The following is a 72,089-nucleotide window of genomic DNA, read 5'->3' as shown; positions in this document are numbered from 1 at the left end:
TCAGAATTACAAAAAGCAACTGCTGTCTTGTCTCTTAAATACTAGAATGATTTGAGTCCTGAGGGCGGTTGTAGGCTGCATTACCCGGGGACAGCGGTGTTACTGGAAGGCAACTGCCTTTCCCGAGGGCAGGGTGGCAGTCTGACCACAGCAGCAAGTGTCCAGGCAATATGTCTCTGCCAGCGCTGAAGCAGCCAGATGCTGACACAGGACACGATGAAGAGGCTTTCAGAGCAATGGCTCACGCGGAGTTGCCAACATCATTCTTAATGGAGAAAAACTAAAACCATTCCCTTTAAAAATGGGAACAAGACAGGGATGTCCTCTTTCACCACTTCTATTCAACATTGTCCTCGAAACTCTAGCCAGAGTAATTAGGCAGACTAAAGAAATTAAAGGGATACAAATAGGAAAAGAGGAACTTAAGCTGTCACTATTTGCATATGACATGATTCTATGTTTAGAGGATCCAAAAAAACTTCTCCAGAAAACTTCTAGACCTCATCAATGAATTCAGCAAAATAGCAGACTATAAAATCAACACACATAAATCTAAAGCATTTTTATATGCAAGCGTCGAAACAGCTGAAAGGGAAATGAGGAAAACAACTCCATTTGCAATAGCCTCAAAAAAAAATAAAATACTTGGGCATCAATCTAACCAAGAGGTAAAAGATCTCTACAATGAAAACTTCAAAACATTGAAGAAAGAAATTGAGGAAGACCTTAGAAGTTGGAAAGATCTCCCATGTTCTTGGATAGGCAGAATTAATATTGTCAATGCAATTCCAATTAAAATCCCAATAACGTACATTACAGAAATAGAACAAGCAATCATGAAATTCATCTGGAAGAATAAGAAACCCAGAATAGCTAAAGCAATCCTCAGCAGGAAGAATGAAGCAAGGGGTATCACAATACCAGAACTTCAACTATACTACAAAGCAATAGTAACAAAAATGGCATAGTATTGGCACCAAAATAGACAGGTAGATCAATGATATGGAATAGAGGACACGGACACAAACCCAAATAAATACAATTTTCTCATACTAGACAAAGGGGCCAAAAATATGCAATGGAGAAGTGGTAGCCTCTTCAACAAATGGTGCTGGGAAAACTGGAAGTCCATATGCAACAGAATGAAACTAAACCCCTATCTCTCACCCTGCATAAAAATCAACTCACAATGGATCAAGGACCTCAAAATCAGACTAGAGACCCTCCATCTTATAGAAGAAAAAGTAGGTCCAAATCTTCACCTTGTTGGCTTAGGATCAGACTTCCTTAACAGGACTCCCATAGCACAAGAAATAAAAGCAAGAATCAACAACTGGGATAGATTCAAACTAAATAGCTTTCTCTCAGCAAAGGAAACTACCAGCAATGCGAAGAGAGAGCCTACAGAGTGGGAGAAAATCTTTGCCACTCATACTTCCCAGATATTATAAAGCACTAATTTCCAGAATCTATAAAGAACTCAAAAAACTCTACACCAAGAATACAAATAACCCAATCAACAAATGGGCTAAGGATATGGAACAGACGCTTCACAGAAGAAGATGTACAAGCAATCAACAAATATATGAAAAAATGTTCACCATCTTTAGTAATAAGAGAAATGCAAATCAAAACTACACTAAGATTCCATCTCACCCCAATTAGAATGGTGATTATCAAGAATACAAGCGGACTGGGGAGATAGCTCAATGGGTAGAGTGCTTGCCTTGAAAGCATAGGTCCCTGGGTTCCATCCCCAGTAACCCCCCCCCCCGAAAAATAAAAAAAAGAATACAAGCAACAATAGGTGTTGGCGAGGATGTGGGGAAAAAGGTACACTCATACATTGTTGGTGGGGCTGCAAATTAGTGCAGCCACTCTGCAAAGCAGTGTGGAGATTCCTTAGAAAACCTGGAATGGACCCACCATTTGACCCAGCTATCCCACTCCTCGGCCTATACCCAAAGGACTTAAAATCAGCATACTTCAGAGATGCAGCCACATCAATGTTCATAGCTGCTCAATTCACAATAGTCAGACTGTGGAACCAACCTAGATGTCTTTCAATTGATGAATGGATAAAGAAACTGTGGTATATATATACAATGGAATATTACTCAGCTATAAAGAATAATAAAATTATGGCATTTACAGGCAAATGGATGAAATTGGAGAATATCATGCTAAGTGAGATAAGCCAATCTCAAAAATCCAAAAGGCGAATGATCTATCTGATAAGCAGATGATGACACATAATGGGGGGTGGGAGTGGGACAAGAATGGAGGAAGGAGGGACTGTATAGAGGGAAAAGAGGGGTGGGAGGGGTTGGGGGAAGGAAAAATAACAGAATGAATCAAACATCAGTACCCTATGTAAATGTATAATTACACAAATGGTATGCTGTTACTCCATGTACAAACAGAAACAACATGTATCCCATTTGTTTACAATAAAAATAAATTAAAAGTCTATGAATCAAGCAACATTGCCCTATGTAAATTTATGATTTTTAATAAAAAAAAGTCTAAAGCACAGCAAAAAATAAATAAATAAAACCTGCTTTATATGCTTGCCTTGCATACTTCTCGTGTTATACTTCAACATCTGAGAAAGCAGAACTCGTCACCAATAAACAGCAGAATCAATAAACCAAGAAAGATTTTTAGATAATACACGTTTATTCTAAAGTTTATAAGGAAAGGCAAGTGAAATAGCTAAAATAATTTTGGGGGCAAAAAGAAAAGTTTAAGGTATCACCCCACCTGATTTTAAGACTAAGTAGCTAATCAAAAATGTAGTAAAGGCGCAGGCCGGTAATCTCAGCAGCTTGAGAGGCTGAAGGAGGAGGAGGATTGAGAGTTCAAAGCCAGCCTCAGCAATTTAGCAAGGCCCTCAACAACCCAGTCTCTAAATAAAATACTACCAAAAAAAAAGGAGGGAGGACTGCGGATGTGCCCAGTGATTAAGTGTCCCCGAGTTCAATCCCCAATACAAAAAAAAGGAGTATGGGCAGACTGATAAATACATTGACCAAGGGAACCAAATAAAGGACTCAGAAATATACCCACATGAAGGAACAACTGAACATCCATAGGGAAAATAAACAACAAAGAACAAACACACACACACACCACACACACCCATGTAACAGTGGTCGTCTTTGTTTTGAATATAACCCTTGCTGCTCTGCCCTGCAATTTATTTTTAAGTGGACATGTTTCTTTGTCTTCCTCTCTCCCTGCTCCTCCCTAATCTCTTGTCCTCCCTAATCTCAGGGGAAACATGATTACCTTTCTTCCCCATCCCAGGCAGTTTTTTGTCACTGAGTGCACACCCACCATAGGAACGAAGTAACCCAGACTTTGGGGATGGTACCAGAACTCAGAAACGACTAGCTCCCAAAATAACAAGTGAATTACAACTCTAGACAGAATACGGGGAATGTAGCCTTTGGGTCACCTCTTAAAAAGCCCCTGTTCTGGCTGATGGGCAGAATCACAGCTTTTGGGACAGGAGTCCCTTGTGTTTCTCCTTTGCTAGGAAAACAATAAACCTTTTTTCCCTCCTTTTCTCAAAAGGGTGTCCTTATTATTGGATTGGCATTGGGGACAAGGACCACACTTTTGGCAAGAACCATAATTTGACGAACTGCACACCTTTATTTTAAAAATGGATACTAGATTTATTTATTTATTGATACCAGGAATTGAACCCAAGGGTGCTTAACCATTAAGCCACATCCCCTGTTCTTTTTAATTATTTATTAAATTTTGAGACAATGTCTCACTAAGTTGCTTAGGGCCTTCCTAAATTGCTAAGGCTGCCTTAGAACTTGCAATCCTCCTGTCTCAGTCCCCCAAGAAGCTAGGATTGTGAGCTTGTGCCACCATGTCTGGAATTAAAAATGGATAATAGATTTAAATGTAAAACTATAAAACTTCTTACGAAAAACAGCAAAAGTCATCAGAACAGTGAAGAGTTCTTAGAAACAGTATTCGAAGCATGATTCATAGAAGGAAAAAAAGGTGATAAACTGGACTTCACCAAAATAGAGAACCTTTGTTCTGCAAATGACTGTTAAGAACATAAACAAACTACAGCTGGGTGTGGTGACACATGCCTATAACCAGCAATTTAGGAAGCTGAGCCAGAATTGAGTACAGTCTCAGCAAGTTAATGAGAACATCCAGGCAATTTAGCAAGACTCTGGTGTCAAAATAAAACAGGATTGGGGATATGGCTCAGTGGTAAAGCACCCCTAGGTTCAATCCCCAGTAACAAAAGAACAAAACAAAACAAAAATACAGACTGGGAGAAAATATTTACAACCATCTGACAAAGTATCTGTATCTAGAATATGTAAAAAACTCTAAAATCTCAAGTATATTAAAATTCAAATTACAAAATGAGCCAAAGGCATATATATTTAAGCAAAGATGCCATATGAGTGGCAAATATGAGCACATACACATGCATATGAATGGCAGATAAGCACACAGAAAAGATGTTCAATATCATTAGCCATTAAAATGTATATAGTGCAGTGTGGTGGCACATGCCTGTAAACCCAGCTATTCAGGAGGCTGAGGCAGGAAATTGCAAATTTGAGGCCAGCTTGGGCAATTCAGAGAGACATTGTATCAAAAAAAATTTTAACAGGTGAGAGGATGTAGCTCAGTGGTACCACACCCCTGGGTTCAATCCCCAGTACCATAAAAAAACGAACAATGAGAAAAGAAAATGCAAACGATGACAAAAACTACAAGGAGATAGGACTATATGATTCAGAATAGTTTTTAAAAACTACTGAGCCAGACCCAGTGGTACATGCCTGTAAATCCAGCAGTGTAGGAGGTTGAGGCAGGAGAATCAACAGTTCAAAGCCAGCCTCAGCAAAAGCGAGGCACTAAGCAACTCAGTGAGACCATGTCTTTAAATAAAATACAAAATAGGTCTGGGGATGTGGCTCGGTGGTTGAGTGCTCCTGAGTTCAATCTCCAGTAACCCAAAATGAAACTGATTGTTGGTAGGAACAGAAATTCGAAAAGTTTGGTGATTTTACAAAACCAAGTATAGGGGCTGGGGAGATAGCTCAGTCGGTAGAGTACTTGCCTTGTAAGCACAAGGCCCTGGGTTCGATCCCAAGCACAAAAAAAAAAAAAAAATTAACATATACTTGCTATTTAATATATCCACTAATCACACTCCTGGATATTTATCCAAGATATGAAAATTTCTGCCCATGAAATTTTATACACAAATATTTATAGCAGCTTTATTTGTTATCGCCCCAAACTGCAAATGGTGAAGCAAACAAGTACATTCACAGCAATAAAAAAGGAACAAATTATTGATACATAGAACAACCGGGACGAATTCAAGGTATTCTGCTATAGGGCAAAAGTCATTCTCTAGATTACATACCATTGATGGTATTTATACTTCTTAAAAAGGCAACTATAGTGATGAAAAATTGTCTTTTAGGCATTAGGAATGGTGGTAGGAGGATGGGGCTATGGTCTGACAAAGAATGGGTAGTGTAAGAGTTCCTTTTTGGCAATGGAACTATTCTATGTATCGACTGAAGTAATGGACACATGGATATATACAGGTGATAAAGTGCACAACTACATACATGCACAGAAGTGCATGTAAGATCTGATGAAATCTAAATAAGGTCTGTCTGGAGTAGTACGGTAGCACTTAGATTAAGGGGAACCTGGATAAAAGGGTACACAAGAACTTTATTGTCTTAGTAACTTTTCTGTGAACCTAACATTACTCCAATATAATTTTATTTTAAAAACAAAGATTTTTAAAAATGTGACACTGTTACATATGTATCAGAATGGATAAGAAAATAGAAGGTAGGTGAAAAATGAGAAGCAATTCCCTACTTCTCAGTAATCCATTTTTAGTTTACACCCAGAAGCATACATGTTCAAAAAAGACACCTCTATAATGTTCATAGCAATTTTATTCATAATAGCCAAAATTAGAAACAACCCAAATGTCTATTAGCAGAATGAATAAATTGTAGTATATTTATACAATGCGATACTATACATAATAGTACAAATGAACAAACTACAACATGCAACAATACAGATGAACTGTGTGGACATATTGTTGAATCAAAGAAGCCAGGCACAAGACTATATAATATACTATTCCATTTATTTGAAGTTCAAAAACAGGCAAAACAAATCTATGGAGTAAGGATAAGATATCCTTGTGAGAGCGTTGTAGTAACTGAAGAGGGCATGCAAAGGATTTCGGGAGTGCTGGTGGCATTCCAATTCTTGATTTCTTGCTGTTGTTTTGTTTCTGTGCATTTGTGTATTTTCAATGAGTGAAAAGCAAGCTTACATAATTTGTTCACTTTATGAAAATTGTACTTCAATAAAGTTTACCAAAAAGCACACAAACAAAATGAGTTACTACTGCATACCCAGTAAAAACCCCAATACTAAAAGAAGTGACAGTATCAAGTACTAGCAAGGATGTGGAGCAACTAAAATGTTTATTTACACCTAGTGAGAAAGTTAGTACAATCTCTTGGGAAAAGTGTTTGGCAATGTCTATTAAAGCTGAATATATACACTCTATGATCCAGCAATTCTACCCCTAATTAAATGCCCAACGGAAACGCATACACATGTTCTCATAAGCACATAATGTTCATAGAATTATGCTAAACTGCAAAAAGTCCAGATGTCTTTCAATACTGCTAGAACTTATTAAGCCCAGTTATAGCTAATAATTGCAGGGACGTTAACCTCCTTGGGAGCACTCCTCAATTTGGAATAGGAACCAGGAGATAAAATGTCCACCTACAACTAAAACAAAATGTTTAAAAAAGTAACTCCAGCCTTCCATTCATTCAACTGTCAGGCAATTCTGGGAAGCATTATGTATTCAAGCTCAGAAACAAAAACCTTATATTGGTTTTTCCTACCTGTCACATTGTCCATTTCCTTTCCTGCACCTAAATTTTTCTCTTAAACTTTGCTCTCAGGGATACTCAAGCTTCAAAAAAAGTGCAAAAGTTGTCAAAGGTAAATTTGTCTGAGTGGTAAGTAGTTGGAGCAATGATAGGAGAAGAGCAGGGGAGATGTTTCTGGGGTGATGATGCTCCAGACTGGAGAGGTGTTTAAACAGGCATATTCAATTTGCAAATCTTTAAGTTGAAGGCTTAGTCAGGTGCGATGGCGCACACCCGTAATCCCAGTGAATCAGGAGGCTGAAGCAGGATTACTCAGTTCAGTCAGTCTCAGCAACTTAGTCAGGCCCTAAGCAACTCAGCAAGACCCTGTCTCTAAATAAAATGTATTTTTTTAAAGGGGCTGGGGATGTGGATTAGTGGTTAAGCACCCCTGGGTTCAATCCTGGGTATCCAGGTCGGAGATGTATGGTTAAGACATGTTCATTTTATAGTATGTAGGTACATTTTAATCTTTAAATTTTTTTAAAAATGCAGGTTATAAAGAATAAGGAAATTGTTCACTAGATTTGGCTTAAGGGAAAATGGAGTCAAAGATATTAGGTTAACTGCAATCAGCACTTCCTGTGTGTGTGTGTGTACAGTGCTCCTTCCTTTCACCCTTAGCATCAGATGTGGATTATTGAGGGACTTCTTGACACTGACATTTAGATTTTGGACTATTATTACAGCGCAAGCAAGGGCAGTGAAACCCATCGTTGTGCACCCTTGAGAAAGGCTCATGGCATTACATTATTCAAGTAGTGTTGTGAAGTCAGTTCTTCAGGCTTTACATGTTTTTTTCCAAGATGGTCTCACCCAGGGCTTACCATTAACTCCCATCCTGTCTTCCTCTCCCTTTTCCATCCATTCATTCAACGTATATTCATTTCAGACACTGCTAAATACTGGAGATAGTTCATCAAATTCCTGGTTCTGAAATCACTAGCACCAGTCAAGACAAGGGAGACTACCTGGAGGAAGTGCCATGTACAATAAAATCTGAAGGATGAATGGAATTTGGAGGGAACTAAATTGGCAAAGGGAGGGGGCTGAGAGGCTGAACGGATGGGTGTCAGGTTCATCTTTGGCCTTAGATACAGGAAAAATGAGTGTTCATTTTGCAGACTTTAGACTTGTCAGAGATTTGACTGAGGAGTTAATAATTTGAAGGAAAAATATTTACATTCAGAAGGGTACTTAAAGATGAACCAGCCAGCACAAACTGCAATGCACAGTGCTATGTGCTGATCCATATGCTATGGAAGGGTTAATATGGTCATTCCACAATAGCAAATAGGTTGATTCTGGGACTGGGCAGGTTAATAGTAAGGATGTGAAGGGCACGTTTGGCTGGGAAAATAACCAAGTTAACAGGCTCCAAATAGTAAGCTGAATACTACAGTTTTGGGGGAGGAGGGTCTGGCAGTTGGCTCTAGATGGTTATTCAGCAGACTACCTGGCCCCTGTTAGAGCCCTCTGGCTGAGCTACTTTCTCTATTGGAGTCAAGAGGGAAAAACTATTGAGCAACTATCTTTAAAGTGGGAACAAGTAACATCAAAACTTCATGGTACACTAAACTTACAAGGGAATAAAGGTGCTAAGGAATAAACTGGAAATGAGTGGAGTTTCAGTCATTTAAAAGGTCGATTGTTGACGTTGCTGTTTTCAGGGGGCAGAGGAGGCATTTACCCCAAATCTACAGTTCAAATTATTTTGGCTTGTCTAGTTGAAAAGTGACACATTAGTAAGTTCCTCTGGGTAAGACCTTCTTTGGAACAGTCTTCACTGACCTGCCAAGGCATCAAGAACAGGGCAGATGCTATGTAACACTTTCAGAAAAATATGAAACAGGAAGTCTTCATGCTCAAACCCTGTATCAAAATTAAGGTGCTGAGATCCTAGTCTGTTACCTGCAGTTTGGAAATAGTTATTTCTTAAGAGTTCAAAGACACTATTTCCTGTTTTAATGTCCAAAATCAATGGACCCACCCGACCACAGATTGAACTATGGGGCTTTAAAGTACCTGAACTCTAAAATATAGCGATTACTTGTATACTAATGTGTTCTATATTAAATGCTTGCCTAGCATTTAGACTTATAATCTTCTGTTAATGTCAATCTGCCTCAAGCCTGGGCAAATAATTGACAAGATAGATCCCTATTTTATCCTGCAAGAGCATTACTAAATAAAGGCATGGGCAACATGGGTTAATTCTGCAACACTCTGCAGTTGTAGGTGCCCTCATGAGAGAAATCTTCAAAATTAGGGCTTTGGGCTTAGGAAAACAATGAATTCAGCATATCAAATATTTTGAATCCTGCACATAAATTCATTTAAGTTTTAGTAACCAGTATCGGTACTCATCTAGAATATTTCCAATACGATCTGGTGCTATAAAACCCAGTAATAGCCACAGTGATTTAAATTTCAAAATAAAATTCAAAATCTAACTCATTACACTAGCACAACTCATGACTTAATCACAAGTTGCTACCATATTGGTCACTACATTTTAAAACATTTCCATCCTCACAAAGTTATTTTGGCAGTGTTAGTTTTACATGTGGTAGGCAAACCAGTTTGGATTACTTTAACACACTGTACTACGACCTCAGAAGACAAAAGTTTCTATCTTCCCCTGTTGCTTTCTATACTTTGGCATTTCAGACTGGGTATTCACACCCTGTTGACTTTGCTACTTATAACTTCCCTACTAGCCAATCACACAGGAACCCTTTTAAGATTTCTAATGCTTGTGAAGTCCAACGTTCTTTCCTCATCCACCACCACTTACCTCTGCCATCCTCCCTCTTTACCAAAGGGAAGCTTTTTGCCTCTTGGTGAAGTGGTCCCCTACACTGTGATAGGGAGTTGAAATGATAGCACTTAAAAAATATACTGGTTAGTTGCAACCAGAGATATAATTGGTCTTGAGTGCACACATGGATATTTGGATTTTAAAAGCTCACTAGGTTAACTTTAATGTATGTCTAAGGTTGAGAAATATTCAACAACCTTATAAATCTGTTAACACTAATTATCATAATTATAATTTTCCTAGATTTTGGTAGAAGACTGTAGGAGGAATTTTTGTGGCATACCCTCAGGACTTCATAGTTCCTCAACCTTTTATTTCTTGTGCCATTTGAGAGTAATAAAAGGGGGAAGTTTCCAAGGCTGGAGATCTGAGGGCCTTACTCATGCTAGGCAAGCACTCACTGGTTATACACCCCAGGTCCCACTTGAGAAAAGACATGCAAAAATGAAAGCAACATACCTATCTACACACTCAACTTGTACTTAAACCGGTTCCTATTAAGCACTTTGTCTTTGTATTCATACCATGACACCATTCTCCCTTTACTTTCACTTTGTAGTTCTAATTTAAAGAAGTGGGGAAATGCTCATCCCAGTTTTTTTTTGTTTGTTTTTTTTTTTTTTTTTTAAGTTGTCAATGGACCTTTATCTTACTTATTTCTATGTGGTGCAGAGAATTGAACCCATTGATTGCCTCAAACATGCTATGCAAGTGCTCTACCACTGAAGCAAAACCCCAGTCCTAAAGTTTAAATTTTACTCAAACATTCAAATAGGTTCAGCTTTTCACAATCTGATTGAAAAACTCTTCAAATAACTTTAGTTAAAAATGCACTCAGTATTAAGGTCTTCTTTACTTTATTCTCTTTTTCTTTGTGGTTCTGGGGCAGGAAACCAAGGCCTAGAAAATGCTAGGCGAGTACTCTACCAATGAGTTACACCCCAGTCCATGATTTACTTGACATACAAAATTTCAAACATGAAACTAATACCTCTGGATTTAATTTCCATTTCTATTAACATTGAAAACTTCACTTTTAATCTTAATCCAAGATCCTTCCAAACACTAAATTTCTACAATAGTGTTATCAGAGTAAACACTATATAAATGATTCCTGGTCTCTTTAAGGAACAGCATTGATGAAGCCAAGTAGGGTTTTTTAAATTCAGTTGCTCACAAACTGCATTTAATGGCAACTCATTCCTATGTAGTACTACTTATAATTCTCATTTTTTCATCATGATACTTTTTCTTAGATGTCTTAAAGTAAAAAGGAATTTTCTTGACTGAAGTAACCTTATCAATAGCCATGAATTTAAAAAAAAAAAAAAAGCCATAAATTCAAATTTCAAATTCCACTTAAACGGAGCTGGGGGTATAGCTCAGTTGGTAGAGTGCTTGCCTTGCATGCACAAAACCCTGGGTTAAATCCCCAGCACCACACACAGACAAAAAATTCCACTTAACAAGGGTACAGCTGAAATTTCCTCATATTAAATAAAAAGGTTAACTGTCAGAAATAAAGTATATGTGGCAAGTTGTTTTTTGATGAAATTAGTTACTAATGATGCTTCCCGATTTGCTTCCAAAAATTAGTGCAGAAAAGTAGTGAAATCAGCGTTATCACGGTCACATATTCCCAGATCAAAGCACACCTTTCCACTGATCCAATTAAATATTCATTTCATTATTTTACATCAACAAAGCACATAATTTCAACTAAGTACACAAAATACTTGTTTGTTCTTTACTGTCCGAATTATACACTGGACTTTTAACTTATTGATGCTTTCATAAGGAAAAAAATGCCAGACATCCCTAAGTTATCTCTTGGGGCCTTTTATTATGCTCATTTCACATGATGGTTACATTTGTTCTCCTTACATTTGTTCTCCTTCCATTACATTCATCTCCATCTTCCTTTGATTTCAATTAATCCTCTTACAATTCGTCAGTATCTGTTTCTATTTGCATTTTTTTCTTTTCTATTATATCTGGTTCTCTAAAATTGGATACTAACACAACTGACAACTAATCTTCTGTTGAGGCAACACGTGAACATATATCTAATGGGTACCACCTATTCAAGTGTGCTAAATTAAATTCATAATCCACTCCAACTTCACTGTTCAGTTAGCTTATTCCACTGGTTATCAGCAATGAATTAGAAAGTACCCTAGGACAGTGGGCTCCAAATACCTTCCCTATTAGGAACTATGCACTATCAGAAATGCTTTAGGACATTTCTTTAATCATTCCCATTCTCTCCTGGCTTTCCAACTGTGTCTGGAAACTGCATTTCTGTAACATGCCAAGCTTTTACTGAAAGATTCCATAGAATACTTAGCTTTTTTGGTGTTGTTGTTCCAAATTTTATACACCAAATTAAAACAAAAGTGCATCTTCATGTTTTTACTCTGCTTTAAATCTTATTCCCAATCAATACAGTGTAGTGAGTGTCTCTAACCAAGATAGTGAAGTCAACCAAAATTCCCTCTAAAGAATTATTAACTAACATGGAGAATTTTTTTTTTTTTTTTTTTTAAACCAACATTGCAAAAGCCTACAACAGACTCCACTTATATCTTCTGGGGTTTAGGATTGAGTAACACCATGGGAACTATAAACCTACCTGAACTGGATTCATAAATTAAAGACCCTTAGGCATCAAAAAACAAAACAAAACAAAACAAAAAAAAAAAACACTGCACATTAACTTGTTCAAAATTTCATAAGATACTTTACCATATCCTATATTTGAATCATGTATATTTTGCTGCTATTTGGATGCCAGCCTGAATACTGACGTACTTATTAAAATCACAGTAGCTTGAGACCCAGATTATGATGTGATTGCTATCAAGAATGTATGTGTACAGACTTTTGAACAGTGTGACCATGTTCTAGTTATTAAAGGGTACTTTCAACAGTTTGTCTTGATACACGCTTTTCCAGTGTAAGTGAATACAACCATTTAAGTGAAAAGAACACAATAGATAGCACCAGAATTAAACACACAACTGTTTTGTGAAAGAGGTCCTACAATTAAAAGTGGACCTGTCCAGTATATATTAAACCTATTATTAAGCAGGTTTTATTAGCATCATAGGCTTTGAACATTTTCTTCTTACCATCTAATTGACTTTGTGGTAATGAGGGTACAAATATATTTAACTAAAACATTTAAGAGAGTTACTTTTATTCTGTGCATGTGGCCTCCAAGGGTAGTCCACAGCACTCTCTTCCTTACATTGTCATGTATCATATAAGGATCAATAAAATCCTTACAAACAGGGCACAACTTTTGTTCATGGTAGGTAGAATGCAAAAAAGCCTGTGCTCCATGCTATGAAACAATACCAACTCTGAGGAATTTAAGGTCCATTTGCAGAGAAAAAAAACCCAAAACACAGGTTTTATTTCTCCTATATTGGAAAAACCAAAAGATAGAGCATAAACTGGGCCTTTTAGCACTAGGAAAGCATAAACTCTTGCAGTTGTTGCTACATACATCCTCAAGTTTGGGTGCTACTGATATAATACCCTCCGATTGATTAATTGCCAAAACAGCAATTAACCAAATTGGGGGATAAGGGAAAAGGATCAATTCACTTAGAATAAATCACTTAAAATAAATGTACAACCTTTACTATGTTCTAAGTTATCTGGGAAGGCACAGACTACAGAAAACTAGGAAAGAAAGAGCTTTCCTATTTTTAATAGCACTGAGGCACAGACTCAGAATCCAGGTTAAGGTACCTAGGGCTATAAACAGTTTTAAGACTCTCCATTCCATGTCACAGATACTTAACTCCTTAATGCAACACCCATCTTGATGAAATATAATTTGAGTAGTGTATGCTGATATGCATAATAATTATGACTCCAAGAAAAATATATTTAATATACTCTAAGAGTTTTCTGGAGGCTGCTGCAAAACAAAGAATTTGAAGTAAATAATTATAAAATACAAAAATAAAAAACCAGGTTTTTTTTTCTCCAAATTCCTGGTTTAATAAGGACTTGTTTATTTTGAGAAAAAAGGTCCCAAACATCAGGCTGTTCACAAAAATAACCCACAGTATCAACTTTAGAAAACAAAGACCATTACACTAATTATTCTTCTAGAGGATGCATTTAACATGCCAACTCTCATTCACAAAAATACATTGTTACATTTGTGTTGAACAGCCCCACACTGGACTATTACGTGGGGGATAACACACATACCTCTAACTCAAAGCTGCTCTCAGGTGCTACAACTAAATGAGATTGCCTTTGCAGTTAGGGAAGCAACTACTGAAATCATGTATAAATGGAAAGAACTGTACTCCCTGCATAACAAGAGATTATTATGGAGACAGTTGATAAAAACCATACATCCTTTTTATTGTTAAGTCATAAAGAGGTATCAAAATTAAAAGCAAAAATTACAGGGTAAGACTTAACAAAACTACTAGGAGCGTCAAAGGAAGTGAAAATGGGACTAGGCGCAGGGCAATATGAATTAATGAACATGGGAAGGACAAAGATAGGGAGAACAGTGAGCATGTGCTGAAGATACTAGGGGAGAGGATCTGGTGAAATTTTGATCTTAGACAAGCGCCTAGGTAAAGAAATAATGGGATAAGATTTCTAAACCCCACTATGTGCTTAAGAGTCATCCTCGCCATTGGCGCTGTCTCTGTCATCCTCTCCTTCCTCTGCCTCTTTTTCATCATCCTTGATCAACTCCAGCTGTGAGAAACAGACACAAATAGGATGGAGTTAGAGGCACTCCATGTGTCCCTGGTCCCCCCTCCACCACCTCTTTCTTTCCTTTCCCATGGTTTTCACCTGGTCATCCCCCCGATCTTCATTATCATCATCATCCAGTAGGTCCCCCTCCTCAGCAGAGTCATCTGCACCCCCCTCAGACTCCATCTTCACATTAGTTTCATCTTTCTTCAGGGAGCTGCTGCTCTGCTCCTCTTCAGATTTATCATTCTTCGTCTCTACTGGAGATAAGAAGGACAAGTCTATCTAGAGGAAAGTAATGTCCACAAAATGTAGGCAAGCCCCAATAATAATTGCAGAACCACAACACCTCCCACACAAGTGAGCTTCCCAATCCAAACACCCCAAGTTTCATTTAAAGTTACTTTACAGCCCAGTAGCTGAACATACTTTCAACTATCTTAGGTAACTAAGCAATTTCACACAAAAGAAGAAAGACCTTTTACCTGCTTGTTTACTCTGCTCCTTTTCAATTTTTTCCAGGCTTTCCAGGAGAGAGTCCACTTTTTGTTTTATTTGGGTCAGCTCCTTCTTAATGGCCTGAAGGTCATCTCCTTTCACTTTAATACAAACAGAATCTTAGATTATATTCAAATGGATCAGAATATACCAACTACTACTAGACTACACCAGAAACCAAAAGGAGAACACTGATTTAAATGTTTCTGCTTTAAAAAGACAATCCTAATGCAAAAAACTAAAAACAATACAAATCCTAATATGGAATAAATCTGAATTTAGTATTTTAACTACATAAAGAAATATTTCATTAAGCAGAAAAATGGGTGACTCATTTACCTAAAGGCTTTTTAAAAATTAGCAAGCTGCTGGTGATAGAATATACTCTAGAGTAAGAGTCCTAGGCACAACCTTCATATACTATTTTGATTGTGCAAAAAAAAAGCATAGAAGCTGAATAAATACTTCATTAATTTACCTAATTCAAAACAAGAAGACACCATAAATGCAAAGCTGAAATAATAACACGTACACTTTCCAGACTTAGAAGAAGATCCCCGCTGTCCACTCTTAGAATTGAAGCCACTTTTGCCCCTTCGAGAGGTGTTTCCTGATACACGCTGGCGTTTAGAGGGCACTACAGCCCTAGCAATAGGAGGAGGAGGAGGAACACGTGCTGGGTAACTGTACATCCTATTGGACAAAAAAACAATTCACATTTAAAACCTCAATTACCTGATATATTATTTTTAACACTCCAGCAAGTTTCAAAAAACATTACATATACACATGTATATGTCATGATATGGTTGACTGGCTTTAAGTATTGGAAATAAACTACTTCTATGTTTATTAATAAAATATTTTTTAGTTGTCAGTAAATATTTTTTTAAAAAATTTCTACTTATTTATATGTGGTGCTAAGTTTCTAACCCAAGGACTCACACATGCCAGGCAAACATTCTAACACTGAGCCACAACTCCAGCCCCAGGACTCTTAAAATCAAATGACTCAAACAGAGGTTTTTACTTGTTAGTCAAATTCGTGATGTTTTCAAGTCACAGAAAAATACAAATCATCACAAAAGATCTTAGGTTGAACCACAAAACTGCCAGTGACTTTTTTTTTTTGGTACCAGGGATTGAACTCAAGGGCACTTGACTATTAAGCAAATCCTCAGTACTTTTACTTTTATTTCAAGACAAGGTCTTGCTCAGTGGCTTAGGGCCTCACTTAAGTCGAGGAGGCTAGCTTTGAACTTGTGATCCTCTGCCTCAGCCTACCCAGTCACTGGGATTACAGGCATGCACAACCGCACCTGGCTCTCAGCAACCATTTTTGACCAGTGAAACTCCAAAGCTATTTCTCATGGTTGAAAGAATCACAGAAAAATGCTTTACCTGGATGTCAATAACACTAATATTAAACATGTGACATGAATATGCCACTGTCAAATCAAACTACATTTATGGTAAACTCCATTAATAGCTCCAATCAAAGAGGAAGGTATGATGGCACATGCCAATAACCCCAGTTTATCAGATGGCTGGGGTAGAAGTTGGTAACTTTCAGGCCAGCATGGGAAACTCTTGTGAAATTGTTTCAAACAAAAATCAAAAAATTAATAAATAAACAACAGGGGTGGGGGAATAGATCAGCAGTAGAGCACTTGCTTCACATGTGGCAAGTCTCTGGGTTCAAGCCCCAATACTAACCCCCCAAAAAACTGACACTTTGACATTCCTAAAGAAAAATTTCAACATTCCCACAGCAAACAAAAGAAAAAAACAGCAACAAAAAACACTGCTGGCATGGAACCTGTCAAAATAAAAACGGGAAGTATCTGGATGGTGGAGTGACCCTGAGTTTAATACCCATACCAAAATATCAACAATTAAATAAGAAAACACCAACAACCACCATCAGCCAACTGGTCTGCCTAACTCCAAAGGTTTTAAAGAACAAATGTGATTTATTAAAACCACCCTGTTCTTTTACAAATCACCTATAAGGCCACATCTCCCCGCTACATATCTATGTGATAGTGGCTAATTTTCTGAATACTAACTCCTAGGTGAAGTGAAAATATCAATTTTAGCAAGTACAGTAGCACGTGCTTATAGTTGCAGCTAATGGGGAAGGTATTTACAAATCTAAGGGCAGCATGGACAATTACTGAGATGTCTCAAACAAACAAGAGTTTAGGATGTAATTCAGTGATCTACCACTTGCATCATAATTGCTAGTCCCAGAGAACTAGGAGAATGATGACTGCACACTAAATCTGAAATATGGACACTTAAGTGGTAATATAAAAAAAGGCATGAGTTCGGCACACTCTACAATCTTTAGGCTTAGGAGGTTTAAGGCAGGAGGATTGAGTTCAAAATCAGCCACAGCAAAAGTGAAGCGCTAAGCAACTCAATGAGACCCTGTCTCTAAATAAAATACAAAAATTAGGGCTGGGGATATGGCTCAGTGGTTGAGTGCCCTTGAGTTCAATCCTTGGTCTGCCTCCACCCCAATCTAGGCAAAATAAGATTTAAAAAAAAAAAAAAAAGACATTTTGAAAGAAATCAAAAACTAAATATTTCCCACAGCAAATTTCCAATATGGTTCCCAAATCCCTGGGGCACCAAAATCTCCTTGATTATTAACCCATTTCAATCATTAAACCAAAGTAGTAGAAAACTATAATTAACCTGTTAACAGTAATTGACCCTGTGTACAGTTGCCCTTGCCCATAATTCCAGTGACTTAGGAGTCTAAGGAAGGAGAATTTTAGGTTCAGGGTCAGTGTCAGCAACTCAGTGGGACCCTCAGTAATTTAGCACACTGCTGTCTCAAAACTGAAAAGGCTGGGGTATAACAAGGTTTTAAAGCATGACTGAGTTCAATCCCCAGTAACAAATAATGATAATCATCATCTATACTCTCCTGAATGTTTACTGAATCACCATACCTATTTCGTTTCTTTACAGATAAACAATTTAGGTCATCCTTCATCATGCAACAAGTAAAACTGGTCCACAACCCCTCAACAAAACTGCCAAAATATGCTAACCCATTTTATGAGTATTTGCCTGTAACATGAGAAAATCTTCTCACATATACTTTGAAGTGTTTCTAGTTTATAATACAAAATAAAGGCAATGGGAAAAAGTCTAAGTTCAGTACAGACCGTTCCCCTCTACCAAGTATTGCTAACCAGTAGTTAAATCAGCAGATGCAGACAACACAAAAAACAGGTAATAACAATTTCTCAAGTTTCAAAAGGAGCTCTCTCTCACAAATTTATTTTTCAAATACCATTAATTGTACAATTACTTTTCCCTGAGTACAACTCTGGTTTTACCAAATTTAGTTTAGATATACAACTGAATTCTAATTTCATTTAAACAATAGGAGGTATTAGGGGTTTTTTTCTCACATCCATTATTTTTAATTAACAATGGAAAACTTTCTAGATCAAATTTCTTCCCATATGCTTTTGATTTTCCTGAAAAAGCAAGAGATTTTGAGTCACAATGTCCAGGTTTTAGGAGGTCTAAGAACTGCTTGCACACTGTTGCAAAAAATCTGTGATTGTGGGCTGGGGAGATAGCTCAGTTGGTGGAGTGCTTGTCTCACAAGTGCAAAGCCCTGAGTTCAATCCCCAGTACCCGGGGGGGAAATCTGTGAATGTACTTACAAAAAGATTAAAAATCACAGATGCAGTAATAACAAATCTGGGCATAGTGGCACATGCATACAATCCAAGATACTCCAGAGGCTGGAGAGAATTTCAAATATGAGGCCAACCTGGTTAAGAGACCCTATCTCAAACATTCCATTCAATCTGAGCAATACAAAACCAAATCCAGAAGACTATGTGTTTATTTCTAAGAAAGACACTTTTAATTAGAGGCACCAAAAAAAAGGGTGGGGGAGCATAAATTCAAGAACAGGATGGGAATCTAAAGTATAAGTAGTAAGAGCAAAAGAACAAGTTTCTTCACAATAACTGCACAAATTACTAGGTAAATTAACTACCAATTGATTACAGGAACCTATCTCAAACTCTTTAGATAGGTGTGAGACTCTACAGATACAAACCACTACACTAACTTTGCTTGGCTCCTGCCAATAAACTCCAACTTGAGATAATCTGTTCATTCTATTACTAATTCCTAGTCTACTGTATGTTACACTGCTTATTCAGAAGTTTGTAATTCTTTTGCTAAAACTTATTAGTGGGGGATGGGGATACAGCTCAGTTGGTAGAGCGCTTGCCTCGCAAGCACATGGCCCTGGGTTCACGCCCCAGCACCGCAAAAAACTAAAAATTAAAAAAAATAAATAAAACTTAACTAGTGTATTAAAGGTCTCCTGCTACATGATTCAAGTAAATCTAAAAACCATTAAGTAATTAAGGCATTCAGTAATTATCCTTGCCTGGACATCTCATTCACAAACATTAAACAATGGGGAAAACCTACATGAGTAATTGAAACAGCAAATTTCCAAATCGTTTCTCAAAAGCACAAACTTTCACACAACTATATAGATCATACAACTGCTCAGAAGACTGCAAATTCAACAAATTATAGAATGGAATCACTCAAGAAAAGTAACTCCATAGAACCTACTTTTTGGTCTGTCACTCTCTAAACAACAAAATACATACCATTTACACTGTTATAGGTATTGCTAAGTAATACAGGGAATTTTTAAAAGTATGAAGGTGAAGACTGGGGTATAGTTCACTGAGAGAGCACTGAACTAGCATGCACTGGATTCTGCCCTAGCACCTCATACAGTTTATATGCAAATATCATGCAATTTTATATCAGTGACTTGGGCATACATGGCTCTCCTGTAACCAACCCTCACACTATTACAAGGGGCTATAAATACAAAATTACTTTTCTGAATCCAGATAACATTAATGTACAAGATAATATATCTCTTTAATTCTCAGAGCAGAGCTTTTTACTTTGTTTAAAAAAATGTGCTAAAAATTTCTATGTAACATGTTTAACATAGGTTACATTAAAATGTAAACACAAAACTGTCAAAATGACACAAACCAAACTTTTCATAACATAGTTGGCAGTTTCTTTTTTAAACTGCTGGATTTTTATGATTTATTTCTAAATTAAATGATTCCTAAAGGTTATCCACAAGTATCTGACCATAAAAAACATGTTCTCTTGGTGGAGTCTGGTTAGAACTAAAATGGATAACTGCAAGCCCTCTTTATCTGAAACAAATGGGCTAAGTGGTAAACAAGCACAAGAATAACACAAGGTCAATACAAACTTAATTTTTTTATTGTAATGCCTTGAGATAAAATTTATATACCATTACAACACACCCAAAGTATATTATTCCACAGGTTTTTTTATTCCTGTTTGACATTTTTTTTGTGTGTAACAGATTGAACTCAGGGGCACTCAACCACTGAGCCACATCCCCAGCCCTATTTTGTATTTTGTTTAGAGACAGGGTCTGAGTTGCTTAGCAACTCACTTTTGCTAGGGCTGGTTTTGAACTCAGGAAACTCTTGCCTCAGCCCCCTGCTGCTGGGATTACAGGTATGCACCACCACACCCAGCACATATTTGACTTATAATATATGCAGTTACGGGGAAAAAAAAAAAAAAAAAAAAAAAATCACCACAATCAACTGAACACATTTTCATTATACTAAACAGAAACTCTATACCATTTATCAGTCATTATTCACCTCAGCCAACTAGTAAATCTACTTTGTTTCTATGATTTTACCCATTCTAGACAGTTCATATAAATTCAACCTTACAACGTAGGCTTTTCTCAACTCCTTTTACCAAGCCTTTTTTTTTTTTTTTTTTAAGATTCATCCATGTTATAGCATACATCAGTACTCCATTCTTTATTAGTTTTTAGTTATACATAACACTAGAATGTATTTTGACACATTATACATACATGGAGTACAACGAGTACAAATTTCCATTCTTCTGATTGTACATGGTGAGGGATAACATTGGTCATGCATTCATAAATGAACATAGGAAAGTAATGTCTGATTCATTCTACTAACTTTCCCATTCACATTCCACCTCCCCTACTTTCATTCCCCTTTCTCTAATCAAAAGTACTTCTACTTTTCCCTACTCCCACCTCCTTGTAGCGAGTTAGTATTCACCTATCAGAGAGAACATTGGGCCTAGGGATTCTTGGCTTTGGCTTATTTCACTTAGCAGGATAATCTCAAATTCTGTCCACATACCAGCAAATGCCATCATTTCATTTTCTCTTTATGGCTGAGTAATATTCCATTATGTATACCATAGTTTAGCTACTGTGAACGGATTTGCTATAAACTGATGTGACAGTGTCTACAGTATACGCATTTTAACTCCTTAAGGTATATAACAAGGAGTGGGGTAACTATGTCCAATGGTGGTTATATTCCAAGTTTTCTGAGTAATCTCCATACGGCTTTCCAGAATGGTCAAACAAACTTTAATGAAAATTCTGAACATAGTTAGATCCTCACACCACATAAAAATTACATAAAGGCACAGTGTTTCCATCTACAACCAAGGGAGGGGAGGGGGCCGAATAATCACTCCCCTGTAGGTGTTAAAAACTACTCAAAGATCTAGAAGGGGAATACAACATGCTATCTTCCTACTACAAAGAAAAGGAATCAAAACACATGCATATGTATTCTAGATGTTGCAAATAACCACCTGAGGCAAGAAAACAGTGATTTGGATTCTTGGGAAGGTGTGTAAACAAAAATCTAAATGATTAAAAATTCCCTTGAAAACTTTCTAAGCCAAAAGCACTGGACTATCACGCAGGTTTCTATGGAGTCCTAGCTAGTTCGTCAAACAAGACAGTGGTAAGAAAGGAAATCCCACTGTCTGGCACTCTGGCCCCCTCATACTCCCAGTGGTTTAGGAGGATGAGGCAGGAGGATTGAAAGCCAGCCTCAGCAACAGTGAGGTGCTAAGCTACCGAGTGAGACCCCATCTCTAAATAAAATACAAAAAGTAGGGCTGAGGATGTGGCTCAGTCTAGTGCCCTGGGTATCGACCTCCGGTACTGCTGCCCCTCTGCAAAAGAAAGGAAGACACAAGCACCATGGCTTTGTTTTCATAAAGGTTTACTTCTATGGTGACAGCATTTCCCAGTAGTAAGTAACCACAGTGGTTTCTCACAATGTTCTAAAACCACTCTTCTGCAGGGTGCAGTGAAGACACCTCTGTACCAACCACTCAGGAGGCTAACGCCAGACAGTCACAGATTCAAAGCCAGGCTGAGCAACTTAGCAAGACCCTAAGAAAATTAAAAAAGGGTTGGGCTGGAGACTAGGCTTAGTGGTTGAGGAACCCTGGGTTCAATTCCCAGTCCCTGTCCCACAAAAAGTCCTAACATTAAACTTCCATTTGTGACTAAGGACCCTTTTGCAAAATTATGTATTTCAAACTGTCAGCATGGTTCCATTGTACTTTTGTTCTTTTTATTTACAGAGACTTACAAATTGAGTGGCATTCCCAGTCATTTTGATGGGTGTCACCAAAGTACCTAGACTGACCTTGAACTATGATCTTCCTGCCTCTGTGTCCATAGCTGATGGGTATTGCAGGCATTTGCCATGAGGCCTGGGACAATTTTTATTTTATAAAAAGTGAAAACTGTAAAATATTTATGAAGTTTATACACCACATCATTTGGCATGATGGTACACACCTATAATCCCAGCAGCTTGGGAGGTACAATCAAGACAACAGTGAAGCCAGCCTCAGCAATTCAGCAAGACCCTAAGCAGCTTAGGTAGACCTGGTCTCTAAATAAGATATATATACACCCCATTCTTTCAAACATTGTTATTTAATAAAACCAAACCAGCAGAATACGTTTTAATTTAAAGATTAAATTCCTTATGAGGATTTGTCGACAAAAACATCTGTTTGTGAGTGTGGATGAGAGGGTGACTACAAGGGGCCCTAATTACACAATGTTTGAGGGAGATTTAGAATGATTTCTATCTCGATTATATTGATGCTTATATGATTATGAATTCTATGAACCAAGTTTTATTTCAAAATTATAGGCCTGGTGCCATGGCACAAGCCTGTGATTCCAGTTGTTCCCCAGGCTGAGGCAAGATAATCACATGTTCAAAGTGAGCCTCTGCAACATAGCAAGGTCCTAATGCAAAATAAAAGTAAAAAGGGCTAGGGAAGTAGTTCAGTGGTAAAGCACCTTTGGATTCCCTGGTGTGTGTATTTATATCTTGTCTCCAATTTATGCCTCCCCATTTGTAATTCAAATCTTAATTTCTTCTACTACCACTGAAGCATATTACTGAACTATAAACAGAATGTCTGACACACTTCACCCCTCTACCCTTTGAACATATTTTCACAAACTTTCCACAATGTTTCCTGCTTATTTTGTTAATCCCCTCATCCTTTTTTCCTTCTTTTGGTATTAGGGATTGAACCCAGAGGTGCTACATCCCAGCCTTTTTTAATATGAGAAGTGTCTCATTAAGTTGCTTAGTACCTCAAATTGGTGATACTGTTCTCAAACTAATGATCCTCCTCCTGGAGTTTCTTGAGTCACTGGGATTAAAGGTGTGGGCCACTGCACCTAGCCTCTTTTCAGCATTCTAAAATCAACTTAGCACATTCATTCTCATTTTCCCTATCATTAACAGTAGTACTGCTGCAGGGTGCAGTGGTGCACCTGTAAACCCAGAAGTTCTGGAGGCTGGGGCAGAAGAATTCAAAGTTCAAAGCCAGACTCAGCAAAAGTGAGGTACTAAACACTTAGTGACACCCTGTACTGCTGTCTCTTACTCATCCAATGCCATGGTTTATTAACAAAGCTATAAACAGATCACCCCCTGAACCTGATTTTAAAAACTGTCTACTAAACAAATCTACAAAAGGATGTCTAAAAAGTAAGTTAAAATTTACATTTCCACATGATCTTTGACAGTCAACCTTCATCCTACTTCTGAATTCTCAGGTTTCAAGATGAATAAACAAATGTCAGTGCTATCTTCAATATCCAACTACTTTTCTCCATTCCTGTTACCACGACTTGCGTCCCACCCAAAAAGCCCTCTTGCCTAGATTAATTCTATTAGCCACTTATTACCTATAATAAGAGTGATCTTTTAAAAAATATGTATGTGTGTGTGTTGGTACTGTGGTGGTTAGTTTTTTGATTTTTTTTTTTCAAATGAGGATTGAACTCAGGGGCACTCCACACTGAGCTACATCTCCAGGCCTATTTTGGATTTTATTTAGAGACAGGGTCTCACTGAGATGCTTAGCCCCTCACCATTGTTGAAGCTGGCTTTCAACTCGTGATCCTTCTGATTCAGCCTCCTAAGTTGCTGGGATTAAAGGTGTGAGCCACCAGGTTCATCAGTACTGGGGACTGAACCCAAAGAGCCACTAACAACTGAGCAACAACACCCACCCCTTTAAAAAAAAAAAATTATATATATAATATATATAATATATATATGTAATATATATATAATATATTATAATATATATATTATATATATAATATTATATATATATTATATATATATATAATTTTTTTTTTTTGACAGGGTCTTACTGAGTTGCTTAAGCCTCCTTAAGTTGCTGAGGCTGGCTTTGAACCTGATATTCTCCCGTCTCAGCCACCCCCAAGTCACTGGGATTACAAGTGTGCGCCATTGTGTCTGACTTGTAAAAATATTTTGAAGACTCTTCTATTGTTCTACTCGAAACTTTTCCATGTTTTCCAGCCTCATTGGGAATAAAAAGCTAAGGACATACCATGTGTTAATGTGCTCTCTACGACTTAACTTCTGTATTCTTTTAGAACCATAAAAATATTTGTTGAGTAAAATAAGTGACTTTTCTAAACAGTCTTTTAGGAAAAATTTAGCACAAACTGCAATGAACAACACATAATAAACTGAACACTACATAGCTGGAATGTCAGCAGGGCTGGCATTCTTATTTTCTAACTTGATGAAGACTACTGGGAGGGACTTTCCCCTGGGGGAGGGGATCAGACAAAAACTGACTATGTAAATATACTAAAAAACCAGAATCCCTTTAAAGTCATTTATTAAAATCTTGTGCCTATGATATAAGTGACTGAGGGCAGCTGAAACATGTTCTCTCGCTGTAAGGAAACCAAAAATGCAAACTTCTACATGGGTGCTTTTGTACTCCGTAATTCTACCCTCCTTAATGAACACTGCTAATTCCAAACATTAATAGCACACTTATCACTGTAAGGTAATAACAAAAGCTCCTAGAAAAGAAAAAATCATGTTAATTGAACAAGTATATTCTATTTTGTGGATTCACTTCTTTGATTCATTTCTTCAGCTTATAAACACATATCACCGTACCTATCAAACAGGTACTATCTACTTCTCATTTCTTTGCAAGTAACAATGGTTTCCTTAATACTTTCAATATTCCTTATAAGCTTTGATTTACAACTGAAAGCTAGAGATAGGGAGTGTAGCAAAATGGTAGTAGAGAGCTTCCCTAGCATGCAACAAGGCCCTGATTAGATCCCCACCACAAAACAAAAAATAAAACTGCAGCCTAGATTTTTAAATTTCCTACTCAAAATCCAGGCTTTAGTTTATCACTTTTAAGTGACAACTTCTCAACTCTGAATCCTGTAAGTATAAGTACTCTAGACATGCACAATATACAGACTATTTATGTTTTCATAGAAAGATATAATGGATAGCACTGCTCTAGTTTATGTCCAATCATCTCAAAAGCTAGCTGTGTTTATAATTTATTCTCTGTAACAAAATCAAAATTCTTATGAATTCTATTAAGTGTTCTCAATACAAATGGATAGTTATACAACGCCTCTCCTCATCACAAAGCAGGACGGCGAAATAAGTTGGAAAGAAAAATAAAAGCTTTAAAAAAAAAAATGCCATTATGGAGGCTGGGGAGATAGCTCAGTCAGTACAGTGCTTGCCTTGTAAGCACAAGGCCCTGGGTTCAATCCCCATCACCGCCCCCCCCCCCAAAAAAGCCATTACGAAATATTCTATCCAGATACTTCTATCCAGAAGATAAACAATTTGTATTTGTCTGTGTTTCACAAAGCAGAGGCAAGAAGACTAGAAGTAAAAAGACAGCCTCAGTAAGATGAAGAGGCCCTTTCTTAAAAATACAAATGGCTGGCAATGTAGTTCGGGGTTACAGGGCTCCTGGGTTCAATTTCCAGTACCAAAAAGACAAAGAAAGGAGGGGTTGGGGATATAACTCAGTTCATACAGTGCTTGCCTGTCAAACACAAGGCCCCTAGGTTCAATCTTCAGCACCCCACAAGAAGAGGAGTGGGGAAAGGATCTGAATACATTTGTAAAGAGATAAACTGGTGTACGGACATAAAATAAGACTCAATATCTTTAGTTGAGAAATGTCAAATCAAAATCACAATGAAACCACATGGTGCCTATAATCTCAAGCAACTGGTTCACAACTGAGGAAACAACCCCAATGCTTAATAACTGATAAATGGATAAACAAAATGGTATTATTCATACAATGGAATTCAGTAATAAATAAAAGCAATGGAAGGCTGGGGTTGCTGCTCAGTGGGAAAGCACTTGCCTTACGTGAGGCACTGGGTTTGATACTCAGCACTGCATAATAAATAAAGGCATAAAAATAAATAAATAAAAGGAATGGAATGTACCCATGCAAGATTCAACATGGGTAAACACCAAAATGTTTTATTCAAGGAGTGAAAAACAGAAGTTTACGAGAAAAGACATACATTATCCTTTGTACATCAAGGTCCAAAATAGGCATGTCTATGGATTATTGGTTTCTTTAGGCCTAAGAGTAGGGAGGGAAAAAAATTGACTAATAAGCACAGATTTACTGGGGATAACAAAATGGTCTAAAATTAGGCCATGGTCATATTTGCAGAAATGTATATATTAAACAAACCATATATAGTTTAATTTAAAGGTGTGTGGTATGTTTCCTAATATCTCAAAAAAGCTAACTTAAGAGGGTGGGGGGAGTAGCACCAGTCAGATACAGTACTCCCAGCAACTTATGAGAGCCTGAGGAAACAGGAATACAATTTTGAAGCCAGACTGAGCAACTTAGGGAGAAGCTGTCTCAATATAAAAACAAAAAGGGCTGGGGATGTGGCCAAGTGATTAAGCCTTCCTGGGTCTAATCACCAATACGAAAAAAAATTAATACCAAAGAAGTTGTCAAAGACTACCTGGATGAGGACTGCCCTGGAATTAGATAAGTAAGTAAGTAGAATAACTCAGAGTCACAGTATTTTCTCATTCAGACTCAAAAGTTTGTCCTTCAAAGAATTATATCCCATATAATGAAAAGGAGCGTAGCACAAAATATAAAAAGGAAACTAGAGGCTGGGGTTGTTTCAGTGGCAGAGTACTTGCCTAGCATACTGAGGCACTGGGTTTGATTCTCAGCACTGCATATAAATAAGTAAGTAAATAAAGGTCCCAGCAACAACTGAAAAAAATACATATAAAAAAATGAAACTAGCCTAAAAAAAGAATGCTAAGTGAAAGAACGAACATTACTATCAAAACTCAAAGTCCATTAAAAACAGGTATACATTTAATGTATCTATACTAATCTACGTCATCATCTAAAATTCTATTCGGGTTCACATTACACAATGAACCAAGCCAGAAATGGTGGCATGGAGCCTGTAATCCCAGTGACTTGGAAAACTGAGGCAGGAGGATTATAGCTCAGTGGTAGAGCATCCCTGGGTTCAATCCTCTGTACCAAAAAATACATAATAAAAAATAAATGAAAAAGAAGCAGGCAACCAACAGTAGTACTGAGTAATTACAAATATTCCCCAAACTCTCTTCTCCATCTATTTAAAAACCCTAAAGTTCTCTAATGCATGACATTACAAAGTTGTCCCAATTTCCCAAAATTTCAAATTATGTATCTCAGTGCTCTTCACAGATATAAAAACCATCACTCAAGTCCAGCACTGCACAAGATTATCAGAATAAAGGTGGTTCTTCCACCCATATTCTGTTTTGACTTTTTAACTTTTGTCTGTCTAGAACAAACTAGCAATTCAAATATTACTCTATGCCAGGCATATAGCCAGATGCTGTGATTCACCGCTGTAATCCCAGAGACAAGAAAGGCTGACAGAAGGAACAAAACCAGTCTCAGCAACTTAATGAGACCTGGTCTCCCAAAGAGAGAGAGACAGAGAGACAGAAAGACACACACACACACACACACACACACACACAGATCGTGCATGGTGGTGCATGACTGCAATCCCAATTCCAGCTACTCAGGAGGCTGAGGATCACGATCACTTTTTCTTTTTTAATTTTTCTTAGTTGTAGATTAACACAATACCTTTGTTTTATTTATTTTTAGGTGGTGCCAAGGATCAGACCGAGTGCCTTATATGTGCTAGGCAAGGGCTCTACCACTGAGCTACAACTACAGACTGGATCACAATTTTGAGGACAGCATAGGCCAATTTAGAAGGCCCTTCCTAAAATTTTTAAAACTTTAAAAAGCGCTAAGGATTTACTTCAGTTATAAAACAGCCCTGTGGTCAATTCCCAGAATGGGAGTGTGTGGAGGGTGACATTTTCCCTCTTTTGTGTATCTTGCATTTTCAACTTTCATCACAACTAGTTTTCTTTGCTGGCAACCAATACACTAGAGCAAAATCTATCAGTTTTTCCCCAATAGTTGGACAACTCTTCAAAGACAACCTCTCTTCCTGTATCCATTAACCTCATAACTTGCCACCTAATCATAAAATAAAAATCTTAGCTTTTCATTACTTTCCCTATAAGCACCTGCTATCTTTAACCTGATCAATCACATCAAGATTGATTCAGATTATCTTCGGTCTTTTGTCCATTCCTACGTTTAGACAACCATTTTCTCCAAGTTTCATTTTTCTAGCCATGCAATTATTTCTAAGATGTCAATTCCTGCAACATCTTGACATGTCAACATTTCTTTCAAAAGATAGCTTGACTGCTCCCTAACACAACATGAACCCTCAATTCTTAGAGGTATTCCCTCACCTTCTCCTCCTAAAAACTTAATCTCAAAGGCCAACTTCAAATGTAGTCATATGTGAAAGTATTCTAGGCAAGCTCCATAACTTTAACAGAGATAGATAGATGGCCTGTATTCATTTCAGTTTTTTCTTCAAAGTTTAATAAACTGTTTGCTATGTGTGCTGCTGGAGGATAAACCCAGGGCCTACAGCACACTGGAACACAAGCACTTTACCACAGAGTTGCACCCAACCTCTGAATTCCACCCCCTACCATGTTTTTTCATTTGGTTCTAATGATTGAACCAAAGGCCACTGAACCACAAATCATATTCACTTTTTAAATTTGAGCCAGGTTCTCTCTAAGTAGCTCAGGACAGCCTCAAATTATAATCCTCCTATCTTTGCCTCCAGACACTGGACTATAGGTCTGAGGTGGGCCACCACACCTGGGAAAACCTGCGAATTCTTAGTGTAGTTGGTCTATTACTGATGTGCTGGCATAATGTAATAACTTAACATTCCAGGCACTTATACATTATTATTATATGCCATAAATAATAATTGCTGTTATTTAGAGAGTACTCAAAAGAACTGAAACCAAAATCATCTGGAACCAGGGTCTTTTGCTGACCACGTTTGTTTATCCTGTTCTCAGATATCATACTAGAAATCCTCTCCTTCAAACCTAATATACTACTCTATCATACTTCCTGGTTCCACCAAGTTCTCCAAGAAAAAAAGAATCAGAATTACTCTGCACATAACTGAATTAATTTTTTTTTTCAATTCAGGATCCTTTCATCATTTGGAATCTTTTAACTCAGTGGTATCTAAAAAAGTTCTGCAGTATCACCACTAATTTAAGAACTAGTATGGGTATTCAGCTTCTAAATGAAAAGTTGGGGACACGACATGTCTGATTTTTTTACAAAAATGTACATGGTCTTGTAAGAAAAGAAACAGGTCAAGACAAGTCCCAATACATGGAGGAAAAAAAAAATTGGTAGATTGCTCTCCTAGCATGTGTAAAGTCCTGTGTTGGACTCTGAACATTTAAAAACTTTTATTTCTTAAGCATCATATTTTTATTGCAAACACTATTGGAATGACATTTAATATGCATTGAGGAAAAAAAAAATTTAAAGTGAATTGCCTGAAATGACTAAAAAGCACTTTAATGAAACTGGTCTTATTAAGAAAACTTTTTCTGCACTAAGTGTTGTCACAACAATTTTCAAATTGCACAGTCTATTCTGTAATCCTTACTGCCAAAGATACTGGTACTTGGAATTACCCAGGGGTGCATTACCTCTGGGCCACGTTCCCACCCTTTTATTTTTTGAGACAGGGTCTTGCTAAATTGTTTATAGTGCGTTCTGAGCTGCTGAGCTGGTCTAGAACTTTTGATCCTCATGCTTCACCTTCCTGAGTTGTTGGGATTACAGGAGTTCAGCTCATCTTTAGATAGAAATACCCATATGTATATGCACAAAGATATCTATATGTAAATCTTAGAAATGACATCAATATTTATTTCAATGTTAAAAGGTACTTTAGGCTCTTGTAACTAACGCAAAAAGAATAATGAACTGGTATGACAGCTAGCAGCAAGGAGTCTATATCAGGAGACACTGTGACATAGAAATTTGCCATATACTGGAAATCTATGCATCGAAGAACTTACAGAGCTGCAAGCTAAGTAAGTTACTGAAGTAACTTAATCAATATGGTGACAGTTCTAATCTATATTTTTAGTGGAAAATGAAACTTCCTAATAAAAATCACTTAGGTATATGATCACTAAAGTGTTAAGATAAAGTATAGAACAGGTAATACCAAAATCAATAACCATACTGCACTGTAACATTAAGTGTACAATGCATCCCAGGTACTCTCAGAAAACAGCATAATATTAAGTGATTAACATTTTTTTGAAATACTGAGGATTGAATTCAGGGTCTAGGACATGCCAGACAAGCATTCTTAGTAAACTTCATCCCCAGTATTATATATTAGGACTCATTTATGTTTTGAACTTTTGATTACTCTCCAGTTTAAAGTTTTGGGCTGAAGTTGTAGCTCAGTGGCAAAGCACTGCCTAGCATGTGTGAGGCACTAGGATCGATCATCAGCACCCCATAAAAATAAATAAAGGTATTCTTTCCATCTACAACTAATTTGAAAAATAAAAATTTAGTGTTTGGAATACTTGACCACTCAATCATGAAAACAACCACATCACAAATTGTTAACTGACCTAAACAAAATGCAATGTTAAACTACCTACTTTCTAATTGATAAACTAGAAGTATCTCCATGCAAAATCCTTACACTCTCATAGTTCCTATCAAAACGGTAGGCCATTCATAATTAAAGGACAAAATATTATGCCTCCTCTCCCATCTACACCAATGAAGAGGGAAAATAAAAACCTAAATCTAATAAATCCTTTAGACTGATCTACTAATTCTCAGGAAATCCACAAGGCAAAAGAATACAAAATAAAGTGTATGAAGTTTGATCTGTAGAAAACTGATCAGGGTACTGGATGACATTATGTGGCAACTCATTATTCTATTCTCATTTACACATATTTGATATATATTTTGCAAAGTGAACTGTTCCACAGTTATAAAGAGAAAAAATGAATTTGCCATTTACAAAACTATTTTTTGATAGAACCCAGGGTTCTTATGCTCAATCGCTAACATATATCAAAGACCTGAATCTATACACCTAATTTCCCAGCTACTTGAGAGGTGGAGGTAGGAAAGTACAAAGATGTCATGAGTCCTCCCTAAGCAACCCTGCAAGAGCTTATATAAAAATACTAGGGCTGGGGAGATAGCTCAGCTGGTAGAGTGCTTGCCTTGGCAGCACAAGGCCCTGAGTTCAATCCCCAGTACCACAAAAAAATAAAATAAAAATACTAAATAAAATAAAAACAGGAGTTCAATCCCCAATTAAAAAATAAAAGTATCTTCAGAATGGTTTACATTTCTCCAAAGAGATTCCCCATCAATTCCTATACAACCAAATATTTCTGAGATTCTATTTAACCTATTATTTCCCAGATAACCATTCACCTATAAAATACGCCACATTCCACACTAAGGGTACACTCTTCACCATTTTTTACACATCTACTTTATAAAACAGAGGTTGAATTCCCCAATATAAGTCACCAACACATGGCTGTCATTGCAAAGTCTTGAATGAACATGTTCATTTCCCTATCAAAAACCTAAGCACTCTAGTGAAATCAGTTCATCAAGTATTACCTAGTGGCTACATCAGTCATCAGAAACCTTTTCCTATTGGCTGAATGGAAGAATATTAAAAGTATGAAGGAGAGATTATCTAAAAGCTTATTTAAAAAACTGAAGAGTAGGACCATCAATCATTATGATTAAGTAGCAAATATAAGAAACCTAAAAATATTTCTGCATACATATGATTTCTATACCACTCCCTGCAGCCTACCTCTACTCTTAAATAATTTTTCCAAATACCTCACATAGAGCAATGGTTTTCAGACTTAAGTTATTTATAGTGGGATAATTTGAAGTTTATCCACCTCATGAAGAAAAGTGATAAGTAATGGGTACAATGGCATGCGACTATACTTCCCGCAGGAGGATTACTAAATTCCAGGCCAGACTTTATTAAAATAAAAAATAAGGGCTTAGAGATGTGGCTCAGTGGCTAAGCACCTAGTGGTTAAATCTCCATTACCCCCTCCTCCACAAGGACAATCAATCATCATTATGAAGGTATAAACTGTACCACTGCTAAAATTTTCTGAATGACAAGACTGAGTCCAAAACATCTCTGAAATCCTATCAAAATATTCTAGGATTTTCTTAAAAACAATCATGACATAGACACACTGTAATAATTACAGAAATAAAGCCATTTCTTCATTCTTTTATTACTGCCAGTAATGACTGAACAACATGTTTGGAAGCTTTAAAAAAAAAAAAAAAAAAATAGCAGGGGCTGGGGGTATGGCTCAGTTGGTAGAGTGCCTGCCTCGCGTGCACAAGGTCCTGGGTTCGATCCCCAGCACAGCCAAAAAATAAAATAAAAAAGTAAAATAAAATAAAATAAAATTCCTGGTGTGAGCATTTAGAATGCAAGTAATTAGGGGCTGGGGAGATAGCTCAGTCAGCAGAGTAATTGTAATTAATTAGTGCAAGTAATTAGCGTGTGCATTAAGAGGGGCTATTTAAAAACAATTCATCAGGTTTTAATGTCTTCAAATCACTTAACCAGTGATTACAGTTTTGGGTGTGCTGTTGACTCCTATACCTTGTATGAACTCAGATCAAATAAGTATTTCTCTTCCCTAATATAGGAATTACTTAAATGCTCCATAAAAGGAGAGACAAATCTATCAAAACTGTTACATATATTTAGATCAATTATCAGTGTTTAGAAATGCTCTAGTTTGTTTGATTTTGGTTTTTTGTTGTTCTGGGGATTGAGCCCTTGGGGGGTTCCACTCCAGTCTTTTATATTTTTTATTTTGAGACATGGTTTCACTAAGCCGCCACAGTTGAATGAACTCCCAAGTCTCCTACCTCAGTCTACCAAGTAGCTGGTATTACAGGTGTGCACTACCATGCCAGCTTAATAATCAGAACACTGGCATTTTCAAATGCAAAAAGTAGTATGCTCCACACTGTATAATTTAAAGGACATCTGTATATGTATCATAGTATACATCATTTCTTTGCATATACTACAGAAGTTTGATCTATAGAAAACTTCTACAGATGATACTTTTAGTATGAAAGCTAAAATCAGCATGTCAATGTGAATACATTTTAAGTATATCCTTCCATTCCCTGACAGGAAAGTCCTACACTAATTTTAAATCTTACACTTCTTTTTATAAAAGGTTACTGAGCAAGACAAAAAAATTCATCATTGAAAGCCATACATAAACTGGTTCTATCCTTCATTTTCATTGTTATTCACTGACTCCCACAAAGATTAATGCTGTTCTGAAAGTACCAAAAGAAATCTTAATTATTCCAACAGTCTTGCCTTTTAGAACTGTATCATATATCAACAACAAAAAAAAACTTTAACTCCTATAACAGTTTAAACTGTTCATTCTTGTTATGATGCTTATATTATATTTTTTATTAGTTCATTTGTTAAAAGTACACTTTACGATTTTTAAAAAACTTTTTGAAAACACCTAATAATTTTGCTTTGATCTCCTAACAAAATGACTGATCCTTTAAAATCAATAATATGTTTCTCTACCAAGTATACTTGGCAATTGAGGTGAAGTTGTTTCATTTTATATTGATGGAAAAGGAGCATTTGTTCAAAACCGCTATTCATTACTACAAAATAAAAACAAAATGGTTTTTACAGTAATTAAGAAAACAAAAGAACCTTCAACATACCTGTCATAATAATCACGTTGAAAATCATAGTCCAAGTCAAAAGAGGAGCTGAAAAATAAATACCAAAGGAGATTAATTTGGAGCTATTGAAGTTAATTTATTACAGCAGATGGGGGAAAAACATGCCAAATAAAACATAACAAATAGACTTTTTAAATTAGCATAAAATTATCCCAAATAATCCAAACAATGAATCACTAAATTGCAAACATTTCAGACCACTGCATAAACAGAGGTCAAATCAGTAATGCCAACATATAACATTATTAGCTAAAACAAGAACACTGAACAGTACAATAGTAAGTAAAACTTATAACACTATCCTTCCCTTTAATATTTCCCAGTTTCTTTGAACTTGAGTAATTACTGAAAGGTTTTAAATCATGCTATAAATACAAAAGTACTCTTTAATTGCAAAAACATCAGGATTTCTAATAAATTCTCTAGGAAACGGGCAAAAGGAAGGTATATTAACATAAATAAAGAATTACATTTCTACTAATAAAAACATTACAATAAACCCTCCCCACATCCAGAAAACAGATAGAGAAGATGCCCATTGATGGACACAATGCAGTTATAAATAATAAAGTTCCGGACCTGAGTAGAGGGGACGGAGAAGGGTGTTCTGGTACTGACCCGTACATCTCCGCTGCAGATCGTTTCACACCTGCTTTTCCTCTGTTCACTTTTGGCTCTGCAGCCAGATTAATATCTGAAAAACACAAAACAAAAAGAAAAAACTCAATGACAACTCTGGTTGTTAAAGAATTCACAAACTGAAGTTTGTTTGTTTGTTTGTTTGTTTTGGGTGGTGCTAGGGATCCAACCCAGTGCCTTGACTCTACCAACTGAGCTATCTACCCAGCCCCTCAAACTGAAGTTTTTGGAAATACAACCTTATCAATCAATAAAGATCTAACATTGTCTCAATCTTGCCTTCCCATATAAAAAAGGTACATAAAAGGCTGTGATTCAGACTTTCGTACTTTATGCTCTGTTGTATACCAAACATGTAATGTCTTATATTATTCAGACATTACATTAAGTATACCTTTAGCAATCTCTACCTTCAGCTCCAACTTTAAAACTCAACTCCTCTAATAAGGAATGGGTGAATTACAAGAGATAAAATATCAGGGCACAAAATAATATAGTTGAAGTATGGCACTTTCAAATCATCCAAAGTTAAATTTTTATATCCCTTACAAATGAGATCAGCTGAACACTTCTATAAAATGTTCTCATTAGTAGATGGTATTCACAATTGACTGCTTCAGTAAACAACCTTTACCCCAATGACGAAAGTAAAAATAACAAAAATAGTTTTAAACATTTTTTCTTTGTTGATGGATCTTTATTTTTATTTATTTATATGCGGTGCTGAGAATCAAACCAGTGCCTCACACATGCTAGGTGAGTGATGTACCACTGAGTCACAACCGCATTCCCCTAAATACAATTTTTAAAAGATATACCTGACGACCCAGCTACTTTGTCACCCATTGTCCAACAGAGAGATCGCTTCTCTCCCTTATTCTAACAGAAAAACCAATTAACCAAAAGCCAGCTTTCTAAAATTCAGATCATTAAATGACAACTAAAAAAACAGATTTTCAATTCATTGGCTATTTGCTGAATACCACTAGATGAATAAATGTACTTTTGGCAACTTCTTGGTTCACCAAAAAATCTTGCTTTCATCATTTTTTGAATGTGAAAACACTAAAGAGTTAAATTACTAAAAAAGCAATCCTTAAGATGTAAAACCAAAACAAAAACAGATTCACATTTTAAAAACTCAAAAACAGGAAAATGAGTTTACTATCTTTATTATGGCAAAACAGAGGTTTGCTTAATGTGAAATTGTGGGACAAAACATCCATGAGAAATAAAATACAAAACCAATTATAAGGAAGTTACTTGAGTTGTTCAGTATGAATTCATCATATATTTCCTTTTCAAGAAAATGCTGGGCTGAGATTGTGGCATAGCGGTAAAGTGCCTGCCTCACATGACTGAGGCACCTGGGTTGTATTCTCACCCCCACATATAAATAAATGAATAAAATAAATGAATAAAATAAAATAAAGTGCCATACTTCAACAACTGAAAAAATAAATAAATAAAGACTGCCTGACTAAAATGGCTTGCAGCAATGAAACACTAACACAATACACATGCCCAGTGTACAGGTTGTAGTTCTAAGTCACCTCCATGAAAAGGAGTCAGGGTTCTTTAGGGAAATGTAGCAAATTTCAAGTCAAAGCCAGAAAACATAAAACATGTTTCTTATGTGGACAGAAGCAAGAAAGCTATGCAACATTATAAGGTTTTTAATACAGAAACAAACTTCATGGGATCTAAAAACTTTGCAATGAGGTAAACCATCAATTAAAAAAATATGGATTCACAGTGATAAATTATACTCTGTAAGAGGATTAGTTATATGTATCAAAATTTGAAAAAGACCAGGAATTAAAAGCAAGATTTAGGTGGTCTTTGCAACGTATACAGTATTTCAGGAAGAAATTTATATTAGAAAAAATTACCACAAAATGCAGAAATAAAAAACCCACGTTTTGTATCCCTATTGAAATACCCAATCAATGACCATCAATGCACCATCACCATAAGATAAAATAATTGTTGGGAAGCTATATAATGGATGAACCTGTAGAGTCTAAATCCATAAGAGTCTTCACATTAATAAAAATGGGACAACCATGCTAATCTACCTGATACAACAAGATGTACATAATCACAATACTATTCATGAAATAGTCACCAAATTAATCAATCTAAATTCAATCAAATTGACCTTTACAAGGCCTACTACACTAAAGCTACTACTACCTGTATCAGACTACTGAATATCTGAAATGTACAGCCAAGACTAAATTCAGATGTGCTACTGATTATAATATTAACACTGAATTTAAGCCTTTATATTTACAGGAAGAAAAGGAAAATTTTCTATCATACCTTATGACTATACATATTATAATGACTACTTTCAATGTAATGGACTAAATAAATGGATGAGTAGAATGATATAACAAGGCAATTATGAACACAGTTCACAAGGGAAAAAGTCTAATTCTCCAAAAAATTAAATGTCATGAAATAGATCTAAAAATATATAGGGCTTGGGGATATAGCTCAGTTGGTAGAGTGCTTGTCTTGCAAGCACAAAGCCCTGGGTTCAATCCCCAGGACAAAAAAAAAAAGGATTCAGCCATGAATAAACCAAGTTATAAAAATATTGTTTGACGGCACGGTGGCACACATCTGTAATCCCAGTTACTTGTGAGGTTGAGGTAGGGGGGATTTAAAGTTCAAGGAGAAGTACAAGGAGTAGGCATGTAGTTCAATGGTAAACTGACCACAGGTTTAATTACAAGTACCACAAAAAAATAAGTCTGCAACAAGAAAAAAAAAAAAAATCAATGTGGATGAAACTTTTATGAATTGTAACCTATGATATCAGTTTGGTTTGTATTTGGTTAAAATTTTCTATCTTCTATGCATTTACTGAAATTTTTAAAACACTGAAAACGAACAAACAAATTTCAACATAAATCACTGACAGGTCTTGGGGACAAGAAGTATGTGCCAGTACACTGAGCTCATTTTTATGACTTTTTACAAAACTCATACCTGTTCATTTTTATAATAAGCCATTTTACAGGTAACAAAGTTGTATACATTTTGGGTTTTCCTATGAGTATAGGAAAAATGATGACAGTCTTTTTTTTGCTTTTCCCACATTTACAATGTATGTTGTTTATTGAGTGTAACTCAATACTCTCACCTCACTTAAGAATCAACAACAGGGCTGGGGAGATATCTCAGCTGGTAGAGTGCTTGCCTTGCAAGCACAAGGCCCTGAGTTCAATCCCCAGTACCGCAAAAAAACAAACCAACAGAAAAAAAGAATCGACAATAAGTAATATAAGGTACAATTATCTCCATTTAAGCAGATAAAAAAATTTAAGACTCAACCACAGTATGTAGTTTGCCCAACCCAAGTCAAACTCCAAAGCTATGGCAGTCTAATTAACTAGTTATTCTGCCTCACAAAATAATATCCACAAGTGTATCAGACTCAGCTTTGCAGAGAGGTAGAGAACAACAAACAAAAATAGAAAAATTCTGGCCTATATCATATCCATGCAAAAAAATTCACTCAATCCAGACCTTACCTAAAACCTGGCCAGCAATCATTCTTCCATCCTCTCCGGCTACAGCAGCCCGGGCATTTCTCTCATTAACATACTGGACGAAGGCAAAGCCCTTATGGACAGAGCAACCCACAATTTTGCCATACTTCGAGAAGATTGCCTCCACATCAGACTTCTTGACCACCAGAGTGTTGAGATTCCCAATGAATACACGGGAATTCATGGAGCGTGGATCAGTCTTGTTGGTAACGTTGCTAGCCATCGTGATTGATAAGGTTTTTCACAAAGGTGCAAGAACTGTTGGGGGAAAAAAAAAAATCAGGTGAACAGATGGCTTCATACAATATTCCTTGAAAAAAATGTTCTCTACTATTATTTTAACCACCATGAATCCCTAGAGTTATTGGTGAACTTAAAGGATTCTGACAGCATGAAGTATATTAGGATTCATAGACTAGTGCCCCTTCAAGTTATCCTTAAAGAAATTCAACAACTTCTGCTCCATTTTATTACAAGAGCTCTACATTATCATTTCTCAGGAGGAAAAAAATCCTCCTCCCAACAACATAATCCTCTTGGAATTCAATTGAACCCTTTTGTAATTTAAAAAGTCCTTAAACAAATTAGAATTCCTAAGTTCTTTACTATGAATTTCTGAATTTTTCATCTTCTCAGTTATAAGAAGTCTTAGCCATCAACATACTTTCAACTTCTTACATACTGCTTTTACTAAGTCTCATTCATTACAACCAATAGACAAAATTTCAAATTCTACCACAAACCATTCTGGAACTACAGCAATGGGGTAACTTAGGTAAAAATTAGCCTTCTTATAAAATGGCAATAAACAATTTATTCCCTCTAGAAATATCTATTGATTTATCATATGCTATGATACAGAACTATCAGTATTGTGTCTTTTTAGGCTCAATGTCCCTAAACCTAACTTCTATGATAACCTCCAACTGGGTAGAGCATTTAATAATTAAACTTGATGGTGATGATGATAAAGCTGGTCAGGGGAAGATGTCATAAGTAAGAGAGAACCAGGTGAACTAAGATAAAGAATACAACTGATCTCAAATTTAAAACTTTTCTAAATAACATGCTATAGAGGCTTAGTCCTACTATAATTACACTGAAAGGTATATATGTCAGTTACCTTTTTTAATAAAAGAACAAACTTATCTTACAGCAGTCTTTTAGCTTAAGTCTCCTGCCCCTCCTCTAATAAGCTTCAACCTTGAACAGGTTTAAAGAATAACAAAGGATTCATTTATTGCACTTTCATCCCCTTGAAACATACTGAAGAATCTCAAATCATAAAAGGCAGTAGTGTCTTCTATTTGATACCCATCCAATCCTCGAGTGAAACTTGAGAAACTAGTTCTTATGGGTGATGTACCATGGAACCAAGACCATTTCAAAGCAAAATAGTATCAGATATAGTCCCAAGAGCTTAGAATCTAGTGGTATAATTTAATATTTTACTGAAGAGTGATTAACTAGATGTTTTCAAATAAGTGTATCATCTCAGGTTAAATGTTCTACTTCGGATACATTACTATTGAAGTCTCAAAGGTCAAAGATTTCAACACCCTAGATACACAGAAAACTATTGGAAGAAACTGCTATTCCTTCAAGAAAGCACCAATAGCATAGCATAGCATAGACTAATATATTGTAATCTCCACAAAAATGCAATTAAGGTGGCAAAACCAGAAGTCCCTGGACAGCATTTACACACACACCAATCTCCAAAATGCAAGCAAGAAAGATCAAGTTAATGCTCAAACTCAGGAGTACCACTATGTCAGAGAAGCAAAAAGTAACAATTTGGAGGCTACAAGACATTGAAATAAAAGAATCCTCATATAATTAGCTAATATTTACTAGAAAGTAAGAAAACCATTTTTTTTAAAGCAGTTAAAACTGTCAAGAGATGGGCTGGAGTTGTGGCTCAGCGGTAGAGCGCTTTACTAGCATGTGTGAGGCACTGGGTTCAATTCTCCGCACCCCATGTAAGTAAATTAAAAAAAAGGATCCATCAACAACTAAAAGTTTTTCCTATGCGAATAATGGGTATGCACTAGGCACTTCGATGAAAATTGTGAAGGTCCTTGATCTTAAAGTCTCTATTAAAAAAATCTCAAAATTAACCACACATCCAATGTGCCCATACCCACTTTCAATCCACCCCTCAACGAAAGTACCCACAACCACTTAAGAATAGCGCACAACTAAAACCACAACAGCTATGGAGGCTGAGGAGGGAAGAATGGAAGTTTGGGGTCAGCCTCAGCAACTTAAGGAGACTATTTCAAAATAAAAAGTTAAAAAATGGCTGGGAATGTAACTCAGTTATAAAGCTTCCCTGGACTGAATGAATCCCCAGTACATACCAACAACAAAAACAAAAAACCTAACCACTATTCTGACTCTGACAGTAACTGCTTCCTTTAAAACCATTGTCATCTAAACTTTTTTTTGTAGACAAAATCATTTTTTCCAATAAAACAAATTTAATGTGCCCTTTAAGACTCTTTTTAGAGATGTTCCCCTTCCATCTGCTGCCTTAAAATTAATCTGTTCAAAAACCTAGATAATTTCATCAGTAGTTTTCTAAGAGCAAACAAGAATCACTTTAAAAATCAAGTCCCAGTAGTATAGCATCAAAAAAATACAACAGACCTCAAGTGCAAACCTCAACTGCAGAAAGAATGGGCCAACTTTTACTTTCTGCATATAAACATCTGTGGTAATTGGTTATATTTCCCGAAACATTTTTCCTGATTTTTAATAACCAGTATTTCCAGGAACTGCTATTTTTAAAACAATTTACGAGTAATTTTAAATGATAAAGGAATTATAATCCAATGTCCAAATCAAAAAGTAGCACATTAAAAAATAATTTGTTATATGACAGGACAAATTTTTCATAAACTACCTAAGAACTGTGTGCTTAAGAAAGAGAAATGCCATTGTCTTTTAAATAATCTTACTTGTAATTAACCTTTCCTTCACCTGTAGGGTACAGTTCAGTAGTAGAATGCTTCCCTATGATACACAAGACCCAGGATTTATGTCCAGCACTAGGAAAAACAAAAACGTGTTTTCTTTAAAAATTTTTCTATTTCCAATAAATGAATAAAAGTTTGAATTTGGGGGTGGGGGGATCACTTAAGAACATTTTCCGAGTGTGGTGGCACGTGCCAATAATCCCAGAAGTTCAGGAGGAAACCAGCGTCAGCAACTTAGTGAGGCTGTAAGTAACTCAGCGAGAATCTATTTCTAATAAAATACAAGAAGGGGCTGGGAATGTGGTTCAGTGGTTAAGTGCCCTTGGATTCAAGTCCTGGTACAAAATACACAAAAATAAAAACCACTCCTTAATTACAATATTAATTTAGTTAAAATTTTAAAAGTCTTATAACAACTCAGGTCAATTTATTTTGTAAAACCACATAAATGTTTTGACAATGTCTGTATCTCTAGATCAACATTTTCCTCTAGTTTGAGACATCCTTTTCCCCCATGAATCAAATTAAACCATCTTTTTGACCATTTACTAAAACTAATTTCTCTAATAAAGTATCTTTCTGCTTCCTGTCACATCCTTCTGCCATTATCTTGAGAACACAGCAATCAAGTTGGCCATCTATGGATTAAGACCTCTAAACCTATGAGCAAAAAAACTCCCCGCCCCTCCCCAGAAAAAGCAAAAAAAAAATTTTTTTTTTTTTCCAAAAAGTGATGTGAGCCAGGTGGGGTGGCGCATACCTGTAATCTCAGCACCTTGGGAGGCTGAGGCAAGAGGATCCAGAGTTCAAAGCCAGCCTCAGCAAAAGTGAGGCATTAAGCAGTTCAGTGAGACCCTTTTTCTAAATAAAATATAAAATAGAGCTACAGATGAGGGTCAGTGGTCAAGTGTCCCTGAGTTCAAACCCTGGTACCCCTGCCCTGCCCGACAAAAATAGAGGAATGTGAATCTCTTTTTTCCTAGATCGTGATGGAGAATAATGTCCAGTTTATGTTCTATAGTTTATGGCTGATAGTTTATACGCTCTGGTTTAATCCACTTTTTTGAAAATCACAAACATGTAGGTCATGGTGACGAAGCCTGTAATCACAGAAGTTCCGAGAGGCTGAGACAGGAGGCCAGTCTCAGCTTTCAGCGAGGCCCTAAGCACTCAGTGAGAACCTACCTCTAAATAAAATACAATCAAACCAACAAACAAAAAAAACACAATCGTATTAAATTTTCCCTAATTCCCAAACAATGTATTTTGCTGTATTTCCCCCAGGAATTAAACACAGGAGCACTTAACCACTGTTTCACATCCCTAATCTTTTTTCATTTTTTAAGACAGCCTCACTACGTTGTTTTCGACCTTGCTGAGGCTGGTCTCCAACTTTTGATCATCCTGCCTCAGATTCCCAATGTGCTGGGTTAACAGGTGTGCACGACCCCATCCTGCTTTGGGTTTTATTAAAAGTTCAGTTCAAGGAATCCTTCAGTACTCCTTACATCATTCCTGTTTGAAATCAATACTGTACAATATAAGATCTACATACTAAAAAATTCACAGAATTAAAAAAACTCAAAGCAATATACAGCTTAGGGATAACACAACCCTGGATTCTATCCCAGGTACTACAAGTAAAAGAAGAAAACAAAAAATCAATACTGCCTTTTGCACCAAAAATTTGTATCTCTCTGAGGTTTGTCTGCTTAATAATATTTTTATACTGAGGAAGTAAAAGCAACAATATAGTACACTGACCGTGTGAAGAACACTGCTCAAGAAATAGATTCTTTTCTCTCATTCACCTTAACTTCTCAGTCCAAATCTAAACACCCCCCATTCCACACATGGATGAAAAGCAAGCAAACCTATTAATATGTTCCCAAACACTCATTGTAATATTTACAGTTGCCATCATGCCTCTCTGTAAGAGGCAAATCCATCTCGGACTGCCACCTAAAAACTTTTTTACCAATGTTCCTAACAAATGTACTTCTCTAAAGTTCACACTAAATCTTAAGTAAATTCTGCAGGGAAAAGTTATAGCAGTTTGCAATACTAGGATTATGAAAAAAGGTTCAACTGGACCAGAAACAAATGTTCTTAAAGGCCTATATTTTGGGGCTGAGGCTGTAACTCAGTGGCAGAGCATTTGTCTAGCATGTGTGCGGCACTGTGTTCGATCCTCAGCACTACATAAAATAAACAAATGAAATAAAGATGCTGTGTCAAATCACCTTAAAAAATGTACATATAAAAAAGTAAATAAAATGAAGGCATGCTGTCCATCTACAACTAAAAAAAAATTTTTTTTTTCATAAAGTCCTACATTTGCAAAACTCTGGGCAAAAAAAATCAATATAAAATTGGACAAGTCTTCAACCCCTTTCCCTTTTGAGGGCAATAGAATTAGACCTTTAATGCAAAAGAGCTGGAAGGATAAATTAGATACTTAACAGGTTATCACACCACAGGATGGTTTCACTGTAAGTATATATATACTGCAAAGAGTCAGAAAATAACCCAAACAAGTTAGTTTTCTACTTGGTATTTCAGTCACTGTAATGAGACAAGGAAATAATATAGTTGTGTGTTATGTAGTAATATTGAGCTGTATTTGGAATTTGCCTGGATTTGCAGAAGTAAAATAAAGGCACCTGATGACAAACTTGGTGTGTGGCAGGATGACACTCCTCAACAATGCCAATATGAACCTTCATGATTTGAGTGGTGGCTCCAAGTATAGTCGTGTTCTGGTCTTTATTAACGAAGACCAGAGCATGACTGGAGCATGACTGGGCTGAAAATCACTACTTAAACCCTTGGACTTTTGGAGCAAAATGTCAGCAGCAGCATGACCAGAGGACTCCATATCACTGATTGCTGATCGACCATTGTCACCAAGGTCAAAGACTACTGACCACCTCTCCCATGGTGACAACTGCCACCCAGCCTCCAGCTTACTGGACACCCGAAGACATCCAAAGGCATCCCAGGAGCTGAGAGAGGAAGAAGAATCCCCTGGGTCTTGCTGACTGACTTCTTGGCTAAGAGAAGTTGCACTAAATAAGTCTACGGGGATTGGACTCTAGGTGAACAAGGGAGTGACAATGTATTTGTGACTTGCCATTGTCAGGAATGTTTAGTGTGCACTGCATGAATAAAATCCACTTGTTTGAACCAAACTTGATTCCTCTCTTACTCACAATCACCTATCACAAAGCCAATCACATATACTTGTCTATGGGGGTGGAGACTAAAGATGGAATCACCAGGCCTTTTCCAATGTTAAACCAAATTTAAAATCTAAGGAAGCAACTTACTTCAGACTAAGAAATTCATAACATTCCTGTAGAATCATATATTCCTACCTCTGATAACCTGCAACTTAAATGCTGTAATTTCACACACCCAGTATGCTATATATAAACTATTTCCCTTTTTTCCTTGGACAATTTTTAAAATAATAGCACTAGAGGGCAGCAATGAGTCAGCAATTTTTTAAAAGGATACTAAAGGGTAACTTTAATATAGTTTTTCAGTTTTTTGGTCTTTCACTAATAATACTATTAACAAATTTCTCTGCCCACTTACACAGCATTATCATCTTGGTAAAGTTATCTTACATACTTCAGAGCTCCTATTATGCCCTTGTTCCTTTTGGGACTCCTTCCCTCTCTGGACATGTTCTTTATACTGGGCCTCCAATGGATCATTTATCAACAAATCTCCCTTCTGGTCTCTTCAGAGCCAATTTATGACCCATAACCTTCCAGGAAAAAAAAAAAGTTTTAATTTGTTCTATTCCCAGGGCTCATTTATCAAAAACAGATACGAATTAACAGTAAAAAATGGAATTCTAGCATAGAAAAGCAGTACATTTTCAGGCCATGAAAAAACAAAGTTGACTTTTCTTTCTTTCTTTTTTTTTTTTTTTGCGGTGCTAGGGATTGAACCCAGGGCCTCATGCTTACGAGGCAAGCACGCTACCAACTGAGCTATATCCCCACCCCAAAGTTGACTATTTGTATTTTTTTTCCTTTCCCTATTTAAATGGTACTGTAAAACAGTTATCACATACTATACAAAGGCACCAAAAACATACGTTGGAGAGAAAAGATAGCCTATTCAACAAATGGCACTGGGAAAACTGGAAATCCATATGTAGAAAATGAAATTACCCTCTCTCTCACCCTGCACAAAAATCAATTCAAAGTGGATCAAAGACTTAGGCACTAGACCAGAGACCCTGGGCCTAATAGAAGAAAACGTAGGCCCAAATTTTCATCATGTCAGCTCAGGACCTGACTTCCTTAACAAGATGCCTGAAGCACAAACAGTAAAATTAAGAATGGAATAGATTCCAATTAAAAAGTTTCTTCTCAGCAAATGAAGCAATCAATAACGTAAAGAGAGAGTCTACAGAATGGGAGAAAAGTCTTTACCACAAGCACCTCAGACAGAGCATTAATCTCCAGGATATATAAAGAACTCAAAAAACTCAACACCAAAAATCAAATAACCCAACCAACAAACGAACTCGGGAACTGAGCAAACACTTCACCAAAGAAATACAACTGACCAACATATGAAAAATTATTTTATCAACTCTAAGTGATTAGAGAAATGCAAATCAAAACAACTCAAGATTTTATCTCATTCCATTCAGAATGGCAACTATCAAGAATATAGGAAATAATAAATGGTACTGTGCTTACTTTACCATATACTCAAGACCAGTCTAATTTTTTTTTTCAAATGTTTTTAGTTGTAAAAGGACACATTTTTATGTGATGCTAAGATTGAACCCAGTGCCTCGCATGCGCTCTACCACTGAACTACAACCCCAGCCCATAATTGTTTTATTCTGATACGGTGTCTAAGTTACTGAGGCTGTCCTCAAACTTCCCATCCGCCTGCCTCAGCATCCTTAGACACTGGATTATAGACGTGCACCACAACGTCCTACCAAAGCTGACTTTTTAAATAAACTATGATAACAGCAATCTTACCTCTAAGAGTATTTAAGATGTTGTGAAATAATGGGTGGAAATGTATAAGCCAATTGCTAGGCTTATATTGGCCATCTTTAAAATGTTCCCAACAAAAAAATATTATTTTGAGAGTTTCCCTAAGTTGCTTAGGATCTTGCTAAGTTGTTGAGAATGGCTGAGTTTGTGATCCTTCTGCCTCAACAAAAAATATTTTAAAAACAGCAATCTACACAGTTGCTATCAAAAGGAGGCTAAAAAGTATGACATTCAAAGTAGCTATTTAGGGCTGGGTATGTGGTTCAGTGGCAGAGTACTAGCTGAACATGCTTGAGACCCTAGCACTGCTGCCCCAACCACTCCGCCCATAGGGGGGAAAAAATGGCTTTGTACAGAGAAGCTTAGAGATCTGAGTTGCAGGATAACAGCAACCTCAAGGCAAGCCCGGGAAACTTCAACTCTTACTAAATAATCTAAAAGAACAGCTGGGAATGAAGCTGCACAGTAAGGTGCCCCATGGGTTCTACCCGCAAAATTACTAAAAGCGGGGGAAGAGAGAAGACATTTTACATCTGGTACAATAGCAAATAAAAAAAGGATTCATACCATGTCACATGCTTTAGTAAGATCCAAGAGAAAACCAAAATCATACCTTTTCTTCCTGTCAAATGTGCTAATGGCTGGGTATTGAGGTGATCACCTGTAATTCCAGCAACTCAGAAGGCTGAGGCAGAAGGATCACAAACTCAAAGCCAGCATCAACAACTTAGCAAGATCCTAAGCAACTTAGGGAAACTGTCTCAAAATAACATAAAGAAGGGCTGGGGATGTGGCCCAGTGTTAAAGAACCCCTGGGTTCAATCTCTGGTACCAAAAAAAAAAAAAGTTTAAGAACATTTAATTGTTTAAAGATCATTTAATTGTTTAATGGGGGCGGGAGCAGACGATTCCACCTCTAAGTAAGCTAGTGTATGTTCCGTATTCCTATAGTATCATTCAAAATGTCTTTCTTGCGGGGAAGGAGGGGTAGTAGGGATTGAGCCCAGGGCCTTACACAGACTAAACTACAATACCAACCCTGAAAATTTTTATCAACAACAGGATGGTAGATCTACATATCCGTATTAATTAAGTGAAAAAGAATGTCAGATTTCCAGTTATACCCTGTTTGGAATTGAAGATTGATTATAAATTTTGTTGTGAATCCTATGACAAAAAGCATTCAATAGGCAGTGGACAAACGTTTTAGAGTACTGAATAAATAACAGAGGATCTAAAAACTGTAATACATTAGTAAATGACATATATATATATATATGAATGTTAACTCTATGAAAAAGAAAAGACAAAAATCATTCAAATGTTGATGGATTGCCTTTCTGGGCAAGGGGGTCAAATAAAAAGGACAGAAACCAGGGTGAAGCATATGCTAGTCAAAGTGTTCAGGAGCTACAATCCTTTTCTGAGACAGTGTCTTGCTAAGTTGCTGAGACAGGCCTCAAACTTTGGTATCCTCCTGATTCCACCTTGCAATTAGCTGAGATTACAGATGTGTACCAACGCTCCCATCTAACAATGACCAAGAGCTGGCACCAGAGTATTTCCTTTACCTCCATCAGTTTCCTTCAAGTTTTCTTTATTAAACATTTTTACAATAAAAAGAGTTCCATATGTAACATAATACAACAAATAAAAATGGAAGAGTCAAATATTTCCATTGTCAATGTTGGGAGAAATAAACAAAACCGCTAAACCACACAGGGTTTTATGCACCAAAACAAGAGAGAGGATGCTCCTGTTCCCTCTTACAGAGCCTCTGAACTGCCACAAAAACCTGCAATTCACAACCTGAAGATATATTCAAATCTAAAACTTACTTCAGCTCTTAGTTTCCCTTGGTTTAAACATTTGTCTACTTATTATTAAACTGTTCTTTGACAAAACATTGTATTGAAACCGCTCTTCATTCTGGTCATTTTCTGTGAAAGTAAGAAATTTAGACTTTATGTTTAATATCCCTTTGAACACACCAGTCCAAATCTGGCTTGCTCTTACACTGATTAAGAGTGGTACATAACCTGGATGTTATTCAGAGAATTACTTCCGCACTGTCAACACATGCAGGATTCACGATTAGGTAAAACGCCAAACCTCATCTATGTATTAATATAATCTTAACCATCTTGAATTTTTACCATTTTTTTGTTCACATCATGCAGCGCTGTCCATTTCATAATTCATTCTTTATCTACTTCACAGTTCCTAAAGAACAGTTTTAAGACTGTATATTTCACACTTTGATTTCTTTCCAAATATTAATCTCAATAATATATCCTTAATTTGTTTTATACATCCTCAGAAGTCTCATCTGTCATTTTATACACAATTTTCCTGTAACATGAAAGCTTTACTTTATGATATATTTACATTTGTTTTTAAATTTTGTACTAAGTTGGCAATAGGCCTTTATTTTACTTATTTATATGCAGAGCTGAGAATCAAACCCAATGTGCCTCACACATGCTAGGCAGGTGCGCTGCCATGAGTCACAACAACAGCCTACATATTTACATTTTTAAAGAGATAACTAGCCAGGGAAATTTTAATAAAGAGGTTACTCAGAATACTTTTCCATACTCTTGAGATCCTCCACTGACTTTGTATTAAGCAGCATAAACAACTGAAAAAAATATGTATATAACATCTACTTTAAAAAAAAAATCATTAAATGAATTGAAAGTGTAGATTGAGAATTCCTACAGCTGGGGTTGTGGCTCAGTGGTACAGTACTCGCCTAGAATGTGAGAGACACTGGGTATCGTTTCTCAGCACCACATATAAATAAAAATAAAGGCCCATCAACAACTAAGAAAAGGATATTAAAAAGAAAAAAAAGGAAAAAAAAAAAAAAAGAAAGAAAGAAAAATAATAACTATTCGCACAAATTCAAGCCTGGTCTGTCATGACTCCCCCCATCCCACATCCCCCACCAGGTATCAGGATATAAAAGCTATAGGACCTTAAGCACTGAACCACATCCCAAAGCCCTTTTTTAAAATTTTGACACAGGGTTTAAGTGGCTCAGGACCACTTTAAAAGACTGCTGAGGCTGTCTTTTAAACCTGTAATCCTCCGGCCTTAACCTACAATTGCTGGGATTACCCTGTGCCATCCACCACAACCAGCATGACCAATTATTATTTAAAATGCAGTAAATAAAACATTAAACATAGTGCCCTGCACACAGCAAGCATGACTAGTGCAACAGCTGCTAATACTACATCATTTGATTTTACTAGTTTACCTAACAGTAAAAAACTGAGTTAAGAACACAAACGTGATTAATGTAAATACTAATGGTCTGTGTATTAAAAAAAAAAAAAAAAAAAAAAATTATCACTATAAAGGAAATCAAACCAAGCAACATGCTTACAAACACACCCAAAACAATTATATTTACTGCAAGCAAGGGCCACAGAAGTGGATGTTCACATAAACCAACAGTATGAACTATATTTGTTGTATTGCCAGAGGACAAATGTAAAGCCTACTTTACCAAAACCCTTACAACTGTGTATGTTTGCTCATTAATTTCACTTTTGAGAATTCTTCTGCAGCAGAAAGTATGGATATAACAGTGAAAAAATTAGGGAACTAGGCGGATCTTGAGTTTAAGGCCAGCCTCAGAATTTAGCAAGGCCTTAAGCAACTCAGTGAGACCCTGTCTCTATTTAACATGAAAAAGGGCTGGGGACATGGCTCAGTGATTAAGTTCCCCCGAGTTCAGAACAAAAAAAAAAAAAAAAAAGAAAAGTACCCAAAAATGAATGAGTTTAACTGATTTTCAGTGTATCAATCTAATGGAATACAATTATTTAAAATAGTCACCATATTGGCAGAGATGTTCAAGATATCAAAGAGCATACTAAATATAAAAATTATCTATAGAAATTATCTAGATTATACACTATGGGACCTGAAAGAATGAGATGACATTTGAGCTTTTATGTATTTTTTCCTCAATTTTTCTTTAACACATGGCTTTTATAAATTTTCCATTCTGCAAAGAGCATATTATCTGGAACTTAATGATTATGAGGTATATCTAGCCTACATCAAAGGAAAGATAGCTTTTCTATAAATCCCAAAGCATAAGTTGGGAAAGTTGAATGTCCACCTTCCTCAAAAACAATTTACATATGAAATCAAGGAAAGGGGTAGCTCTAGAGCATCAGAAACTTCACCGGATTTTTTAAATATTTCTCTCTACATTCTCAACCTTCACAATTAAATGGTATGCATATCTGAGTGTTATATCAAGCCTAAAAATATACACCAAAAAAAAATATATATATGTATGTATATACACCAGATTTCATCATATTCTTAACTAGGCCAGATTTCTGGTTACATATTAAATCCACTTTTTTTTTTTTTTGGGTGCTGGGGATCAAACCCAAGCACTCTACCGACTGAGCTATCTCCCCAGCCCCTTAAATCCACTCTTAAGCAAATATTTATGCTGGGATTTTTTTGAACTTGTCGTCCTCCTGCCTCAGCCTCCCGAGCTATTAAGAATTACAGGCTGCACCACCATGCCCAGCTGTTTTGTTTTGTTTGTAGTTGCAGATAGACAGAATGCCTCTATTTTTACGTGGTGCTAGGGATGGAACCTCAATGCCTCTCACGTGCCAGGCAAGCACTATGCCACTGAGCACCAGCCTTTTTTTTTTTTTTTTTTTTTTTAGCACTAGACTTGGAGCTTTATTTTTTTTTTTTATTGTAAACAAATGGGATACATGTTGTTTCTCTGTACATGGCGCAAAGGCATACCATTTGTATGCTGTTTTGTTTTTGAGACAGGGTCTCCCTAAGTTGCCCACGATGGCCTCAAACTTGTTATCTTCCTACCTCAGTCTCCCAAATCATCAGAATTTACAGACCTGTGCTACCACACCTGGCTATATCATTTCTAAGATAATTGGAAACTTATGTGAAAAACCGTTAAAACATTGTGTACTGTCAAAACCCCTATTCAGGAAAATAGCTTTACACATGAGATCATTATCTACAATCTTAGGATCATAATCCAGAAATAAAGGAAAATAAACCAAAAGTGTTGATTTTGGTAGAAGGTACATAGGAATTTGGTATGCTATTTTTATGAGTATTTCTAAAAAAAAAAAAAAAAAAAAAAAACAGGAAAAAAATGGTTATAGTGACACAACTTTTATGTAAAATTACATTTTTTAATGTGAATCTTTGCACCTACCCCCAATCACAATTAATTATAGACTGTGGTACCACATGCCAAGAAACAGTTATCTGTCTAAAAGCACAGATATTTCAAGGAGGGCACGGTAGTGCACGCCTATAATCCCAGTGGCTCAGGAGATTTGAGGCAGGAGGATCACAAATTCAAGTTGCCCCAGTAACTTAACAAGACCCTGTGTCAAAATAAAAAAGGCTAAGGAAATAGCTAGGTACCTAAATGTCCCTGAGTTCAATCCCAGGTACCAAAAAACAACTAACCAACCACTGAGATAATTAACATATGCACATTTCAGAAAGTCACATATTGCTAATTACTAGCATTCAGCATTATCTCCTCCTATCCACTATGAGAGGCTTGAAATTGTTTTTGAATTCTATTTGTAATTTGAAGTCATTGTTTAAAATTTTGTAAGTCATTTTTATAGTCATTATTTCAAAATTACATAAAATATGTACACAATAATCCTTAAAATTTTCCCATAAACATGAAAAACATTTGCTTGGGGGGGGGGAACAACCAAAATTTCTAATATCCAATTAAGCAATAAAAGTCTGAAAATTTAAACTAGTGTTTTTCTTTTATATATATATATTACTACTTCTAAAGAGGATGAGATTCTGTGTTCCAAAGAAGATTCCATATGATGATGATGATGTTAATATGGAGTTTATAGTTTGAATAGCAAGGGAGGAAAACACGAAGATAGCACTGCCCAATTACCTTGAAAAAGCTTCAATTTTTGAGTCACCTCAAGATGAACATGAATTATAGGAAAGTATGCTTTTTATCTGTATTTTTGTGGTAATGGGCCACTCTACAAGTGAGTTACACACCTGGAGCTTTTTTTGGGGAGAGGCTCTCACTATAAGTTGGCAGGAGTAGTCTTGCATTTGGAATCCTCCTGCTTCAGCCACACGAGTAGCTGATATTACTAGGAAGCATCACTGAACCAGGTTCAAAGAATATTTTTCAAACTCTACCAGGGTTGGCAATCTTTCATCAAAACTATTAGAGAAACATTTGGAAAAACGTTAATTTATAGATTTTAGAAAATAATTTTTAAAAATTTCTTAGAATCCCCCATCAAGACATGGGAAACATCCAACTATGGAAATCACATAGACCTTTTCTCTTTTTTGGGGGGGTGGGGTGGAGTGGGTAAAGGGGTCTTGCTAGGGACAGAGCCCAGGGATATTCCATGCCTAGCAAATCACATATATTAATGTTTCCGCATTAATACATGAAATCACCAAATATAATAAACTCTAAATACATCAAGGTGAGGTTTTGTTGTAAAGTGAGATCCTATTAGCATGGCACAGTGGAGTACAACAAATCCCAGTCATTCAGGAGATGGAGGAAGGAGGATCACAAGTTCAAGGCCAGCCCAAGCACCTTATAGAGACCCTTTCTCAAAAAAACAAAAGGGCAGGGAAGTAGCTCAGTGGTGGAGACCCTGAATTGAATGCTCACTACTACTACTACCAAAAAAATAAATAAAAATAATCCATCAGGCCAATGAAATCTGCTGTCATTAAAATTTTACTGTAAAATAAATGTGTTATGCCAAGGAAAATTTAATCACAAGTTTTGCTTTTTTGGTGGTACTAAGGATTTATCCCAAGGATGATTTCCCCATGAAATACACTCTAAGCTCTTTCACTTTGATACAGTGCCTCACTATATTTCAGGACAGCCCTGAACCTGCAATCCAGCTACCTCGGCCTAGGAGTTCCTGGGATTTCAGGCCTGTGCAAATGCACCCAGCAGAAATGTTTACATTTCAGAATTGTGAATAAAAATATTTTAAACCAGAACAAAATAATTTAGAAGTCCTGAATAATTTTTAACACAAAAACTTTTAATGTACAACACTCTGCATCATTCAGACCTAAGTAGCTACATGATTATATGTAAATTTGAAATTTTATGAGTAGTATCTCCCAACTTAGTAAAATCTCATTTTTGTTTATCCTCAATCTACCCAAAAGGATATCTAGGGGAGAAAAAGAGAACTTTTTTTGGTTTGTTTTCTACAAACTTCTCTATTAACATACCTTTACTTCTATAAAGTACAATCAGTCAAAAAAAAAAAAAAAATCCAGAATTATGGAATTCCTTACTTAGTACTCAAAAGTAGGATTTTAGGGCTATAACTTGTATTCAACAGTGTCAGTGACTGCAATCATTTAAGTCAGGCATGATGGTGCATATCTATAACCCCAGTGGCTACGGAGGATGAGACATTAAGATTCCAAGTTCAAGGTCACCCTCAGCAACTCAGTTATTAGACCCTGTCTAAAAATAAATTACAATGGGATTGGGCTGCGTTTGTGGCTCAGCGGTAGAGTGCTGGCCTAGCATGCATGAGGCCCCTGGGTTTGATCCTCAGCACCACATAAAATAAAGTTATTATGTCCACCTACAACTAAAACAAAAAATTAAAAAAAAATTAAAAAAAAATACAAAGGGATAGAGATGTAGCCCAGTAGTCAACTGCTCCTGGATTTAATTCCCAAAAAAATTAAATTAAAAAATTAAATTAAATTAAAAAATTAAATTAAAAGCGGGTGAATGCAGGTATAGAAGAAACAGGATTCACGAGAATTTGTTAAAGCTGGACAAGTAAGTAGAGATTCGCATACTATTTTATGTAAGCCTGAAAATTTTCCACAACTAAAAGATTAATACAAGGAGGGGCGTGGTAACACAGGCCTGTAATCCCAGCTACTCAAGAGGTGCAGGCAGAAGAACATTCAACTTCCGGACCAGCCTGCACATCTCAGCAACTGTCTCAAAATAAAAAAAGGGTGGGGATGTAACTCCAAGTTAGTCAGCTCATCTACAAGCTGGCAAGGCCCTAGGTTCAACCCCTAGTACCAGCCCCACACATACACACAATTTAACACCAAAGCTAAACAGCATGAAGCTCAGCAATAGGGTATTTGCTTAACACGCATGAGATGAGGTCCTAGGATGGATTCTAAACACCACAAAAAGGTAACATCACACATACTCATACCGATCTCAAACATTTTCATGTGTATCCCAAAACACACCCAGAATAATCAACTTAATAGCTATATTTCATTTAGAAAATCCAGGAACACCTATATTCCTGAAAACATCTTATTATTCAATGATCAAACCCTTCAGAATTGACAAAAGTAGAAGTATTAGCGGCCACTATCAATAAACTAGGCAAATTCTTATCAATTTGTGAAGAACTGGAGTTTTAAAGATGTATATGACCTTTGATTATATTCAGGGGGCTTAAATCTAAAATAATCAAAGGGCTGAAGATGTGGCTCAGTGGTTCAGCAACCCTGGGTTCAATCCCTGGTACCATAAAAACAAAATAAAATGAAGATATTTACAAAGTTAATCTTAAATTCTTCTAAACTTTATGAAAGAAAAATGCCCCCCCCCCCCACAACAGTAAACTACAATATTGATAACTTTGAATTTACTAACAAAATGTTCAGGGTAAATAGCAAAATATATTATTACTTAAATGTATGTGCCACATGAGATTTTGAAATGTCTGTACAAAAAAGTCTAGAACAGAAGAGCACACAAAACACTTTCATCTGGGTGACTGAAAGTATGTCAATTTTTGACTTATTTACATTTTCCAAGTGTTCATGAGTAATTTCATTTGGGCTAAAGATATAACAGTGGGATAACTTTCATTAAAAATCCACACCAATAAAGTCATTTGATCAGTCATTCCTTCGAGTATCAGTAAAACTAAAGTTTAAACACTACACAAATGACAATTCTGGCACAAAAAGAAAACTGAGCTGGGAACAGTGGCACACACTAGTAATTCCATCAGTTGGGGAGGCTGAGGGAAGAGAATCGCAGGTTTGAAACCTCCCTCAGCAATATCCTCGTCTTTCAAAAGAAAAAAAAAAAAAGAGAGAGAGAAAAGAGAAAACTTTGTGATGGCAGTGCACACCCATTAATCCCGGATATTAGAGAGGTTGAGGAAGGAAAATCCCGAATTGGGAGGCCAGCCTAGAAAATAGAGACCCTGTCTCAAAATAAATGACCACAGATGTAGCTCAGGGATAGTGGAGTATCAAAGGTACCTTGACTCAAAACAAAGGGTTAGAGACCTAGTCCCATGATGGCCTGGGTTCAATACTCACCACCTGAAGACAAAAAAACTTCCAAATACAAAAAAAAAAAGGGAAATTTTTTTCTTTGGAAAGCACTTTCCTACTTTAGTATTAGCCAATTTTAAAAGTTTACAAAAAGCAGTTAAGTAAAGATGACTATACTTAAACAATTAATAGTAGGATAATGCATTCTGATTTCATCATCTTCAGAATACTTCATTTTATTAAGAATGTTAGGGGAAAAATTGTTTAAAATGTACTCAGTTTATTTCTAGATATTATTCAAGAGAGTCTAGAAAAGCCTCTCTGGTTTGAAGGGTCACATTAATTTTCAGATCCACTCAGAAGCAACGACAAATGTAAAGAAGAAACAGGGAAATAATTTCCTTTTGGTCAAAATCAAATTAGGTAAGAAGAAAAAAAACCAAAAAAGATATTCTTTAATTGTATGGCTACCTCTTAGAAATAGGAATGTTTTGACCTGTATAACTCTACATCATGTATAACCAGACAAATGAGAAGTTATACTCCATTTATAATGCATTCTACTGTCATATAAGTAATGAGAAAAAAAAAAAAAAAAAAAAAAAGCAGGCATGCTTGCTTGGCATGGTGGTGCACACCTGTGATACCCACAGCTCAGAAGGTAGTAAAATTCTAAGCCTCGGCAACTTAGCAAGGCCCTGCCTCAAAAAAAAGGGGCTGGGGACGTGTGGCTCAGTATAAGTGCTGGTGGCTTCAGTTCCTAGGACCAAAAAACAAATTAAAAAATTTAAATTTCAAAAAAAAAAAAAAAAATAAGCCATGCCTTCTCACTGGAGAATAAATTTTTCAAATAGCAAAGTTTGTCCAAATTTGGATTGCACATGATGAAAATACTAACTTTGACAAAATTCAAGTTTTAAGGTTGTTTTTTCAAAGTAACACTGCCTTCTTTACTAAAACTCTACTATGCAGATCATAGTTATGCTACTTATAGCAACAGAATCAAAAGATGACGTGTATACAATAAGGAGTCCTAATTTTTTTCAAATTAGAATATATTGTTTACTTTAATACTCAGTTTTTAGGTACTTACACAAAATGTTTCCTCTCATCCCTCCTAAATCCTGTTTCTTTGCCCCAAAATAATCCCTGTTAATTATCTAATACCCATCTTTCCATGCCTTTACAATCAAATAAATTCTGTAATTGGTGGGAACTGGTTGGTAATTTGTGTTAAAAAGTATTAGGAAACTTGCTTCCTTTCGGCCAGAACCACCATCTTCCAGGAATTCGCCACATGATGAACACAACAAAGGGAAAGAGGAGTGGAACCTGATATATGTTCTCTAGGCTCATAAATTTGTTTCTTTGGCCACATATATGTGAATCTACAAGAAGGGTATGTATGATATTGTAGTCATTAAGGGAATGGGTACCATTCAAACAAGAATGCCCCACAAATGTTATCATGGCAAAACTGGGAGTCTACAGTGTTAACCAGTATGCAGTTGGCATTGTTGTGAATAAGCACGGACAAAATTCTTGCTGAGAATTAATGTGCATAACTGAGCATATTAAGCACTCTAAGAGCTGAGACAGTTTCCTGAATCTGTGTGAATGAAAATGATCAGAAAAAGGAGGAAGCCAAAAAGAAGGGTACCTGGTTTCAGCTGAAGTGCCACCCTGCTCCACCCAGAGAAGCACATTTTGTGAGAACAAATGGAAAGGAGATTGAGCTGACAGAACCTATTCCCTATGAAATTCAATGGCATAATAAATACAAAAACAAAGGCCCATGGACTATTAAAAAAAAAAAAAAAGATTAGAAAGCTTTAAGGACTAAATGAGATAAGACAATTACCAAGGTGATGGCTTTTGAGTAAAAACCTGAGTAATTTAAACCTTATCAGTCACATGTGGTGGTCCACACCTATAATCCCAAAGGCTGCAAAGACTTGAGGCAGAATGACTGTAAGGTCTAAGCTCGTCTCAATAATTTAGTGAGAACCTAATCAACTTGGACTCAATACGAAAAAGGGTTAGGGATGTAGCTCAGTGGTTAAGCACCCCTGGTTTCAAACCCTGGTTATCCGCACACCAAAAAAAAAAAAAAAAAAACCCTTGCAAATGAGTTAAGAAGAAAATTCAAAGACTGAGGTATGAACATTTCTCCATATTAAGCCAGCCAATGCTGACAGAAGTATAGCATACCAACAGTAAGGGGAAAGAGGCACAAGAGATCATGTACCGTATCTTGTAAATCCAGTAAAACTTGACTTTAGTACTGAACATCCAATGAGTTTCAAGTTTTTTTGTTTGTTTGTTTGTTTTTGTTTTAATACACCAGGGATTAATACCAGGTGCACAACTGAGCAACATTCAAAGTCCTTTTTATTTTTTATGTGAGACTGGGTCTTTCGCCAAGTTGCTTAGGGCCTCACTAAGTTACTGAGACTGGCTTTGAACTTGCAATCCTCCTAAGTCTCCGGGAATTTCTGGGCTTACAGGCATGTGCCACCACACCAAAGCAATACATTTTAAACATTGCTTTTTGTGGGGAAGGGACACTGGTGATTGAACCCCGGAGCACTTACCATGAACTACTACATCCCCAGCCCTTTTAAATTTGAAATGGTGCCTAAACTGCTGAAGTTGCCCTCAAACTTGTCATCCTCCTTCCTGCCTCAGCCTCCAATCATTGTGATTACAGGTGTGCACCACCACACCCAGCTAAACTTTTAGCAGTAAGAGTTACTTCCTGCCATACAAATATATACACACCTGCATGTGTATATATATGTATACACACACAATTTATATTTCCCTTCTAATTTCAGTAAGTAAAGTTTAAACATGACACAATAACAAGTTCTGTCATAAAAAGAAAACTCTAAGCGATGCATGCTGGTGCACACCTATAATCCCAGGTACTATGGAATGATGAGGAAGGAGAAAATAGACACACAAATAAAAACATACATGTATTTATTCATTCATTCATTCACTCATTCTCCCAGAAAAGTTTTTAGTAAGTACTGAGGACTGATCCCAGAGGCAACTGAATTATATCCACAGTCCCACCACCTCTAAAAATATTTCAGAGGGACCTCATTACATTGCCTAGGCTGTACTCCTAACATGTGAACTTCACGTGACTCAGCTCCCTGGTAGCTAGGATTAGACTCAAACATGATATTCTAACATGACATTTTAATGACATGTAGTTCCATCATGACAATTTAACATGACCAATCTAGCCACCACTTTGAAAACAGAAGAAATGTAAACATATTGCAATAAAATACAAGAGACAATGGTGGGTTGAAATTGCAGCAAGAGATGGCATTTTCAATGGCACTTTACCAGAGTTACATTCCCATTCCTATCCCTCTGAGGTCCTTCTGTTGTGGAGACAGGCCTTTACTTGGGACTCTCCTGCCTCAGTTTCCAGAGTTACTAGTATGACTGGTGTATGCCACCATGTCAGGCTTTAATTCTGTTATGCTTTAACAAAATAGCTGATGGCATTATATTCTAAAAGGCCAAAGCCCCTCTTGATTGAAAAAAGTCAAAGATGACTAACCAGGCCTAAGTGACATGATTTCAGTTTCATTAACTGAAAAAGGCAAAAGGAATTTGTTTCAGGAAAATAAGAGTCTGGTTTTGTACTTTTAAGTTGACATACCTGATATTCAAAGGAGTTGTCAGGTAACTCAGTTAAGTAAGAATTCAAGAGAAAAGTACAGGCTGTTAATGTAAGTTCAGAGATCATCTGCTTATATATAATACATAAAATCATGAGAATAATTGAAATAACCATTGAAGTATAAACAATAATAGAAGAACGGAAGCATAGGGCACTCAAAAAGAAAAAGGAATAGCCACAATCACAACCTGAGAACACAATAAAAAATACTTCACTGAGTCAAACAAGGTACAGCATGCCTGTAATCCCTGCAACTCAGGAGATTAAGGTGATCCCAAGTTCAAGGCCAGTCTGAGCAATTTACCGAGACCCTGTATATCAAAATAAAAAGGGCTAGCTAGATAAGTGGCTCTGCAATAATGTAGTATATAATGACCTGGGTCCAATCCCCAGTAGTGCCAAAGATGTGAATTTAAAGGCAAACATCATTAATATGGTAGTTATAAAACTCTTCAAAAATAGAAATCTACTGTCATGACCCTGTCCAGAAGTCAAAAAGAAAAAAAGCCCACAAACACCACAAAAATAGCAAATAAAATCTAAAGTAGTGGTGGTATGGTTTTTGTGGTCCCTTAAAGACATGTCAGGGTAATCCTAGTAGTCTAGTTATGATTGAGAGTGAAATCTGTAGTTTTACTGCCTAGGTTGAATCTGCTCCACTTAGACTTACTCATTGTATCTAAGCCTGGGGCAAATTATTTAAATTATATACTTCAACATTCTCATGTCTAAAATATAAAGGATATTAGTATCTAATTTACTCAAAATGTTGTTACCAAAAATTAAGAACTGTTAACAGTGCCAGACACAATAAAGTGTTAAATTACTGGCTGAATATCCCTTATCCAAAATGTTTGGGAATTTCAGATTTTGGGGTTTTCAATTATGCAAACTTCATCAGTTCAATAGCCCTTATATGAAAATCCAAAAGCTTTTGAGCATCATGTTGGTGCTCAGTTTCATATTTTGGAGCTTTTCAGATTTTAGGTTTTAAATAGGAATGTTGAACCTTTATAACTTACCTCAGGAAGCAATGCATGCATGTTGGGCTACTTTTCTCCTCAAGCAGTAAGCAATTAATTGGGTGTTACAGAAATAACTAAATCTCCTGAAGCCTTATCACTTCCCCATCTATCATCTTCTCTGCTTGTCACTAACTATATTATTTATTAACACAAAAAAATATATTTGAAAAACCAGTCAGTATCCTTAAACCTATTTTTCAGGAGTTTAAAACAGTAGTGTACTTTAATAAGTCTAACTTACCGATCTACTTACACTTAGTCCTCACGACTACCGTCTCCCAGACAAGAGTCAGTTCCCCATTATCTCTTCTCCAAAATCCCTTGAGATAGATTCCTCTTTTGCCCAAAATAACCTACACTTCAAACTTCATCTTCCAAGGCCCTATATTATGAATGCTAGATCCCTGCATCTTATTCTACACATTTTCTTCTTTTTGTGGTACTGAAGATTAAACCCAGGGATGCTCTACAATGAGCTATATAGCCAGTTCTTTTCTTATTTTGAGACCGATCTCCACACGTTTTGAACTTGCCATCCTCCTGCCTCAATCTCCTGAGCTGGGATCATGTGATGTGTGATACTGTGCCCAGCTTATTCTATACCGTTTTTGTTAACTATTTTTCAGGAGTTAAATACTGCTCCAAGGCAAGATTATTTACCCATTATCTGTACTTCCGAATGATATTCCAGATCTCAAGCTTCACCCTGAGCTCCTTAACCATCCCTTTACTTCCATTTCCTAATCTCATTTTCCTTACTATCTTCTCATCCCTAACTGCACACTTTTACTTTTTTCTCCATCCAAACTATGAAAAGTATTGTTCACATCTCCAAGAGGAAGGGTTTAATATCCTGATTATATGCCCAAATCTAATGATTTTCAGAATAAGAATTCAAATATTTAATGAATACATTTTTACTTGAATGTCTCATGACCACTTCAACAAAAAAAAAGAAAATCAATGATTTTAGGAAGCCAGGCAAGGTGGCACACACCTCTAATTCCAGTGAATCTGGAGACTTAAGGCAGCAGAAACTGCTCAGAAACTGAGCACAATGCTATTTTAAATAAAAAGGACTAGGGAGGGATACAGTTCAGAGGTAAAGCAACCCTGGGTTCCATCCTCAGTACCCCCAATTTAAAAAAAAAAAAAAAAAAAAAAGTATTTTAAGACTTTTGCACACCTTCCTATTTTTTTGTGGGGGGTGGCATAAAGGGGATTTAACCTAGAGGTACTTAAAACTGAGCCACATACCCTGTGTATTTTATGAAATAGGGTCTCACTAAATTGGGGAGGCTGGCCTTGAACTTGCCATCCTCCTGCCTCAGCCTTGATTGCAGGACTGTGCCATTTTGATAAGCTTCTTTCTTGGATTTTAACAGCTTCTTTTCTGACCTCCCAAGTTTCAGCCTCATTTTCCTCAAGGGCATTTCCACACTGCTTTAAGAATTACATTTCTCAGGCTGGGGTTGTGGCTCACTGGTAGTACACCTGCCTAGCACTCTTGAGGCCCTGGGTTCAATCCTCAGCACCACATAAAAATAAAGGTATTATAACCACTTACAATTAAAAAAATTTTTTTTTAATAATTACATTTCTAAGAATAAAAGTCTAATGTCACTTCTCATTTCAGAATTTTTTCATTGGCTTACTAATGGATAAACTCCTGGCATGGTATTATAATTTTTATGATCTGGCCTTAACCTAAAATTCAGTTTTTTTTGTCTTAAGACCATTCCCCGATCTCCTAACGTCTGCTGACACATTTTCACATGCTTCTACAGAATCTAACTGCTTACCCCTCCCTAATCATGTTGCTACTACATTCATCTGTCTCCCTCAAAAGACCATCCCAAAACAGGAATACTTTTTATCTCTCTAAAATAAAAAAAGAAAATAATGGATTTATAAAACAAGGAATAAACCAAACCAATCCTAGAGGTTGTTTGCCACACAACAAAAAGCAGCAGAAAGGCAGGGGTAACTTTCATATAATAGAGATAGGTATGAATAAAACTTGGGAGGGCTGGGGAGAGAGCTCAGTTGGTAAAGTGCTTGCCTTACAAGCAAAAGGCCCTGGGTTCGATCCCTAGCACCGCAAAGATAGATAGATAGATAGATAGATAGATAGATAGATAGATAGATAGATAGATAGATAGATAGATAAAGAAAAGAATAAATAAATAAAACTTGGACCACTTGAAAAAAATCCCGAACTGGATACATAGTCAAGTAGTAGAGCATATAAATGGCACACTCACGGCCCTGGGACCAATCCTCAGCACAACACATTCTCTCACACTCACACACTCTCTCTCTCTCTCTCTCTCTCTCTCTCTCTCTCTCTCTCTCTCTCACACACACACACACACACACACACTCCATTCTTCTTCCCTACCTCAGGCCTTCTGCTTTGACTTCCTCCCATTCTGTTTTCCTTTGAGGATACCTATGGTGTTTACTTTATCTAGGTTTTCTTCTTTTGATCCAAGTATAAGAAGGAAAGAAGTATGAAATTTGCCCTAGCAACACAGCACTGAATATTCCTTTATGATATACCATTCTACTTATCCTCCAGATCAAAATCTTGAGGAAAAATACTCTAAAAATCAAAATATTCTGTAGTCAGCAAAAAAAGTCATTTAAAAATTTTTTCTCCCCATATTGGGGATTGAATACAGAATTCTACCACTGAGCTATATCTTTAGTTCTTTATGTTGTGTTGTTTTGCTTTTGGTACCAGAGACTGAACCCATTGAGCCACATCCCTAACTCTTTTAGAGACAGGGTCTTGCTAAGTTGCTGAGATGGATTTGAACTTCCAATTCTCTTGCCTCAGGCTCCCAAGCCACTAGCATTACAGGCATGTGCAACGTGCAGGACTCCAGCTCTTTTTGAAATGTCTGGCTATTCTCCTATCCAGTCGCTGGTATTACAAGCATTGTCACTGCACATGGTTTAAAGGTTGTAATTCCTATTATTCACATACTTCTTAATCTGTTATTCTTATACTCATGATTCATCCCTTCCTATTGCCTTAGGGAACACACTGGATTGCCCAATGGCTAGCTGTGCCTCAAGTCTCCCTGTTAAAGAGGTCAGCCCTAGATCTTTTCTTCTTTTTGGTACTGGGGATTGAACTCAGTGGTACTTAACCACTGAACCACACACATCCCCAGCCCTTTTTGAGACAGGGTCTTGCCAAGTTGCTTTGGCTGACTGAACTTGGGATCCTCCTGCCTCAGAATCCCCAGCTACTAGGATTACAGGTGTGCTTCCACCACACCTGGCCCCTTTCCTCATATTCTTAAAAACTTTTCAGTGATAGTCTTTTTAATTTATAGCTTATCTCAAGGTTTGATTCATGTTAAATGTAAATAAGATAAATGCAGTCCAAAATCACTGTTACAAACCCAGATTACTCTCAACGACAGACCGTCCTAATTTGCATTTATCTAAGACTGCCTAATATCCTTCTTATTAATCATTAAAAGAAGTCATTTTCATTCTAAATTACAGGTAAATTCCAGTAGTCTTACCAAAAATTCTCCAATCAGCCCAAATTAGGAATGCACTATTTAATGACAAGTAACTGAGGATGCCTGTTGGGAACCATATCAGACTATACACACAAAAGGCTCATGTCAAACACTTCCAGAGACACTGACCTACACCACATCAAGTAAATTTAAATGACTATTTCCTAGTCTTTGCAATGAAACCAAGTGGACCTCACACCTCTTACCATCACCCAGGAAGGGTGTGCATCTGTTCCGATGGCCCCCCTGGCTCCAGGTCATCCTGGCTGATGCTGCTCCAGGCTGGGCATCCATGTTGCTGCAGCTTGTGGTTTGTGAGGGGTAGTGTACAGGAAAAGCAGGATGGGATTTCAAGGGAAACAGGAGGAAGATGGCTTTCTGGGAAAATGCCATCACCATTATAGGTGTTAAGTAGTACCACACACATTTTATTGCAGCACAGTTTAAAAATTTAACAAATTAAAGATTAAAAATAAAAAAACAAAAATAAAAAAAATTAAAAATACAGACGTCCAGAGATGCTCTAAAACAGTTAAGTTAAAGATCAGGAAAAATAAGGTCACAGACTTAACAGCCAGTAAAATTATTTCCAGTGTGGGGAAGGGGGTTGAGGACAAGGGGTGGGGTTGGGAGAGAAAAGGTTTATGTGATCAATCCACTTAAAAATGCTAATGCCTTCACTCTCTCTCCCAAGATGCAAAACTCCAAAGTCAATCAGGAGGCTGAAGAAATTCTTATGAACATTCAGAAAAACTCGATTTTAATCTGGTTAAAAATCATCAGTGTCATAATCATCATCATCATCACCATCATAAGTATATAATAATAATAATAATAATAATAATAATAAATAATAATAACTAGTAACAACAATAAAAAGGAAATCAGCGGAAAGTCAGGAAAAATGTAAAAAAAAAATTGGAATAACTTACTGTAGCTGAAGATCAAAAAAATCTCACTGTAAAAAAACAAAAATAAAAATAGCCCAGATTAGAAAAACGGGAGGTGCAAAAATGTTAAGTCAGTAAAGTTCATTTCTTTTTTCTTTCCAAAAGCAGTTTCCACAAAAACCGCAAGGGTAATGTTCTCAGTAGCAGACAAGCAAAGCCCTTTCCACATCATCAATCAATCTTAAAAATACACGAGGAAGTATAGAGGTCAGTTTATGAGAGGCTAAAAGGCTCCTCCTCCTCTAACCCAACTGCTGCAGAAAAAATAGAAATAGAAATTTTAAAAATTACATCTTAAATCCAGGTCCCGTTTTTGGAAATTAAAAAAAAAAACACCTGTAAATTTGCTGTAGTGCACATCAAGTTGCATCCTTATGTTTAAAATGTCTTTATAAAATCAGTTTTGGAATGGGAATGTGTGTGTTCTGGAAGGGTGGGGGAGGGAGGTTAAAAATCAAAGCTGAGCTCCAGTGAGTAGGGATGGGGTTCGCCTTGCTGCCCTGTGAAAGGAGAAGGGACAGATTGAGTCAGAGTTCCTCAGAAATGTTGTGCCCTACACCCCCAAGACAGAAACATCTGTCTATTGCATCTAACACATTTTGGTAAAGCATTAACATTTCACTGGAATGGGGTAAGCCTTGATAAGCATTATCACTTCTATCAGTGACTGTTATTTACAATACATCAATAGATGGCCAAATAACTAAATACATGTCAGAGTCCCTTTAGGGGGCTCTATAGAGAATATACATATGAACAGTCATCTTGATAATCTTGCATTTGGGCATGGAAAATACAAAAAAAGTAGGCCAACGAATGGAGATGAAGAAGTGAGCAAATATCAAATACTGAGGTTATGAAGGTTAGCAGATTCATGTTCTTTTCCTGAGTAATATGGACTGAATGTAAATGGTCTATCATGAAGATATGAACTAAAGATGAGTTATCTACTCTCAAAACCAATGAGTGATCAAACCAAAAGATCTAATGAGGTTCAACAGTTAGGGGGAAAGATATTTTAAATAAGGAGCCCATTTAGTCCACTCACTGACAATGAAGAACAATACAGATGGAGGAAAAAAATTATCGTGGCTACTGAATACTGTCATAAAATGTGAAATAAAATTATGGTCTTTACAGAATGTTTCTGTGGTTTTTTTAATCAACTAGTATAGTGAATTCCAAGATGTGAAGTGGAAGAATCTTGATACATAATACCACACTAAAATTATACATGACGCAAATGTTTGTTTCATCAGTTAAAGGAATAAAGGAATTAAGACTAGCTTATACAAGTAAGCATGAATTGGTTGTAGTCACATTGCAATACTGTAATGTGGTCTTATCCTCCCTTACAAATTTGAACTCAAAAATTTTCATCTGACCTTTGAAAAATGTGTTCCTTGAGCCAAATATGTATGAAAGACTACAGCAACAGAACAGGTAATTTAGATTTTTAACTCAATTTTCAAAAAGCAGACATGTTTAGGCATGACATACTTCTACATTTGTGTAAAAGTGTACAAATGTAAAAACTGTAGAAAACGTTAATGTGTAGAGTTACAGAGAAAGTACGTTTGAGTATTTTTCCCCTTCAAGTCTGTTGAAATTACTGTCAAACACTCCTATTTGGAGTCATGGTCTGAACCTGGTAAAAAATTTTCAGGATGTTAATTTTATGGTTTGTCCACAAACCCTTTATATATATGCAAGACACGCCCTTAAAAACCATGAAAAGAAAGCTTTTACATCTTAAATACTAATACCTTCCCACAATATATTACATTAACCAACATACTACCAAAGACAGCACCACACCAGACAACTTAAAAACAATTGCAAAGCTTTTCAATTAGAAGTATCATGTATCCCTAGATTATGCCGTCAAACTCCATGAAGTCTAGATTCCTTCTTCCAAAAAGGTTATTCTCAAAGTGAGTTATGTCCAATAGCATAAACATCATCGCTTGGCACCTACTAGAAATGCAAATTATAAGGCTCCATCTGAATTAATTGGAAACTGGTGGGAGAGCTCAGCAATCTATTTCAACTTGCCCTTTAGTTGTTTGAAAATCACTGTGAAGATTTTGAATGAGGAAACCCTGCCCCCTAAATAATTCCTTAAAGTGCTTATCTTTCCAGTTGCAATGCTTCAAATGTTTTTCTGATCTAATACAATTAAACCCAAACACCTAACTAACCTTTCACAGTACATGTAAAGGAACTAAAATCCCACGGGAATCTTTTTCTTTTTTATAAACCCAAACATTTCAGTATCTACAACAGTACCTGCAGTTATGTTACACCTAACAGTTCTTGTTTTCACAAAGCAATTCCAATAAATCTAATATATAAAAAACTATAACCTCCTGTTTCCAATGAGAATGAATACATACATAGTAAGCATGAACAAACAATGCTCTCAAAAACAAATACTAGCCAGGCGGTGGCCACATGCCTGTAATCCCAGAGACTCAGGAGGCTGAGGTAGGAGGATCACAAAGTTTCAAGGCCAGCAGCCTCAGCAACTTGGCAAGGGACTAAGCATCTTAGGGAAACTCTCAAAACATGAAAAGGGCTGGGGATGTAGTTCACTGGTTAAGTATCCTGGGTTCAATCCCAGGTACCCAAAAACAAATAAAATAAATAACCTAATAAAATTTCTCAAAGACTGACACTTTTTATAGGCAGTTGCTAATAGTAACTACTAATTTAGAAATTTGCATTTAATTTTTCAGTACTGGGGATTGAACCCAGGGGTACTTTTTAATAAAATTATTTCTCCACTTTCCATCCTTCTGGAAACAAATGATTTGCATTATAGAAATTAAAATAGGTAGTAAAAGCCCCCTGATTTTACAGCTATAAAACTGAAATCTAGAAGTTCAATTGATATGCCTGACATTATGTCAATAAAGGAAATTAAAATTCAGTTCCCCCTAAACCCTAGGCCAAGATTCTTTCTACCGTTACACTCCTTATTTAACATCTCTCACAATCAGTACTTCGTTTTTCCCCTTTTTGGTACTGTACCACTGAGCTACATCTCCCCCTTTCTTTTGTAAATTTTTTTTGTAGTTGTAAATGGACAGAATGCCTTTATTTTATTTTTATGTGCTGCTAAGGATTGAACCCAGTGCCTCACACATGCTAGGCAAAGCGCTCTGCCACTGAGCTACAACCCCAGCACCCCCACACCCTTTTTTTCTTGACGGTTGTTGAAACTGGTCTTGAACTTGTGATCCTCCTGCCTCTGGGATTACAGATGAGCACCACTGCACCTGGCAATATAACTAATCTTTAAGATTACAAATAGCTATTTTGGAATTTATTCCTTGCTTGTTTCTAAGTCATTCCATCTCAAACGATGTCACATTATGTCAAAACCTCTAGAGATCTAATTACGAACATAAGATATGTTTAAATTCTCTACAGACTAGCAACCACCATTAATTATTACCAAGAATGACTTAAGCATAACAAGATCTGAAGACCTACAACTTGTCATCCTTCCTAAACACTTCCTGCAGTCAAAATCAGAAAGTTACCTAGTTGAGAAAACATCTAAGATCATTTGATATTCTGTGGTTAAGAGTTCCTGATAGAGATATTTCTTGTTTCCTTGATACATGTGAACATTCACCCAGGAACCCATATTTCTAACAAGGGAAGTACCCTGAATTTCCACTTAATAACTGTTCTTACCTATTAATTTCTGACATTTACCAACACTTCTGATAATGAATTGTAGCCCTTAAACTTTTTTTTTTTTTTTTTTTTTTCGGCATTAGAGATTGAACCCAGAGCTTTACATGTACTACACTAGTGCCACTAGACTGAGCCACATCCCCAGCTGTTCTTGAGAGGGTTCCACTATCTTATGCAGACTTGGATTTTCCTACCTTAGCCTCATGCGTAGGTGGAATTATAGAGGGCAAGACCACACCCTGATCCCTTACCTTGGTTTCTGACCATTCAGCAGTGATAAATTTTTAAGTCCATATAAAATTTACGTTTAGGCTTTAAAAAGCATTTTTACCCATACCCATAACAAATGTATTTCTTAGATTTGTGCAGTATTGGTTTAAACTGTGATAAACATTAGTTTTTGTTAAAAAAAAAAAAAAAAAAATCATATGCAAGAATTGTTAAAAATGTGATTTCCCAGATAAGTAAATATGACACTGCTTTAAAACCTATGTAATTATTACTAAAGAGTAATGTTGAGGACTTTATTCAGGTCCTGCATGCTAAGCCTGGGCTCTACCACTGAACTACATCTGACCCATATTCTTTTCCATGTTAGCAAATATTATCATGAGGCTTTAGCACCTGGCAAATAAGCACTGTAATACTTGCTTAATAAAAAGTAGCTGTGCACTTTTGCCCAATGGACAAAAATCCGGATGGACAGAATTAATGACAATATCTTGAATAGTCAAATATTAAGTTTGCCATCTTAGCAAGTAACATTAATAACAAATCCAAGTCTGGTAATTATTTTTCCTAAGTCCAGGAGTGTTTGGGAATTTCCAGTTACCAAGGGGTTTCTGTAACTGGGTTCTCCTTGATTCAAATATAGCCTTTTTTAGTACCTAGTGTTCCGATAACTAGGTAAAAACTACTTGACCTACCTAACAAATTCCTTAGTAGTTCTGCTACTGATTTTATATAATCCTGGAAACCAACACTCTTATGCCTCAGTTTCTGTCTGAGAAAGATATTAATACCTACCTCAAGCAAAGTTCCACTAACTTATATATTTCAAGTGATTTGTAACCTGCAGATAAAAAAGTCAGCTGTAATTATTACTGTTAGTATAAACAATATTTCCTTTAACAAACAATTAAAAATAACTACTGGGAGATCCAATATTTGCTCAGCAAAAAATAACATAAAAAGTAATCAGCAAAATATTACATCTATTGTTAAAACATTATTCCTATGCCATGCGGCACGCTTCAGAATTTAAAAAACTCGCCATACCTCTAGCCGTCCCCATCCCCCCCGCCCAATTTTTAAATTTAAGACAATGCAAGTAATAAAAGCACCAATTATACATTAACTTCAATTATATTATGAGCCTCTCGGTCTTCACTTTCGTGATCTCAGGAGTCCTGACGGTCGTAGAAAACGAAAGGGAAAGAAGCCGTTAAACACACTAGAGCGAAAAAAAGCACATTTTCCTTGCCGCAAGTGGCCTAAAGGACAGTAGGTTAAATCTACGCAGAGGCTGAGGCCTGTAAACACTCCCGCTCCAGACCTAATCCCCAGTGCAGAAAAATAAACGCGGGCCTGGTTACTCTGCCGACGGGAGGGTTCCCTCGTCTTCTCTCCCACACCCTCTTGCTTTCCCCAAAGAGCCCTGCGCCTCCCCTGCGTCCGCCCCCTCCACTTACCAGGAGGGGGGAGGGAGAAGAGATTCGATTCTGAATCTCCTACTCCCAGATTCTATGTGAAGAAGCCGACCGCTGCTCGAGGTCAGCAAGGCGGCCGCAACCGCTCAGCCTTCGTCTCTTCACAAAATGGCCCCCGAGTCTCCTCTGCCGCCGAGGCGAAGACCTAAACCCCGCCCCACTCCCGAGAACCTTCCTATTGGTTGTTCCTGTTCTCGCTCCTGCTCCTAACTAGCCAGTTTGACCGCTTTTCACAATTTTATCCAATCATAATCAGCAGTGGGTTAGTCTAAGTCAGAGAATTTCCACATGCGTGACAGAAACTTGTTTGTAACTGGCTACAATTCCTGTCATTTAGAGCTTGAGGAATGTTTATTGGTCACTGTACCAGATGAAGCGCCGGGTGGAAACTCGCCTTTGTATCGCGTACCGCTTGACATCCGGGTATCCGAGAGGTCTGACTGGCGGCCGCATTGTCCTATCTCTGATTTTTAGAGTTCCTAGTAGAAGGGCCGCCCAGATCTCGGAATTCCCGCGGCGCGGGCGCAGGGAAGGGTTAGGGTGTAGCCAGGTACCGGGTGCAAAAGGACCTGCCCTATCCTCGGGCGTAGGAAAAAGAAAAAGCGCTATACGAAACGTCCGCCATGCCGCGTGGGTAGAATAAGGACTCGCTTAAGCGTCGGAAGGGAGCATTGATGAATAAGCCGGGTTAAAATTGAGTAACCAGCCTTGCAGTTTTTCCAACGCCAGATCCCTTCTCATTTCCAAACTCTAACATCAGCTCCCTCCTGGACATCTATCACCACTACGCAAAGGAAATTTAAATTGTTGGCCTCCAGTATTGCAGCGCCCCTACTCTGGCCCCAACTTGTTTAACTCACGAATACACAAACTAACCATTTTGGCCTACTCCAAACCTTGTCCCTTAATTCCCATCATCCTGAAATGGGCTTTCTCCCACTTAACCCCCTTCCTGTTCTTTCCTGCCAGTCCCTCTGATTATGTTAGAGAAAGCTTGCACACATTGAACTAGCTCTTGTTCTACTCAGAAAAGGAAGCCTTCTGTGTGCTGCTCTTAAGGAAGATTTCATTTATTATTAATTAGATACAGCAAGGGACAAAGCACTATCTGGGTAGTGTAATTTCATTTTTATGCTTTTTTTTTCTTTTTTCTTTTTTAACCAGGAATTGAACCCAGAAGTGCTTAAGCACTGAACCATATCCCCAGCCCCTTTTTTAATTTTCTTAATTTTGAGAAAGCCTTAGAAGTTGAGGCTGGGGTTGTAGCTCAGTGGTACTGGGTTCGACCCTCAGCACCACATATAAAT

The 72,089-nt window shown here is 36.7% G+C and overlaps 1 protein-coding gene across 13 annotated transcripts; it reads right to left on the bottom strand.

Moving 5' to 3' along the window:
* Positions 1-14,175: 14,175 nt before the first annotated feature.
* HNRNPC (heterogeneous nuclear ribonucleoprotein C) lies at positions 14,176-70,901 on the bottom strand. Of its 13 annotated transcripts, none has more exons than XM_079128711.1 (12): positions 70,765-70,901; positions 70,100-70,145; positions 65,702-65,865; positions 65,348-65,373; positions 64,615-64,793; positions 38,763-39,038; positions 35,158-35,272; positions 34,558-34,605; positions 15,575-15,735; positions 15,030-15,143; positions 14,644-14,825; positions 14,176-14,544 (listed from the first exon to the last, which is right to left on the bottom strand). In XM_079128711.1, the coding sequence occupies exons 6-12, from the start codon at positions 39,001-39,003 to the stop codon at positions 14,461-14,463; spliced, it is 945 nt and encodes a 314-aa protein (XP_078984837.1). In that variant the 5' UTR covers positions 39,004-39,038; positions 64,615-64,793; positions 65,348-65,373; positions 65,702-65,865; positions 70,100-70,145; positions 70,765-70,901; the 3' UTR covers positions 14,176-14,460. The 13 variants fall into 13 exon arrangements, with proteins under 13 accessions (XP_078984837.1, XP_078984836.1, XP_078984831.1 ...); XM_079128710.1 differs by having other exon boundaries at positions 64,622-64,793; XM_079128705.1 differs by lacking the exon at positions 64,615-64,793.
* Positions 70,902-72,089: the final 1,188 nt, after the last annotated feature.

Source organism: Sciurus vulgaris (genome assembly GCF_902686455.1).
Source record: "Sciurus vulgaris genome assembly, chromosome: 2".
In the NCBI taxonomy this organism is placed as follows: Eukaryota; Metazoa; Chordata; class Mammalia; order Rodentia; family Sciuridae; genus Sciurus; species Sciurus vulgaris.
The sequence above is the reverse complement of the archived record's forward strand: the minus strand, read 5'-3'. Positions and strand labels throughout refer to the sequence as shown.

Coding starts and splice junctions, on each gene's coding strand:
- HNRNPC (XM_079128711.1), bottom strand. CDS start 39,003: ATGGCTAGCAACGTTACCAACAAGACTGATCCACGCTCCATGAATTCC. Junction 34,606..35,157: donor TCTCCGTCCCCTCTACTCAG/GTCCGGAACTTT, acceptor TTTATTTTTCAG/CTCCTCTTTTGACTTGGACT. Junction 14,545..14,643: donor AAGATCGGGGGGATGACCAG/GTGAAAACCATG, acceptor TGTTTCTCACAG/CTGGAGTTGATCAAGGATGA.